The 69,678-nt window shown below is 41.4% G+C and overlaps 10 protein-coding genes and 1 non-coding gene across 12 annotated transcripts; 6 read left to right on the top strand and 5 right to left on the bottom strand.

Moving 5' to 3' along the window:
* Positions 1–6,637: 6,637 nt before the first annotated feature.
* Positions 6,638–7,729, bottom strand: LOC121053968 (ocs element-binding factor 1-like). The gene has a single exon (XM_040522692.1). It carries the CDS (start codon positions 7,663–7,665, stop codon positions 7,108–7,110), a length of 558 nt encoding a protein of 185 aa, XP_040378626.1. The 5' UTR covers positions 7,666–7,729; the 3' UTR covers positions 6,638–7,107.
* Positions 7,730–19,398: 11,669 nt separating this feature from the next.
* On the bottom strand, positions 19,399–20,877 carry LOC102702927 (protein PHLOEM PROTEIN 2-LIKE A10). The gene has a single exon (XM_006651790.3). It carries the CDS (start codon positions 20,751–20,753, stop codon positions 19,659–19,661), a length of 1,095 nt encoding a protein of 364 aa, XP_006651853.2. The 5' UTR covers positions 20,754–20,877; the 3' UTR covers positions 19,399–19,658.
* Positions 20,878–22,810: 1,933 nt separating this feature from the next.
* On the bottom strand, positions 22,811–23,841 carry LOC102702647. The gene has a single exon (XM_040522542.1). The coding sequence runs from the start codon at positions 23,707–23,709 to the stop codon at positions 23,215–23,217; it is 495 nt and encodes a 164-aa protein (XP_040378476.1). The 5' UTR covers positions 23,710–23,841; the 3' UTR covers positions 22,811–23,214.
* Positions 23,842–30,552: 6,711 nt separating this feature from the next.
* Positions 30,553–33,411, top strand: LOC102715833 (cytochrome c biogenesis protein CCS1, chloroplastic). The gene is made up of 8 exons (XM_006650597.3): positions 30,553–31,058; positions 31,190–31,409; positions 31,529–31,640; positions 31,718–31,990; positions 32,068–32,333; positions 32,468–32,624; positions 32,722–32,805; positions 32,890–33,411. Exons 1-8 carry the CDS (start codon positions 30,632–30,634, stop codon positions 33,046–33,048), a joined length of 1,698 nt encoding a protein of 565 aa, XP_006650660.2. The 5' UTR covers positions 30,553–30,631; the 3' UTR covers positions 33,049–33,411.
* Positions 33,412–34,481: 1,070 nt separating this feature from the next.
* LOC102715557 (probable calcium-binding protein CML41) lies at positions 34,482–35,558 on the top strand. The gene has a single exon (XM_006650596.3). It carries the CDS (start codon positions 34,769–34,771, stop codon positions 35,327–35,329), a length of 561 nt encoding a protein of 186 aa, XP_006650659.1. The 5' UTR covers positions 34,482–34,768; the 3' UTR covers positions 35,330–35,558.
* A 1,703-nt stretch (positions 35,559–37,261) lies between these two features.
* On the bottom strand, positions 37,262–41,231 carry LOC102715281 (BTB/POZ domain-containing protein At3g50780-like). 2 transcript variants are annotated; one of them, XM_006650595.3, is made up of 5 exons: positions 40,875–41,229; positions 40,685–40,738; positions 40,484–40,588; positions 39,265–39,961; positions 37,262–38,478 (listed from the first exon to the last, which is right to left on the bottom strand). In XM_006650595.3, exons 4-5 carry the CDS (start codon positions 39,889–39,891, stop codon positions 37,540–37,542), a joined length of 1,566 nt encoding a protein of 521 aa, XP_006650658.1. In that variant the 5' UTR covers positions 39,892–39,961; positions 40,484–40,588; positions 40,685–40,738; positions 40,875–41,229; the 3' UTR covers positions 37,262–37,539. The 2 variants fall into 2 exon arrangements, with proteins under 2 accessions (XP_006650658.1, XP_015691165.1); XM_015835679.2 differs by having other exon boundaries at positions 37,540–38,478; positions 40,685–40,729; positions 40,875–41,231.
* A 3,053-nt stretch (positions 41,232–44,284) lies between these two features.
* Positions 44,285–44,358, top strand: TRNAE-UUC. Its single transcript has one exon. It is a non-coding gene; the product is annotated as a tRNA-Glu (tRNA).
* A 1,457-nt stretch (positions 44,359–45,815) lies between these two features.
* Positions 45,816–47,538, top strand: LOC102702365 (30S ribosomal protein S9, chloroplastic). The gene is made up of 2 exons (XM_006651788.3): positions 45,816–46,261; positions 47,030–47,538. Exons 1-2 carry the CDS (start codon positions 45,890–45,892, stop codon positions 47,315–47,317), a joined length of 660 nt encoding a protein of 219 aa, XP_006651851.3. The 5' UTR covers positions 45,816–45,889; the 3' UTR covers positions 47,318–47,538.
* A 597-nt stretch (positions 47,539–48,135) lies between these two features.
* Positions 48,136–52,215, top strand: LOC102702085 (probable hexosyltransferase MUCI70; the record flags this gene model as incomplete). Its single annotated transcript, XM_040521604.1, has 6 exons — positions 48,136–48,598; positions 49,555–49,757; positions 49,966–50,142; positions 50,222–50,377; positions 50,589–50,865; positions 51,615–52,215. Coding segments are annotated over 6 exons (1,515 nt in total), but the record flags the coding sequence as incomplete, so codon positions are not given.
* A 9,081-nt stretch (positions 52,216–61,296) lies between these two features.
* LOC102714997 lies at positions 61,297–65,426 on the top strand. Its single transcript, XM_006650594.3, has 12 exons — positions 61,297–61,582; positions 61,702–61,813; positions 61,902–61,971; positions 62,090–62,173; positions 62,523–62,642; positions 62,734–63,207; positions 63,386–63,792; positions 63,881–63,980; positions 64,073–64,132; positions 64,234–64,320; positions 64,427–64,564; positions 64,931–65,426. The coding sequence occupies exons 2-12, from the start codon at positions 61,719–61,721 to the stop codon at positions 65,243–65,245; spliced, it is 1,950 nt and encodes a 649-aa protein (XP_006650657.1). The 5' UTR covers positions 61,297–61,582; positions 61,702–61,718; the 3' UTR covers positions 65,246–65,426.
* Positions 65,427–66,210: 784 nt separating this feature from the next.
* On the bottom strand, positions 66,211–67,387 carry LOC102714716. The gene has a single exon (XM_006650593.3). The coding sequence runs from the start codon at positions 67,234–67,236 to the stop codon at positions 66,700–66,702; it is 537 nt and encodes a 178-aa protein (XP_006650656.2). The 5' UTR covers positions 67,237–67,387; the 3' UTR covers positions 66,211–66,699.
* Between the last annotated feature and the right edge of the window lie 2,291 nt (positions 67,388–69,678).

The following is a 69,678-nucleotide window of genomic DNA, read 5'->3' as shown; positions in this document are numbered from 1 at the left end:
TATATATATATACGTTCTTCGCGATCTAAAAACAAGGCTGAAAAATAAACAACGAGGGAAACTATAAAATCTACTACATATTTAAGGTTAACGATTTAAATTGTGGCTTGTAAGCATAATGAGAAGTGAAAAGATATGGCTGTAAAACAATTCCTACTATCTTCTTAGGATTCTGTTTATTCATTTTTAGTCTAAGTCATATAAATCAATACTAAGCAGAAAGACATGAATGCACTTCACTTTTTCAAATATCAGTGTATTTGTTCTTTGTTTTATCAAATTCCGGGGCATTGACCCTCACTTTACCAAACTACAACCCAATAATTACTCAAAAATAAAGTTTATATGATAAATCAGGAGAGTAAAAAATACAATCTTATGAAACAAAGTTAGTACAATCATTGCACAAAATCTAGGGCATTGGAGTTTAAAAAGTTAAAAAACAATCTAGTCTGTAGCATTTTTATATGTACACTATGTGAAGAAATCTCAAATGAAATCTTTTTTTTGGACTTGAAATATAGGTTTGTGAACGTCTCTATCTCAAAATATAAACATTTTATGATTTAAATTTTATATCATATTATAATCATTTATATAATGATTCCGATACTTTTAATCATTTCAATGATTGAAGAGCCAGTCAAATACTTAGGAAGTAAATCTAATCAATTTAAAATTTAATCATTAAAGTGACTAAAATGAATCGTCTAATATCTATGATAAACATTCTAGAAATGATTATATTTTGGGACAGTTTGGTGCTCCCTTTGTCTCAAAATAAGTTTATTTTTCAGTTTATGAATACAATTTTAGACTCTTCATCTTATTTGGAATTATTTACAATTAATATTTTTGTTTTTATTAGATAATAAAACGTGAAAAACACTTTAGACATAACTAAATTTTTTAATTTTTTTCATAATTTTTTCAAAGAAGATAAATGATCAAAGGCTCGACGTAGAAAAAAATAAATTTTTTCTAGGGCGGATAGAGTACGTACTACTAGACCCAAAATTCGCAGACATGTAAACTGAAATTTCAGCGTTCCTCACAATTTTGGCCTCAACTAGGCGCAACCTTTTGCCCCCAATGGCAGTATACATTCATGAGCTTGCTGTTGGTGACCACCGTTGTCAAAACTCAACCGCACTTGACCCCCATCAATCTTCATCTCATCTACGGTACTGCCTGCCCCGGAATCAAAGACTGCAGACGCAGTAATGCAGCACAAGCAAAGAAGGCAAGGCAAGCAAAAGCGACGAGGAGAGACAGGGCGGAAGGGAGCAGTAGCTAGGAGGAGGAGGAGGAGGCAAAACCACGGCGGGCGGCGGAGAGAGCTGGTAGCAGCAGCTAGCTCGCGCCCTCAAATCAATCGAGATGATCGACTGGTGGCCGGAAAATTGTTCGGCGCCACCGCCCGAAATCGGCGTTTCCATGGCGGTACCATCGCCAATCCATCCATCCATCCATCACTTACGCCGGTCTTTTCCATCCATCCATCCATCTATCGACTCCCATCGACGGCATCAATAAGAACATGTGAAAAGGATCGAGAGAGAGAGAGTCTGAGGCCGTTTCTACTCTTTCTGGCGGTCTCATGGACATGGCCATGCATGCACGCATTGACGAGGACGACGAGCTCGAGCTCGAGCTCGGGCTAGCAGTAGGCGGTAGCATAGCGCAGGAGGGACAAGGAATGACACGAGGGGTCAGGTCAGCTCACTCGCACCCTCCATAGCTTCTGTGGGCCTAGCCTTGGTTCTAAAGTGACGTTGGAAACGGCTGGGCATGTAAAGGAGTGAGACAAGCTTTGTCCGTACTCCCACCGTTACCAAAATAAAAATCTTTCACTTTTATATATATATAAGATTTAACTCTTTGTCTTATTTCAAAAAAAATTAGAATTAATATTTTTATTTTTATTAGATGATAAATCATGCATAATACTTTAAATGTCATTATTTTTTTAAATTCTTTGAAAAAATTTGAAATAACACGGATGGTCAGACGCTCGACACGAAAACGAAAGAATTGGTTTTTTTGGATAGAGGGAGTATATGTTACTACTACCTTCGTTCCGTAATAATCTTATTTTTCATTTATCAGTTTCCAATGTTTAACCATTCGTTTTATTTGAAATTTTTTGACGATTAATATTTTTATTGTTACTAGATGATAAAATATGAATATTACTTTAAAAGTGACTAATTTTTAAAAGTTTTTTAACAAAATTTTCAAATAAGACGAATAGTCAAACGTTGGCGAAAAACGAAAAATGAGGTTATTATGGGACGTAGACAGTAGATTAATTATTACAGTACGTGGTATTATTAACTTAGAGAAAATATGGAAACCATCTATCTCTTCGTGCTCGGACACGTGTCCCCAAACTATATGCAGTAACTTTTATGCATTAGTTATGTACAATAAATACAAAACGATAACGATGTATTAAATATTATAGCGATAGCCAATTAGAGAAACTATTGTACATATTTTCTAAGAAAAAATTATTCATTAGTTATATGCAATAAATATAAAAGATAAAAAATAATTTATTAAATATTATATCAATAGCCAATTAAACAAACTATTATACAATTTATTTGTTTAGCTGTTTGTATATGTCAAATAGACAACAGCTGAACAAAATTAAAACAAGAAACATAATTAATATATGATTAATTGAGTTTTACCCATTCCTTTTTTCTCCCATGCTTATCTTTTAAGCCAAAATTTAAAATTTCAATATTAAGTTTGGAGTTGATTTTAATTTTTTTATCATATTTTATTTTTTTAACTTTGGCTTTTAGCTCGCTACAAACGTGTTTATATTATTCATAAATTATTTTTCGTTTCATCATTCTATTATTTATAAATTAGTTTTGTTATAAACATGCCGTTTTACTTATTTATTGAAAAAACAAGAAGATGGACATCTTGTAGAACCAAAGTGTGTTTGGTACTTTTATGATGAAAATTTGGCAAGAATCTCGTGTGATGATCTTTGTTGAAAAGTTTATTTGATAGTTTGGAGTGTGTCGGCATATGTGTGCGACTAACGTAGTAACGTGGGTTAGATCGCAGTATATGTATCCAGAACAGTTTATTTGGTCTGTGTGCGTGTTGATTAAGAAAATCAACATTGGGTAGTGGTGAGTATTGAGACTATTTTCAGGGAGAAGCGAATGTCTCGAGCGGTCATGACGTAAGTGGGACGGACGTCAGTACGGCATGTTTCTTTGAGTTCAACCTTGGTCAATGATTAACCGGGACTAAACTAAGAGAGATGTTGGAGGTTCAGAGCGATCGTGATATCGAGCCACAAGATAACGCACGGTGCACAAACGCATGTCTTCACAACGGACTTCACAGGTTGGTTGCGAATAAGCGCCGAAAATTTGTAAAGAAATTGAAAGAAGACAAGTGGAGCATACATGCATTGTTTACCTGTTGTGCACGCACGCGTGGAGTAGACGACGCATGCACGAGTACGTACTGTGCATCTAAGCTGGGCTCGAACTTGTGCTAATGGGCTAGCATGAAGGCCGAAAAGCCCGGCCCGTGCAGCGTGCAAGCAAGTGCGTGCGTCCAGTGGGCTTGCGGCCCAGGTCGACGGCTAGGCCCATGCGGGCGGAGCACAGCCCACGCGGGCGGCCCAGGTGCTGGCACGGAGCCTGATCAGTCGAGCCGGCCGAGGGGAGAGCGCGCGGCCCACTCGGGCAACAACGGCCTACGTCCGATCAGCTGGTGTGTCTCGTCCTAACGCCATAATGATCAGATCCGAGGGCTGAAAATTGCCCTGGGTTGGGATTACGACTAAGGGCATTTTCGATTTTTGCATTGCCTTCCTATCCTATAAATAGAGCGGTGAGGCCTAGTCACATATATATAATGTTTTGTGAGGATGATTAATTAGTTGTAATATGAGTTTTAATCTTTCATTGTTACGTTAATCATCACTCTTCTTGCTAGGTAAAACTAAACTTATTTTAGTACAAAGGGAGTATTAAAAAATCAAAAAATATTTAGTTATTTAAAGCAACTTTGTTGTAAGAAAATATCCACACAAAACACATCTTCTAGCCGTTACTTATTTTTACTGGTAAAATAAATAACATGAATATCTTTTCTATTATTTATAAACTCACATGTGGTCGCTCATTATCGTCGCCCGAGCTTGTAGTCCAATAAGATACGCGGATCGATAGTGATCTTTTACTTGGTTAGTTATGTGTTTTCTTCGACATGTGAGTTTCGATTTAAGTGGAGTTTGGATCGCCAGGTTGCGTCGCGTGGTTTGTCTGACGTTATCGTAAGTTGAGAACGGATTTTTAGGTTTGTACGTGGGTGTTTGTTGAGTATGAGTGTTATTTAAGCGCAGTTGAATGAAAATGAATGAGAATAGTGTGTTGAGTCTCGGTGCAAGCCGTCTAGAATAATTTCAAATTTGGTAGTCAAAAATTTTACTCTACATCTATTTTTACCACTGTTTTAATATCTTGACTAACAACGACGAGGTGAGCATATGCTTCTCTTGTTTTATCCACCCTACAATAATTTATAAAGTATCATATCTTATAAATAGATATCACTCTACTAAAATAGTCAACATATACTAAATTTTCTTTAATGTTATCGCATAAGGTAAACTTTTATGACTATTTTTTAAAAAGTTTATCCTCGTATGGCCTTACGATATATACAACAGTTTACGCAGTTGTTATCTATTTGATTCAATATGTCACTCATATGTCACTCACAGAGAACTCAATAGATAACTTATAAAGTGGGTTGTCTATTTGTCCGTCTGACAACTATTTAAGTTATCAATATACATCCAAAACGGTAGTGATAAAGTATAATTTGATATTTGTAGCCTACTACGTGCTTCTATAGGAGAATGCATGATACATCCAAATAAATCATATGAGACAAATACGACTGAATAGAATTAGTGAAACCGACATTAGATGTTGGATTAATATCCCTACAAAATGAGTTAACATACATATATAACATAAATTTAGAACACTAAAAAATGTAACTAATTCATAACATAAAAAAAATCCAGAACTCTTACTCTGGGTTCTAGTTCTACAAAAAGCTTGCACTATTACCGAAGTTCTACAAATCCACTTAGCATTGACAAGTTATATATTAGGTGGTTTTTGAGGCTACTGAACTTTCAATGCCATGAACAGATGGAAAAAACATAGGCAAAAAAATGTGACTAATGACCTCAATTAGAGGATAAAATAGATTGTTGTAGATATTAACTATAACAAGCAACACAAAAACTTAAAATTGATATGACAGTAATTATAACATAGTAATCTTTTGATATATAACCTACGAAATTTTTGATACATACTGAGGCCGAGTTCGTTATGGAGAGAATAAGGTAACTTATTCCGCGCGGAAAACGTAGTAATAGATTACTACGTGATTAATTAATTATTAATTATTAAAAAATATGAAATAGACTAATATGATTTTTTAAAACAACTTTACTATAGAAAATTTTTGCAAAAAATACACTATTTAGCTGTTCGGTAAGCGTGCGTGCGGAAAACGAGAGGAATAACATACCTTATCTGGTTGCCGAACGCAGCCTAAGTTGTTGTAAAAAAAATATGACCTATCTTAGGGAAAAAATAGAAAAATTAGTAATGTTATCCTAACAAGTTGCTGGATCTGAAGATTAGAGAGACATCAATGGTTAAGAACAAGCCAGTGACTAGGAAGAAGCTTTGTCGATGATGGATGTTGTTGAAGCCACTATGTGAACTACTCTCCCAACAACAACCCATGCTTAGCCCTCGCCCACCTGATCCGGTGCATCAGCTCTGCTTCCCTCTCCATTGTGTATGTACAACGTCGCCAAGTCCTTCTTCCCTACTGACGTCGACTCCTTCTGCACAAGCACCGCAACAACATGTCAAGCAACTAATTCGTTGTCATCGTCACTGATTGTTTTTCCTCGTGTTGCATGCTCCTTCTATAGATGAGAGATTTCGATGGTGCATTTGGACTCAGTGTTGAGTGATTTTGAGAGGTAAGACAGTGGCACGATTGTGAAGATTTGGCGCCATCGAGAGCTAAAATCACCACACAAGCGTAATTGATCCGCACTGCCGTCGACGAGCAAGGTCATACAACTCGTGGCTGGAGTGGTCAATTTTAGTAGAAGCACGAGTGCATGCGGTAGACGAGCCATGCGACGGCTTCATTTACTTTTCTCACTAAATAGTGTCCACGTAGTACTTTTCTGCTTAGGCCCCCTTTGATTCAAAGGAAATTCATAGAAATTTTAGAGGATTTCATTTCTATAGAAAAATTTTCAACAAAGCCCTTTGAATTAAAGTAATGAACCCTATGAAATCATACAAAATCCTATGAAAAGTCCCTTCCCATACGAGTTTTGAAGAAAAGAAAATTTGACAAGGGTAGAACCCCATAGAAAAATCCTTTGAGCATTTATCTTTCCTCAAATTCCTGTGTTTTTCATGTGTTACATTCAAACGGTCATTCCTATGTTTTTAATTCTCTGTTTTACACGTATATTTCTGTCAGAATCATGTGTTTTTCATATTTCCCCGTTTTTTCATCTTGTGATTCAAAAGGGCCCTTAGCCCATATATTCATTCCAACATAAACTGTTAAATTATTTATGTGGACCAACTTGTGCTTGTTGTTTGCCGGATTGCTTCGCATATACAACTCAGGGTTATCAATTTGGAGTCCACGAGAGCGGCAACTGAGACTTGGTAGGTCCCAAACCGATCTTATGTGTGGCTCTAATCACTCAGCTTCTTTCCGTCTGCTGTTGCTCACAGGTACACACACATGTTCGGACACACCAAGTCTCAATGCAAACTGGTAATTCGATTTAACCCTAGCAGTCGTAATTTACATCAAGTTTGATCATGTACTTATCATTCGTTCATCCATGAAATGTACATGTTAATTATACCTACGTACGATCGACACGATCCTTTTCTTAGTAGTGTCATGCATGCATGCAGGGTGTCGTCGTCCAAATCGTCGTCATGCACGATCGTCATACCCATCCTCCATTCCAAAACCGTGAGAAGGTTTCGTCTACGCCATCAGCGAGGCGAGGACGGCGGCGGCGGCGCCGGGAGCGCCCCCCGGCGGCGGTGGCGGTGGCGCCAGTGGCGTCGTCGTCACGTACGGCTGCCGCCGGGCGAACCGCTGGAGCGCGAGGAGGCGCCGGGCGTCGCGGAGGCGGCGCGCGAGCGCGGCGGCCTCGGCGCGGAGCCGGGCGTTCTGGCACCGCGCGGCGAGCGCGTGCCGCGCCACGGCGTGCAGCCGCGCCGCCAGCCCCCGGCTCTCGGCGCGGAGCCGCGCGCTCGTCTCCCGCAGCTCCTCCAGGCGCCGCTGCTTCCGCGCCCGCGACCGCTGCGCCGACAGCCGGTTCGAGATCTTCCGCCGCTGCCGCCGCCTCTCCTCCTCCTCCTCCACCGTCCCTCCGCCGCACGCCGCCGACACATCATCAGAGGACGTCGACGCCGGCGACGCCGCCGTGGCCATCAGCTGCTCCAAGGTGGGACACGTGTCAGGCGCCCAGGGCGTGAACCCGAACCCGGACGTCATGACGTCCAGGTCAAAGTCAAGCGCCTCATGCACTGGTAGCATCTTCTCCCTACCTTAAAAAGGACCTATCTGTAATTTCAGAAAACTAGAGGGGGGAGGAGTAGAGAATCGGGGAAAAGGGAGGAACGATGAGGAAACGCCCGGTATTTATAGACCAGCCGGAGGCCTTACCCCTCTACGGCAGTGGGCCCCACGCACTACGCGGGCCCCACGGTTACGTGGGGCACTCGCCTTCCTTCGTGCAGGGTTAAAAATTTTCGCGTAGCTTTAAACCCTTTAAAGCCGTGGCGCCGAGAGATTCTCTCACTACTACGCGAGTATATTCGTATCTGCGCCTCGCGGCGATCCAACGGCTGAGGACGCGTCCAGCGGCGCGATCGGACGGCGGAGATGGGGCGCTACTTTTGTGTGTGGGTGGGTGCCCCTCCTCTCCTCCCCCAGGCGGGGTTGGCTTGGATGGTGCGACGTGGGCGTGGTGGGCCCCACCGTCGTCGTCGTCGTCTTAAGCTTAATCGCGAAGGAATGGCCGCCGCGCGATGCAGCACATCGATGGCTACGCGCCGCTGGCGCACGTGTCAGGCGCCTGCGCCGCGAACATCTCTGACAAGTGGAGCCCCGCGGGCCGTCCTACGTGTCGTGCTCGGTGGTGCCGCGTTGCACCACCTGGCAAGGCACGTAAAAAAACAATTCTGTCCGTCCTCCGTGCGTGAGGTATGAGCGTTGTACTGTGTTTTAAAAATAATTATTTAGTTTTGTGTCCAGCTTTGACTATCTGTTTTATTTAAATATTATTAGAAAAAATTAGAAAATTTGGCCACACGTAAAATATTATTCATGTTTTGTCATCTAATAAAAATAAAAATATTAATCATAAATTTTTAAATAAGACGGAGAGTCAAACATCGTAGGTAAAAACTAAAAAATTAATTTATTTGGGACGGAGAGAGTAATTTTTATATAACACCATTCTAGGATGATATTTTTCGTTACTAAATCATTTCGATGTTACAAATTATTTTTCATATAAAAGTTAAACTTTATACCTACCCACAAATTTAAAAAATCATGTATATAACTTTTTAGTATATAAATATGTTCATGCGGTTACTGCAAGTTTCACAATAGGGGCACCTCAGACTACTCATCTTTACACTAACTAAGTGCACTAATTTTAACTATTAAGTAGTCAATCTGGTTACTTATTCTTTTAAATATGGTGTGTGAAGGATACCTCTTGCATCATAGGTGATTATTCTTTTCCCTATTTTCTCAACTCTGCCTCATCATTTAGTCATATATGACACTTTGGATTTATGTTAAAATACTCATGTTTCTCGCTCTCAGAGCATCCATAATATGCTATATAATAATCATTATATGATAAATGCTTTCGTATGTGTTGTCTTTATAATTATGAGTGTGATTTTTATAGCACTAATTGCTTAAATAGTTTATAGCCATATGGTTGCACATAAAATGCAATCACATTCTTTTCACATTTGGTACAACTAAGGTGGGTTTAGTTGCCAAAATTTTTTAGCAAAAACATCACATCGAACGTTTGACCAGATGTCGGAAAGGGTTTTCGGACACGAATGAAAAAACGAATTTCACGGCTAGCCTAGAAACTGTGAGACGAATCTTTTGAACCTAATTAATCCGTCGTTAGCACATGTTGGTTACTGTAGCACTTATGGCTAATCATGGACTAATTAGACTCAAAAGATTCGTCTCAAGATTTCTTCCATAATTGTGCAATTAATTTTTTGGTTCATCTATGTTTAATGCTTTATTTAGGTGTCTAAAAATTCGATGCGATGTTTTTAAAAAAAAATTAGGAACTAAATAAGGCCTAAAATACCACATGTGGTAGATCCTACCCATATAGACCACATGGTCTATATCTATTGTCCATGCTCTTAACGGCCATCCGTGAAGTGCACAAATCACGATGCACATGCTTCATTAGGGCACCCCCTAAATGAATCATATAGATGAGATTCATATATGTGGTCTTTTTCTATTTTAATTTGCACAATGAATCAAGATCAGAATGGACGTAAGGAATGACTCACAAATCATACTAATAGTCCTAGGTCTCTTATAAGAGAGAGAATAGAGAGTAGAGATAATGTATTTTAGTTTGGTAATTTATATAGATAAAGGTAGTTCATCATATTTTATTTTCTAATACTCTTTTTACAGTAGTAAGATAACCTATATAGAGTTATAATTGTTATTTTTGGCCCATACTGTGGGTGCCCTAATTTGCTTACGGGAAGACATGCTATATGTAGGGGTGGTAATAGATCCAACAATTTTGCCTATAAAATTTAAGGGTTAGGTTTAAAATGAGTTAAAATAAAATTGTATATATTTAAGCTACAAATTTTTAAGAAAAAAAATAAGGTTGTTAAAGAAACCAAGGACCTTGTTATATTACATGCATATATGAACAGCATTCTCATCTTTAGATGCCCTAATTTACGAGCTAGCTAGAGAAAGGGAGAGAATTGCATCACATGCAAAATACTTCAACAGGACAGCGAGCTGAAACCGTCGGTGGCACGTGTCATGACAGATACTGTAGTTGCATTACACGTATACAGTACGTGCCAATTCAAAGTTGGGACTTGACGGTGATCTCTGCCTAACTTAATAGAGGATTTCGTTTAACATTTAAATATATGTCTTAATTATTCGTATTATTTTAGAGATTACAATATTATTGTTACTGTACTATAATTACGATCTTATATATGCTTGTATATGTACACATAAAAATTTTCAATAAAAAACGGTGATCAAACATGTAAAAGATAGACATATTGAAACTGTATGCGTGGGCAAGCTGCATCCAAACATATACTCCAGTTGGTACTTCGAGCCTGTTGCTACAGAGAAAGTAATTGTGTGTTAGTGTCACATTCGGTTGCTAATCGATCAAGATTAAAGCATGTATTGTGACAGATCAAGCCGATAAACATGACCGATCAACCGAGCTAACTACCAGATAATCGATCGAGGTTGTTCTGGTAGCACGTGTGCTGGGGTGGGGCAGAACCAGATGTGGGGTTGGAGTCGTACGTCTGGCAAAAAAATACATTGAAAAATTAATATATGTTAGTTAAAATTTATTTAAAAGATTTATATTTTATTGTTAAGTTTTAGACTTAGTAAATTTCTGGTTCCGCCATGTAGCATAGAAATGACTGTAGCTGGCCATCGTTAGTCACTCCTGTCCTCTTATTTTAACTTCTATTTATAATTTATATTTTTAATTTTAAACATAAAGTTGATTTTAAGGTTTTTATTATAGTTTATTTTTTAGCCTTCACTTTTTAAATCAGTAAGAACATGAGTAACGTTTTATTCATAAATTACTATTTATTTATAAATAAGTTATTTGACTTTTATCACGGAAAATTCAAATAATCACCTCTCTAACAGCGACACGTGGCTCGCATCAAGATGTAACTTATAAGGCACTTACGCATGTTAACAAATGCTCCATTGCATGCATACAATTGAAACAAGTAAGGAACTTTGTTAATTAAGTTGCTGAGCCTAGCCAGAGCAAGCGAGCGACGACCCATATTATGGGCATGGATGCATCTTGATTATCAGCGTCTATAATATGACTACGTTAACAAGGATCAGCACATACATATAGATGCATCATCGACAATTAAGTACATCATGGGCTCCATGAAGACAGCTAATTAAGGGACAGTATCACTCTAACGCTACCGGAACTATAGTTTGTAGTGCTTTCATGCGTCAGATCAACTAATTAAACTCTGCGTTTCTTCTAAGCTGCGGATTGCATTATTGGTGATGGAAAATCTTTGCTTTTCGGTACTATTTTTTGCCAGATGACGAACTCTCTTTTATCCCACTTTTCACATCAAAATTTAAATTTTTAGCTTAAATTTAGAGATAATTTTGAGGTTTTTCTAGAGAGGGGTATTTTTTTTACCCGCCCCCTATATCGAACCTGATATATATCTTTTTTAAATTGTGAACTTAGTCATAAAATAATCCGATCTAAAGTTTAAGCTCCTATTAGGATTTGAACTCAGTACATTGGGTGTTGCTCGGATCACAACAACTACTAATTTTTTGAGTTTTTTTACTAGAGTTTATTTTCTAGACTTAACTTTTATATTACTTAAAAATATACATATATAAATTTTATTTATAAATTAATTTTTATTTACAAATATATTGTTTGGCTTATACCCCAGCAATCACCCTCTTTTTCTCTGTCCTTCCTCCATTCGTATCTGCTCTAATCAGGACTGCTGCTTTTATGGTCGATTATCAGCTTGACACCTGGACTAATTAGTTATTGGCCCATGCAATTAAGGTGCAGGTTTAAGTGTTAAGTATTAGAGTGCTGGTCTAAAAGAATGTAGTATAGGCAAAGGAACATCCACAAAGGACTGATGAGATAGCTTGTGTGAGTCTTTAATATTTGATAGGATTGGCTGTAATTTACCTTTAGTTATTTTTAGTCCTCGAAAGGAAATGGTGCCTGTCAGGATGATTTGATTAAAGAAAGAATAATTGAGGTGAAAAGAAACATCTACTTCTCTCTCTCAATAAAAAAGGAATCAAAGAAACAACTACTTTGTCTCATGGGGATCCAATACACGCGTAAAAATTGTGGTATCCAAAAGAAACAAAATTGTGGTATCCTTGATAATGTATAAAAAACAACCTAGAAAAGAGATAATATAGTACCTTTTAAAACTCACAACATCCTCAGGAGTGCCTATGCAAGACGACCAGCGAGATACAGTAAGTACACCCTCCTTTTTTTTTTAACTTTACGTTGGACCATTTATCTTATTCAAAAATTTTACACAAATATATAAGATATGCTTAAAGTTCTTTATTAATAAAATAAATCATAAAAAATAAATATTAATTGTATTTTTAAAATACTACTAACTAGTATTGTGGCCCGCGTATATTACGCGGCTAGTATCATTATAAATTATAGCTATATATGATCTCTTATCTTAACAGTAATTACTTTTTAATTTTTAATTGAAATTTAAAATATACAAACTATATTTTACATGGAACCCTATTTACCTGTATTCAAACTAAACTTGTACATAAACTCTTTTCTATATAATATTTAATTTATAATTTAAATTTTAAATACTTCTAAATTATATTTATATATTTGATTTAAATTTTAGATACTTCTTATTTTTTTGAATTTATTTTTCTTTATTTTTAATTCCTAAATTGTATTTATAATAGTGTTCTTTTTAACCGGAATTTTAGATGTTTCTGAATTGTATTTATAGATGGACTCTTGCATCAATGTCAATTAGAAATTTGTATCCGAGATTTATTTACGCATAAACTCTTTTTTATTTATTTTATTTTTTTTCTAATTTTTAGCCGAAATTTTAGATCTTTCCAAATTGTATTGTATTTGTAGATAGACTCTTCCCTCAATATCAGTTATTTTAAAATTTTTATTGATATTTAATTTGTTTTCTAAATTATATTTACACCTGGACTCTTTTTATTTTTCTTTTTTTAATTCCTAAATCATATTTCTAATCCGGTTCTCTTCAACCGAATTTTAGATTCGCCGGGGCCAAACCAAGGCAAGGTCGGCACGCAGGCAAGCAGGAGCTAATCGTCCGCCCGCATGGCCGTTGTTTCCTTTTTTTTTTCTCTCCGCGGATGGCGTCGTTTTTCTTTTTTTTTTCGTCTCTTATAGTTGTCCGATTTAAAAATAATATATTTTTTTCTTTTTTTCTCCTATTTTTCTTCGATTAATCTCAGAATTTTTAGATTCTTCTGTTACTTTATATATATATATAATATATATAAAATAGATGATCGAGATGGGACCAAAGCTCAATTCCATCGAACTTAACAACGGAGGATCATCTGTTTTTTCTTAAAGAAAGAGCAAGTTGCAATGCATACTACCGAAAAGGGTAATTGTCTATCCATTTTACACGTCTTTACCAATTACTCTGCAGGCCACATACAAATGCCGAGGAAGTTTGTACAGTGAATCCACCCTGTACAAAACTACGGTGCAATTGTGCAAATGGTCGTGAAAAAACTTGATTTAGTTCTGACAACATGGATTTGTCGTGTCACGGTGCCCATAAGCAAATTAGACAAATTTAAGTGCATTAAAGTAAAATTTTCCTTTAATCTAAAACCATTCCACACAAGTATATTAGAAAAAAAACTATAAAAATAAGTATATCAGAATAAAGCTACAAATTAATTCATCTAAGGAATAATTTCTTTCTTCCTTCTAAATTCATTTTCATAATTAAGATTTCGTCTTTTTTTTAATCCTTTCATTGTGAAAATTTTATCAAGGTACACCATTTTGTGTTGATGTTCTAGGTTTTTCTTAATGACCATTTCAACTTTTCTTTGAAGTGAAAAGAATGCACCCGGATGCATGTGTGGAATACAATGGATATTTCCAAACAGGTGCTAGTTTCTTCCCTTTGCTTCCACCCTCTTTCCATGGTCATAATCAACACAATCTTGAAATGACATCGGAACAAAAGTAAACTGAAAATCCACCATGCATCCTGATCAGTATCGACGCCCTTGCTCATCATCTTATCTAAGGTGGTGTTTAGTTGCTAAAATTTTTTGGTGAAAACATCACATCAAACGTTTGACCGGATGTCGGAAGGGGTTTTCGGACACGAATGAAAAAAACGAATTTCACGGCTAGCCTATAAACCGCGAGACGAATCTTTTGAGCCTAATTAATCCGTCATTAGCACATGTTGGTTACTGTAGCACTTATGGCTAATCATGAACTAATTAGGCTCAAAAGATTCGTCTTAAGATTTCTTCCATAACTGTACAATTAGTTTTTTTGGTTCATCTATGTTTAATGCTTTATTTAGATGTCTAAAAATTCGATGTGATGTTTTTGAAAAAAAAAATTTGGAAACTAACCTAAGACTTAAAGCACCAATACATTTTTAATCCCACCATTTGGTATGTATGGTCCAAGTTGACTCCCTGAACTGTTCTAGGAATCAGCAGCGACCAATCTTTAATTCAGGGATAAGGAATGCAGCAGTGCCAACACACAAAAACGTCATGTGGATCGATCGATCAGAATTTCCACAGCTATACATCTATTAGCTTGCTAGAAAGAGCCTCTTATCTTCTTTTTTTCCCTCTCTGAAGAATCTCTACTGACCAAACACTTTCACATAAAGCTAAGGTTCAGATGGATATACGAACATGCGTTGTAGTGTACACACATGGGGTGTTCTTCTCGGACAGGCAGGGAAAATGCTTTGGACCAGGCGCAAAAAGCTGCGGTTTTTACATGTAATGTTCGGATAGGTAGGCCACTGCAAAGGCTTTCTTTGCTTGATTAGAACCATCACGGCAAAGCAAGATTTGGGAGAGGATTCCATCTCGATCGATCTCAGCTTTAGTTTTTAAGGTTTTGCATCTTCTTCTTGCTCTCTTTTTTTCATTTCATTTCATTTCTTTCTTATCTTTGCTGCAGCTGCTTTAGCTGTCTGCCTTTCTCTCAGCCTCTCACTGATCGATCAGTAGCCGATCGATCGAGTGAGTGAGAGTGATAAGTCCACGGTGAAAAGCGAGCTAGCTTAGCCTTGGCGAGATGGCGGGAGCGCATTCGGCGGTGGCGATGGCGCGAGCCAAAAAAAAAAAAAGCTTCGGCTGATGCGGCCAAGGCGAAGCGTATCACGGCAGCGGATCGCGACGCCGACGTGTGGCGACGCCCGTGTCATCGGCTCGTCGCCCCGGCCCCCGCCGCCGCTCGCCGGGACGACGACGCGCTGCGCACAAGTGCGGGAAGCAGCTGTGACAAATCCATTGCTGCGGTCTGCATGACTAGTCGATTCTTTTCTTTAATTCCAATGGGAAAAGATACTAAGGTCTATTTCTTCAGAACTCAGAAGTTAGAAAATTCTTCCAAACAGTAGACAACTTTTAAGAACATGGAGTTAAGAATCTAGAAAATAAACTAGCAATCGTAATTAAAAAACTCAAGTTTTCTAGATTACGAGTTTCTCACACGCTGTTTCTCGGAATCTTAGACTCTACAGCTCTAAGATAGTCGAAACATTGAGATAGTGGAACGTAAAGTATACTGTGGAGTGCTACGTACGGTGTAGATAAGTTCTGTTCACCTTTTTGGCAATCGATTTCACTTGCAGTGTGTCGTGTGATATTGTGATAACTGATAAGGCACTGCCTTTTTATTTTTTTTCCCAAGCTTTAACTTAAGCTATGTCAGTGACACTGTGCAAATAGTCTCTCACCCTTTCTACTGTCTAACTGTCCTGATGTTTCTGGGAGCAGGGCCGTCTGCTTTTTGAGAGCAAAAATTCAGGCCTGAAAATATCTCAAAAACTGATGGCCTGGAGCTCCTGGACTGGACTGAACCCTGGGCCATGGAGAAATGGTCCATATGCTTTGTTTGCCAATGCCCCATCTGAAAAGGAAAAACACGGTGAAAACTTGGCCCATCTGCTACCGTTGGGGCCTGCAGCATATGCTTTATGTGCAACCTTTTTTTCTGGTATTCGCCTTTCTTTTGTACTACTACACTTAGACCCCGTTTGGATAAAAAAAAAGTCCTGAGACTACTAGAAAAAAGTCCCTCTTCTTCTAAACAGGAGGGACTTTTTTATAGTAGTTCCTTAAAAATCAGTAGTCCCTTGGAAGGGACTTTTATGGACTTTTTCTCCCTCTTTCCACGCGTTGCCCCACTTCTCTCCCCTCTTCACCCCTCTGCCGCCTGCCCGCCCGACCGCCCGATGGCGCCGCCCCCGCCCTGCTCGCCGGCCGACGCCGCCCCCGCCCCCGGCCCCCCTTCTCTCCCCTCTTCTCCCCTCTACCGCTTGCCCGCCTGACGGTACCGCCGTCGCCCCGCTCACCGGCTGGCGCCGCCCCCGCCCTCGCCCGCTCGCCGGCCAACGCCAACGCCGCCCCTGCACCCACCCCCACCCCCGCCCGCTCGTCGGCCGACGCCATCCCCGTCTGCCCGCCTCCTCTTGTCTCCCCTCTTCTCTTCACTCTTCTCAGGGATACTATAGTATTTGTACCATACAGTAGGACACTTATAGTCCCTCTTTCCAAACAGGAGGGACTACAAAAAAGTTCTAGAGACTACTAGAAAAAAGTCCAGTGACTACTAAAAGTTCTTGAGTCCAAACAGACCCTTAACACTTGTGCAAGCAGTCGTGGCTTCTTTTCCTGCAACCGCAAAGAAAGAAAGATCATGTCAAACTTTTCTGAATGTTTTTGTGTCTGCATATGGCACTGTACACACCAAATAGTAAAAGTTGACAAAGGTTAGTTGGCATTTCACATTGTTGGAACCATGTCCTCTTAGGGACATCACATGCCTTTGTTTCGCTGAACTGGGGAGTCATGTAGCGAGGTGGATCTATATATCAGTTATTTAAAGTTACTCGTGATTACGTTAAGGCCTTCTTTGATTCAAAGAAATTTATAGGAATTTTAGAGGATTTTATTCTTATAGGAATTTTTTCTATAAAATCCTTTGAATCAAAAGATGAAATTCCTATAGAATACCTCTTTCCATCTAAGTTTTGGAGGACATTTAACGGGAGGTAAAACCTCATGCAAAAAATCTCATGAGTCTTTATCTCTTCTCAAATTTTTGTGTTTTCCTGTGATTAGGGTTGGATAACGAGCTAGTTCGGCTCGGCTAGGTCTAGCTCGTTAAGATAACGAGTTGGCTCGGCTTAGCTCGTTATCGTAGCGAGCTAAAAACCCAGCTCGGCTCGGCTCGTTATAAAGCTCGAGCTGACTCGTTAGGCTCATGAGCCATGCATAAAAAGTTAACCTAAACAATTTTTCAATAGGTTATACAAGCAAATTTTTATTTCAAATATGCAAATCATATGAAATTATATTTAAATATTAAAGTTTGAACCAACAAATCACATGGTGAACCTATGAAGTACTGAACACATGTATTCTAGCTAGGGTGAAATCAATGAACGTCAGTGAATCTTGTGTCTTTGGTCTAGCTCGCGAGCAGCTCACAAGCCAGCTCGAGCTGGCTCGTTATCTCGGAAAATTCGCGAGCGAAGTGAGGATTTAGACGTAAAACCTAGAAATTTGAGGCAATGAAGGAATCCGCTCGTTAGAAAAATGAAAAGAGCCGAGTCGAGTTTATCACGAGTCGAGCGAGCTAACGAGCTACAAACTTTCTGTCCATCTCTACATGTGATCCAATCAAACGGCTATTCCTACGTCTTTCATGTGTTTTGCAATCCTCTGTTTTACACTTACTACATTCATGTCAGAATCTTATGTTTTTCTTATTTCTTTCCTATAATTCAAAGGGCCTGAACCACCAGCGGTGCGTTTCTGTTTGAAGCAAATGTTTCCGAATGCCTGAAAATCCAGTGCACAACAGAGCCCTGAGATTAAAAAAAATGCACAGCAGAGCCCTGAGATAAAAATTGAATGCTAGAAGCACGCAAACGGCTGGAGAAGAAAAATGGTGGTAAAGAGCATTAGGAAGTATAGCAGCAAGCAATAAACATGTGTCGTTTTATGTTGCAAAATTGCCCAGAAGATAGCAGAGACAGAGAATTCAAGTGATTCACGTATCCAGAGACCAACTGTTACCAGCAGACTGCATCATTGAAAAGTATGCAATAGCTTCATTTAGCTCTGTAGAAGTGCACAATTTATACATGATAAACATGGTGCAAACGGCATTCTTGGGTTGCCATCTTGAACCTCAAAACATTGCAGCCATTCAATTAATAAAATGTAAACTAATTTGTGAGATTTCTGGAGAGAAGAAAAGGCATTTGCATGACCTTGGTAAGACCAAAACACAGAACCTGCACATTGTACAAAGAGGCGGCCGCCAACCACAATGGATGGTGAAAAAGTAACTTTCCTCCTCTTTTTGAACATTCAGGCCATAGCTAGTGGCCATAAGACCATGGCCAACACAGTGACATAGCTAATGGCCACAGCTTGTCGGAGCTGATATGGTTATAGAGATTGTGGTCTCATAAGGCTCTGTAGTGCTCTACGAAGCTCCAATGTCTTAAAGCACATTTCAAGTGAGGGATCCCAATTTATATGATATGTAATAACCATATGAACTTGTTTCTTTGACTCAGTTGATATCTCATGGACTAAGACCACTAGGTAAGATTTCTAGGGTTGGGGACGCCCTAAAGGAAGGGCAACTCAAAAGAAATTGAATCTACCAAGGTGTCGAAAACAACACAAGAATTCGTACTGGCAGCTGAACCTGATACAGTACCGCGATGCATCATATAGAGATAGGATTGAATTAAGCTCTGGTATTAATATTATTCTCATCTTTTGGACCTTGAACAAACATGCAAAGTCACTTCAGAGAACTGATTGTGAGATCCCATCAATAGAAAATAGAGAAGGTATGATTTGCTACAAAGATTACGATACACAAGATGGACAACATATTGCTTAGTCTGTACTCAGTTGTACTAGTTTAAACTTGTTCAAAACAATAAACCAATACTTAAGATACTTCACATGAGAAAGTTAAGTTCAGCTGGACAACATAGACTAAAACAGATACTACAACATAACAAAAAATTTGGTGGGGATAGCATAGGTAACAAGAAATACATACTATGCAATTTGGTGGTGCAACCAGATCACAAGAAAGCTTTATAATGTTGATGGTATCACCAATTTAAACAGATAAAAATTGCCTGATGCTGTCAGCACTGTAACAACGATAATAGTTCCATAAAAATGCATGTCACATCTCTAAGGGCACAACAAATTTGTTATCCACGTGCTGCAGTTTTGAACAACAATCTCAAACAAACAAATGACACCATAAAACCTTGAAATCAATTTACCTCCTTTCAGCTCTTCTTTTCTAGAGGAATTTACATTTTCAGTATAAAATTACCTACGATTGTACACAATCATGTGCAAAATAAAGCAATCCAAATAAATCCGTGTTGATCTCAAACACATTATCAAGCTGTTACCAGGAACCGAGTGCCATTCAAAACATGCAAGCAAAGTGTAATGCATATTGTGGCGATAACCATGGACTTATCAGTCATGTACTGCATTGCGCGCAATCCGCTATCCATCACTGTGCTCCGACTTTTCCTTGCGCCATCGTGCATTTTCCACAATACGAATTCAAGAAACGACCTCACCGTCTCAAACGTAACTCTACCAGTAACATCAAGCACAAACTTCCTGTTGCTTGGTACTGCCAGTGTGCTCGACACGGTCTCAACCCACCCTTCCCCAGCACCATTGCTGACACTGCCATCTGATTTATCTTTGGTAACACGGTGAGTGGTCTTCACAAAAGTCTGCACCGCCCCGTTGCATACTGCAACAAGCAATTCTTTAACCTTAGCATCATGGCTTGCATTGGTAAGGCCTTGAAAGAGCTGATCATAGGTATTAATGTGGATCGTCTTGTCGACAAACACACCGACGGCTGTGCTCACGAAGACCTCAAGCCAGTTACTAATCGCCTTCTGACCCTTCCCAGTAGCAATCACGTCGATCCACTTCATGGGCGAGGAGGTCTCCCCCTGGGTCGATTGAGCGGCGTAGTAAGCAGTTATAAGATGGTGGGCGAAGCTGCCGGCGACAGCAGACGCAAGTCGCTCCCCGGAGTCCGAGAAGAGCTTGTCGACGAGGCGATCGGAGAGGGCCGCGCTACCGGCGGAGCCTGTCCCGGAGGTGGATCCAGCCCCGCGGAGTATCCCGGCGGTGATGGCCTCGGATAACGCCTGCACGGCAGCCGAGGCCTCGGGGGACGCGGCGAGCTTGGCGAGCTGCGTGACGCTGCGGGGGAGCTCGTCCGAGCCGGAGCGGACGAAGTCGGAGAGGTCGGACGCCACCAGCGCCGCCGCGTCGGCGGAGGACGCGGCGGCGTCGAGGAAGGCCGCGGCCGCGCCGGCCAGCCGCGCGAGGCGCCGCCGGCGCTCGGCCACGGCCGGGTGGTGGTAGATCTTGTACGCCCCGAACGCCGCCGCCGCCCCGCCCGCCGCGAGGAGGATCCAGCGCCGCCGCCGCCGCCGGGAGAAGCCGACGAGTCTGTCCATGGCGCGGCGCCTCCTCCTCGCCGGAGGAGCTAGGCCTTCGGATTGGGGATCGGATCGGCTCGGTGCGCGTAGCGTGACGGTCTCCTTCTCCCTCTCAATCTCTTTTTTTTTCCTTGGCGTGTTTTTCGTGGGGACGGCGGCGGACGGGCCGGAGGATAATGACGACGGCGACAGCGGGGCCCACCCGGAGTCGTTGGTTGAGATCGTGGTCCGCACGATCGAATCACGCGTCATCCCGAACGGGATTGCAGCCCATGCCGGCCCATATTGAGATGGGCCTGAAAATCATTGCGGGCCCATTTTAAACCCAATTCCAGGAGACGCTACAGCAAATTTCAGGAGATGCGCACAATCAATCAAGTTGGTGACGTGGCCACAGATTTCGAACTGGTTTCATTTCACCTGATTAGACTACCAATAATTTGTGTGGCAATTTTTGGCCATTAATTGTTGCGATGAGTTTAGTTAATTTGAATGGACGAGGATGATACGTTGATTAGACAGCTAAATAATAAAGTTTGGTAATTAAGTTATGGTGTTACTTTCAGTTCAGACGTTGCCATACTGGTGTCCTTTTTTTTTTGTGGTTAAAGAACTGGTCTTATCATAAGTGGGGTATTTGGCTAGATGGAGGTGCAAGGTCATTGGCGAATCATTAAACCATACACTTAATTTTGCTGCCTAACAAAGTTGAGCCAAAATGGAATAAAGAATAAATTATGTTGACGGTACAATGACTTCGGGCATGTTTAGTTATCTACCCTACCAATCTTTTGGTGCTGTTAAGATCTAAGCGAATTTTGGTACTACTAACTACTTGTTGGTAGAGTAGAATTGCATTTGGTTTACTATCGATGTGGAACCAAATTAAATACCATAGTGAGTAAAATTCTACAATTATGTCAAAATAAGTATGGGCATTACCAACTATCTGGCTTCAAACCAAGCCACAATAAAAGCATAGCCATGCATTACCACAGTGAATTTGAGGTCCATATATACATTATTACAGGGATATTTTAGAAGGCAGTCCGCTATGGTAGTTACATCTAAGGGTGTAAGTTAGTCAGCCTGCGTTACCCATTTAATTGATCTATAAGTGACGTGAGCCGGTCCACTTACATTCTTATGTGTATCATGCTATAGAGTATAAATCAGTTATGAGACAACTACTAATCCCGGATCCAAACCACAACAAGATGCATATCCATGTCTTCCTGATCCGGACCCTTGATCCCAACTCTGCCAATGGACCATTCCATCGTATTCTCCTCTTTTGTTTTCTCTGGATAGGATTTGACGTACTACCAACCTCCTGTTGTGGAATGACCACCCCATCTCACACGGGCATGGATCCTCTGTTGCTACAGAGACGGACTTGTGGGCCTATGAAATATATGGCCCACACGTCAGTTGCAACTACCGCATAATGCATTATGCATAATAGTACTGTAGGCAATGACTGTCAGTCTTACACCCACTTTTTTTCAACTTTCTTGTATTTCATTGCCATTGCAATGCGAGTACTTCGTTAGTTTGGTTAAGAACTCCCATCATTTTACCTACCACTGGTTATAAACAGTTTTTTTATTCAAAGATCATTGTGTTTGTACGATTTTTATATATGCACGTGTCGTTTTAGTAACAGATACTTAAAAAAACGAATCACATAAACTAACCTAAATTAACTTAAAATAAAGTTTTAAAATTTATTTTTAACAGTGGGTTACAACTTACATGCTTAAAAAAAGAACGGTAAGAGCAAGTTTAATAGTATAGCCAACTACTAACTCTAATTCATTTATAGTCAATTCATATAATAGTTAGCTACAAAGCATCAATATATGGTCATACATGTTATACATACAGTTTGTCTTGGAACCCATGTGCAACTGGCTACAAATTAGTAATCCACATCTCTTTTCTCTCCTCTCTTATCTCTTTAAAATATATTTATAGCTGGTTTATAGCCTGCTATTGTACCTGCTCTAAGTGTTTAGTTTGGCAATTATTTTTTAGTGATAGTGATATGGTTTAGGTGGAATCAAATGGATAACAAGTTTTGGCAAGCTGCAGTTAGCACTGCATTCAATTCAGACGTTGCCATACCGTGCTCGTGACAGTTTTCTTTTGTGTAACGAACCGGTGCATGCATACGTGGCGGTGTTGGCTGGATGAATGCATACGCGACAAGGTGAATTATTAAACCATGTGCCAAAGGAGAAAGAAACCAAATTCAGCTAACTTTTGCGTAACAAAGTTCATCCAAAATCGTAATAAAAATATCCAGGTTGTTGCATTTGCCCCTTGGCCAGATGCAAGACGAGCAATCACGATTCACAAAAATCATATCTACAAACGCAAGAATCCCAAATCTTGAAGGGCTAGCTAGACCAGCAGGGACGATCAATGGCGATGACACGGTGGCAAGCACGAGATCGAGCAGAGCAGCGACGTCGGCTCAGGCCAAGGCCGCCGCCGCCGCCACTTTCCTCTGCGTGTGCGCAACCCTCCCGCCGCCGGCGCGGCCGCCGACGCCGCCGATGCAACTCTGGCTCCTGGGGTACAGCATCACGGCGGCGCCGCCGAACTCCTCGCACGGCGCGTCCTCGTCGATCCGCGCCATGGAGAGGCCCACCATGCTCTGGCTCCTGGCCACGGCCTGCGCCTCCCGCGCGGCCTGCTCGGCGGCGCGCCTCTGCGACGCGGCGCGAATCAGCTCCCGGAGGTCGTCGTCGGCCGCCGCGCCGCCGCCGCCGCCCCGCTCCGACCCGAAGCTGTTGCTCCTCATCGACCCGGACGGCACGAACACCGGGTACCCGAACGCGGCGTCCGCCGGCACGCACCGCGCGCACCCCGTCATCCCCCTCACGTACATGTCCCGCGCCCTCCCCAGCGCCCTCGCCGGCGCCCTCCACAGCCAGCTCAGGCTCACCCTGCTCCTCCCCCTACTCATCACGTTACCTCTCAACTCCTCACACTACCTACACCGAGGCGTCAATGGCGGACGACACAGTGGATATCGGTTTGGTTGGAGACGTGGAGCTCTCGCCGGTGGAGGAGGCCGGCTTCTTTATACTGCGGTGGGGGCGGGGGGCCGCGGCTTGGTGGACTCACGCGGGGGCGGGAAAGAAGAAGAAGAAGAGAGAAGAGAAAGAAAGGAAAAAAAAAACTGTGGGTATTCCCGTAATCCTGCGGCGACGTTGATTAGTTTGGTCGATGGCGTTTCGCTTTGGGTGTTTGTCTCGCCTTCTAGATGGAGATGGTAACTTGGGCCCTATTTTGTTTTAAAAAGCTTTTCTAAAAAACATTAGATCGAATTTTTGATATCTAAACGAATCATTAAATATAACTAAACATTAAAATAAATTATAACCAATTATATAGATACAATGTAAATCGTGAGATGAATTTTTTGTGTCTAATTAGAACATGATTAGTCATAAGTGTTACGGTAACTCAATATGTAATAATGACGGATTAATTAGATTTAAAAATTCGTCTCACTTTTTTAGGTAAAATCTAAAATTCGTTTTTTCATTCGTGTCGGAAAACCCCTAAAGATTTTTGACAACTAAAGAGGTCCTTGGCAAGGGGCGAGTCGGTCAAAGCGCCCCCCAAAAGTGTGACGTGGCACATCAGGTGGTCCTACAACTGGTACAGTGTGTGATGGAGCCTCGCAGAACTTGACACGTACGGATGGAGAGAGAGGAAGGTTTGGATTGGCTCGACTAGTTTCGCTAAAGTGGTAGCTTAGGGTTGCAGGTTAATCGGTGTAAATTTGTGTAATTACCGATGAGCGTGAATCCGTTACATGTCCGGATGAGTTTACCTGATGGGGGTGGAGGCCGTCCCGTCGCTGTTATCAAATACTCCCTCTGTCAAAAAAAAATCAATTCTTCGATTTCTATGTCCAACGTTTAATCATTTGTTTTATTTTAAAAAATTTAAAAAATTAGAAAAAAATTAGTCACACGTAAAGTACTATTTATGATTTATCATCTAATAAAAATAAAAATATCAATCGCAAAAATTTTTTAAATAAGACGAAGAGTCAAAAATTATAGATAAAAAATAAAAAATTGATTTATTTTGGGACGAAGGGAGCATATTCTTTACCGTACGACGCATGGTGCCCCGCCCACTAGTAGAATACAATAAGCAATCTCGACATTCTTTTTTCTTAAAAAAAAACCAAGATTTTTCTCCCCTGATTCAGTCTTGCAAGACAGCATACCGATACAACAATAATCGCTAGTTAGCGTTCCATCCGGTCACGACTCAGGGTAGACATGGATCGACTTACAGGTAATACATAGCTGATTTTATTTTTTAAATTATAAAATAAAACTTAATTTATTTATTTGACGTAGAGCCGATTATTGATTGGGGTTGACTCCGATACATTTTACTGATAGTAGAATTTAATTTATACCGTTGATCTATATTTATCGGACAACTGTGATATAAGTAGAAATTTGAAGGGGTGATATCATCTTTTTTATTGTGATCTCTATTAAAAAAATAAAATTATAAAATAATACTAATCAAGAGATTAAAAATACAATTCTTCTGGTAATATGCACCGGTGAGTTGGCCTTATAAATTATGTACGAACATATCTACCCAGGAGGTAGCCGCCTTATATATTATGTACGGGCATCTCTAACCAAGAGGTAGCCGCCTTATAAATTATGTACGGGCATATCTACCACCAGGAGGTAGCCGCGCGCATGGTACAACTTTCCAATCCGATGCAGCAAGCTAGCGTGAGTAGCGTCGTCGTCTCACTCGTCAGTTCGGCTGGCACCGCACCAGCAGTAAGAGCCTAGCCGAAGATGACGCGGCCGGTGTCCGAAACGGCGGGCGGGTGGGTCCTGCCCAGGAGGGAGCCGCGCCGCCGCACGGCTCTACAGGCAAAGATAACGTGGCGATGGAAGCTTCGATTCGATCAGAGGTTCGTTTCGAATTCGATACGTGCAATGCAATGCAAATCACACGCTAAACTGCATCCCGCGTGTACGTGGGGTACCCTTCTCTGTTCCGGATCCATGGCGCTGGAGTCGCCGGCCGGGGTGAGTCACCGCCGGCCGCCGCCATGGCGCCGCCGGTTCAACGGCCGGCTGGCTCGCCGCCTGTCGCAGATAGGATGATTGCAGGATGGTGGTTGCGCTCGATTCAGCTGCGACTTTTGTATGGCATATAAAGCAAGAAACATAATTAGTATCTACAGTATTAATTTTTTTTTTGAATTAATTTGATTATTTAGAGAACCGTTTTTGGTACGAAAGCAGTGGAGCAGAAAACAATGCATAATCTAAACGAAACCTTTTAAAAAAAGTGACTGAGGAGGTCTTTGATTGCTACTACTACGCTGACGGGAGCGTCATTAACTGATGAACCGGCGTGGACTGGTGACGGGCCGATGACAGAGACGGGCATGTTTATCGGTTTCTCATTTGGGAGGATTAGCTCGAACTATTTGTCGCTGGGCAGTGGGCACATGACAAGCTTTCTTGACTTTCTCGAGAATTCTGGGCGTTCCTGTTATTGATTTGATATGTTTACAAGACCATGCATACGCCAATTCGTCCTCACGATGCGTTAGTCTCGTTTACAAAAAAAAAAAGAAAAAAAGAAGGTGATAACACTGATTTAACCGTCCAAAATTTCAAATATAATAGTACGTTTTTGTTATTGATTTGCCATGACAATATGCGAAAAGTAGTGGGGATAATTTGATAGTGGTTGGTTCAGATTATAACATATCGATCCATTATAGATGTACATGAAATATAATTATAGCTATTAATATAAAAATAAGAGTTCTATATAAAATGTAAATCTATTTTAAAATCTACTGTATTGCTCCACAAATCAGACTATAAAAAATAAAATAAAAGTGCTGTATATCCAATTCAGTTTTACTTTTACATTTAGCGCGGAGACAATCCCCTAGAGCAAGCACATACTCCATCCGTTCTATATTATAAGACTATCTAGGTTTGCTTACATTTATCCATATATTTGATGTATATGTTTTGTATATATGTCTAAATTTATTAGCATACATATTAATCTAAACAAGACAAAAAAATTTATAATGTGAAACAGAGAGAATATGTAGCATCTTTCAAGTGTTTTTTTAAAAATAAATAAGAGGATAAGGTCACCCAGTGTAGGAACTTTGATATGAAAAGAGTGGGAACGTACACCTTTCCCTTTTTTGAAAGGCAAGCAAGGGAAGAAATATGTGGACGTCTTTGACCAAAACTTTAGATTTTTTTATCCAACAAAAAACAATATCAATTGAAACATTATATATCGATACACATCTCCAATACCGAATTCTGAGCAAATTCTCGACCGAGGAGCACGTCCACATGGCGCAACAACAACCGTCCGATTTTCAACAGCAGTTCAGCACTGCTCGTCTCTTCCAGATCGCTTACGTAGTTGTGTGCCGTCTTTCTCCTCATCTCTGGTCTCTCACTTCTTTAATAGTTTAATTAGAGAATCATACACCGGCTTCTCTCTCTTTATCTTAAACATGTACGGCTTCTTATCTTTTTTATATACAAGGAAACTAAAAAAAGCAATCAATTATAAATGGAATAATACCAGCACTATTTATCCAAAAACACGTTGGATGCATTTTTCTACTATATGAATGTAGTACCATAAGTATAATAAATGGCTATAAAAAATAGTTTAGAACAATAATATTAAATATCAATTTTAAAACATAGTTAACGGCATGCATAATTAATCATTATATTGATTGAGCACATTATATATATATATAGAGAGAGAGAGTCTAGCTACGGTGAGTTGCAACTCACGGGCTCCTCCGTGAGTCAGGGTCCAAAAACATATCAAATCACCTCTAAAATTCGATTTATATGGCTCACTAGATTCTTCATATCAAAATCTGGTAACACGCAAAAAATTTCATTTTTGGAGTTTTTAAAGTATTTTTTTGAGATTTTTAAAAGTGATACATAACCCATGGATTATTTTATTAATATAGTACAGTCACTTTTAAAAATCTCAAAAAAATACTTAAAAAACTCCAAAAATATTTTTTTTGTGTGCTACCAGATTTTGATACGAAGAATCTAGTGAGCCATATAAATCAAAATTTAGAGGTGATTTGATATGTTTTTAGACTCCGACTCATGGAGGAGCCCGTGAGTTGCAACTCACCGTAGCTAGAATATATATATATGTGTCAAGTTAATATATATATAGCTAGAATATATATATATATATATATATATATATATATATATATGTGTGTGTCATATAAATAAGAATATATATATATGAGTTGCAACTTACCGTGTGCTGCTCCGGGTCAAGTTAATTTTAATTATGTAAATTTAAATAAATTTTAAAATAAGTTTTGAAAATAAATTATGTGTCAAGTCGGGAATAGTAAATTATGATAAACATATGATTTATTTAAGAAATGTAGGTTGCATCGATAAGCTTATAATTGATAAAAATAAATTACGATCAACATAATAAACTAATTTAATAATAAAGATGGTCTTCCATTCTCACTTGACTGATCATACCGGCAGGTAAAGACAAAAATAAATTAAACACGACTTTGTTATGGTTTAAACCTAGCACATCTAAGTTTATGACCAATGCTTTGACCATTGAGGTACAAACTTTTTTAACTAAGGTCAAATGTGAATCATGTGGAAACAACAGTTTTCGAACACGCATTACTAAAAAGAAAAAGAAAGAAACACAAAACATACTCTCGACGAGGATTGAACCGGTGAACTTTCACTTACGAAGCGAACACACTGTTATTGTTCTACATACTGCAACTCACTCAAGTTAGAGCAGTCGGACAGAAAGGAAGACCTGCATAGTACACGGGAGGTGGGGGACGTGGCCCAATCGGCCTGCTTGTGCGAGGTGGGTAAAAAGACGAATAGCAAAAACACTATCAATTTTTATAATAAGAGATATAGCAAATTAAATAAATTGAACGTCGTCGGGAATAGTAAATTGTGGTCAAAATACAATTGATTTTAGAATCGTACGTTACATTTAAAAGCTTATATTTGATAATAGTAAATAGTGTTCAACATCTATATCCTACACCTTTTTATGGTTTTTATTTGACGCAAGTATTCAATTTTAAACAGATATCTTTTTTAATTTCCATTTTTTACAAATCTTCTTAATTCTCTTTTCTTTTGTCTTCTTTTTCTCTTTTCTCTTCTCTTCTTTACCTTTTACTCTCTCCGTACGAAAATATTTAACGTTACGTCAAATAAAAATTTTAGAAGGGAGTATATCATTTCTTCTTCTTTTCTTCTTTATTTTCCTTTCTTCTTTTCTCCTATCTGCCTTTACCTTCTTATCCCCCATGCAAGCTTTTCTTCTCCCATGTAATTCTTGTAATTCTGGAACGGTTGTTTGAAATCCAAATTAGATATCAATTTTATGTTCGATCCAGATAAAACATCTTTTTGTTTTTTTTAAAAAAAATAGGTAAACATATGCTTGGTTTGTTTTTAAACAAGCATGCAAAACACCTACCTTTAAAAGAGTAGATACGATATCCTAAATTAGGAAAAACACACGTCGGATGCATGCGCTAGCCCTCGATCGAACCCCGAACATGTTGTTTGCCTAGGAACACATTACCCCTAACATGTTGTTGAGTCTAAATTCGGTCACGAAACGGACCGAATTTACAGATAGCAGGACACTGTTGCTTTTTATAATAGGTATATATAAGGGGACATTTAACTTTTTACCACCCTTAAAAATGACACATAATATATTTGCCACCTACTATTTATGACATATGGGTCCTCATGTGTCTATGACATATGGGCTCAGTGACAAATATATTAGCACCATTTATAAGAGTGTCAAAAAGTTAATTATTCCATATATAAGAGCAAGTTAAATAGTATAGCCAATTATTAGCTTCAAATCATTTATAGTTAATCTAATAGTCAATTCATACAATAGTTACCTTCAAAACATATACTACACTGTTCACCACCTGTCTTGCGTCTTGGAGTCCGTGCGATAACCGGCTACAAATCTCTTTTCTCTCTTCTCTGTTATCTCCTTAAAATATGTTACATGTTACTATTGTACCTGCCCATCTACATTGCACTGCGGCAAAGCTGCGTGTTCTTTCTAGTGTGTATTAAACTTATGCTAATATCGATACACATGTGTATTAAACTTATGCTATCTATCACGCATATCTCGTTATAGAACTACATGGGCCAGTTACTTACCCAACCATGGCATAGTCTCTCTTAATCATATACTAATCTGATACTACGTTTTATACGCCGGTAGCTTACCCATAAAAAAAACATAGTCGTAGTCTCCCTCTTAATCATATGTTAATCTGTTTTTATGTTTTACGTGCCGATTACTTACCTATCAAAAGAACACGGTCATAATCTCAATTAATCATATGCTAATCTGACACTCCACTATATCTTACATGCCAGTTACTGGTCTATCTAAAGAACACGGCCGTAGTCTCCCTCTTAATCCAAACAACATGAAATGAATGAAGACCGAAACTTGTAACCGGCCCACCTATCTAGGCCCGTTATTCACTACATGGGCCGGCTCGGCTGGTGTCTACATTGTCCGACCAATCGGGCCTTCAAACTGGGCCGTAAATCCGTTGAAATATCCGGCCCATCTGCAAGATAATTTCCTCCGTGCCCCTTCGTCTTCGCCGCTCCACGTACGACGCGCGCCTTATCCACATCACCCGCCCTATTTTTTATTTTTTTTTCGCGCGGCGCGGGGGTAGCCAACGACGCGACGCGCATGCGCCTCGTCGTCGTCGTCGTCGTCACTCCCGCTCCGCCATGCCTAGCCCGACCTGCTGCCACTTGCTCCTGAACCCCGCCTGCAGGTCCTACCACCGCACCCGCCTCCGCCTCCTCCCCCTCTCCGGCGCCGCGCTGCCGCCGCGCCGGCGGGTCCATGTCTACTGCGACGCGCAGAGGAGGGGCGGCACCGGCGACGGTGGCGGCGGGGTAAAGCGCGAGGCCATACCGGCGGGAGCAGGGAAGGCTAAGAAGCAGGTCGTGTTCTTCGACGCCGCGCCCCCCGTGTCGCAGCGGGGCGGCGGCGGCGGCGGGGAGGAGGGGGAGGTGGCGAGGAAGAAGAAGGAGAAGGAGAACGCGGCGTTGGGGTTGCTTAGGAGGGCGACCAAGAGGACTCTTTCGCTGCTCTCCAACCTCCCGCTCGCCATCTCCGAGATGTTCGCCGTTGCCGCACTCATGGCCCTAGGTCCGCACCTTCTCCTGAACCCACGCTGCGTTCTGATACTCCGAAATTGCTAGCTTTCTCCGGGATGAATTGGTACCATGCTATTGGTGATTCTTGGATTCTTGCTTACGATTGCAGCTTGCAATTTGCAGGAACGGTGATTGATCAGGGGGAGGCGCCGAGCTACTACTTCGAGAAGTTCCCCGAGGACAACCCGGTGTTCGGGGTCATCACGTGGAGGTGGATCCTAACTCCCGGGTTCGACCACATGTTCTCCTCGCCGGTCTTCCTCGGCCTCCTCGCGCTGCTCGCGGCGTCGCTCATGGCCTGCACCTACACGACCCAAATCCCCATTGTCAAGGTTGCGAGAAGGTACAGATTGGCCATTCTGCTGTGCAAGTTCTCTTCTTGACAGTGGTAGCTTGACTGATCAGAAGAAAGAAATGAACTTATACACACAATGGCCTGTGTTGGTTAATTGTTTCTTGCAGATGGTCATTCATGCATTCTGCAGGAAGCATCCGGAAGCAAGAATTTGCGGACTCACTGCCCCGCGCATCCATCCAGGATTTAGGGGTTATATTGATGGGTTCTGGATATGAGGTGATTGTTGTTACCTTCAGTGCATTTTTGTTGCTCCGATATTCATGTACATTATGTTTGCTTGATGTGTGTTTCAGGTATTCACTAAGGGGCCGTCTATGTACGCTTTCAAAGGACTGGCTGGTCGGTTTGCGCCTATCGGCGTGCACATAGCTATGATTTTCATCATGGCAGGTGCCACGCTTAGTGCGACGGGGAGCTTCAAAGGATCGGTGGATGTACCCCAAGGATTGAACTTTGTTATTGGAGATGTGATGAAACCCAAAGGCTTTCTCTCTTTCGCGCCTGATGTTTTCAATACCGAAGTCCATGTCAATCGGTTCTACATGGAGTACTATGATAGTGGAGAGGTAGCCACTTTTGCCCAGCATTTCATAGGCCTGTCTGATCTCAGATTTCCATGTGACAAGTACTTTGGGTTTGCCAGGTTTCACAATTCTATAGTGATCTTTCACTTTTCGACCTTGATGGCAAAGAGGTGATGAGGAAGACTATCAAAGTGAATGATCCCCTGAGGTATGGTGGGGTCACAATCTACCAAACAGACTGGGGATTTTCAGCACTGCAAGTGAAGAAAAATGGTGAGGGCCCTTTCAATTTGGCCATGGCCCCCTTGAAATTGAATGGGGACAAGAAGTTATTTGGAACATTATTGCCACTTGAAAACTCGGGTTCTTCCAACGTCAAAGGAATGTAAGTTCAATCGTTTCTCTTTCAGAATTAAATAATGAAAATGAATCCATTCACTATGAGACATTAACTTCCTTTCTGGCCTTTCTTCAGGCCAACCCGGCCAAGACATTAACTTCTTTTCATGATGCTTGTAGATCGATGCTTGCTCGAGATCTGCAATCTATTGTGTTGTATGATCAAGAGGGTAAGTTTGTAGGGGTTCGTCGGCCAAGCTCAAAACTCCCCATTGAAATAGATGGTAATGAAATAGTCATTGAAGATGCCATTGGTAGCACTGGTCTGGATCTTAAGGTCGGTGCTGTTCACAAAAATTTTCCAGTTTGCAGACATTTTCTGCATATTTGATATATCATGAAATGTGCCTTGTATTCATTCCCCCTTTCATCAGACTGATCCAGGAGTTCCTGTTGTGTATGCTGGATTTGGTGCGCTCATGTTAACGACCTGCATTAGCTATCTTTCGCACTCTCAGGTGTGTGCATATGGCACTTCCTATGATTCTTGAAACATAAGTATTATAGAACTGTTACTGATTTATGGTTCGATATCTGTGTAGATATGGGCATTGCAAGACGGAAGTACAGTAGTTGTCGGAGGGAAGACAAATCGAGCCAAGCTTGAATTTTCAGAAGAGATGAACAGATTACTTGATAAGGTACCAGAATTGATCAGCATCAGCGAGAACACGACAGATAGTAAACAAAGTGCTACTTAAGGAATTCTTATTGGGACTGGACTATTTAAAAAGTGCAAATGTTCACTTGTTATTGAGGTTGGAATTCACAAAAAATCTTCAAGAGCAGAAAAACTATACCGTCTTTTCGGTGGAAGATAGTTTATTCTACAATCTATACCGAGAAGAAACTGAGCTGATAATGTCACTCATTACACAGTAGGACAATGTGCCAGATTCTGTAACAGTTTTTTTGGGGAGTATATATGTAGAAAGTCATACAAACGCACTGAAATGTTGCATTGATTAGTTCATTGTTGCTGCAAACTTAAGATATGGATGTGTATAGATACCTCTGTTGCAATATTTCATTGAGATGGGAACGAAAGGTATTGTCAACGGGAATACATCCTATCATTATAGCTGTGGTCGGTGTGGTAAGATTGGCGCATCAATACCTTGTTTTGCAGGTCCATCTAGATCAAGTTGATGCATACCATTTTCCTTACCGGTCAAACTAAGGACTGACATAAACTAACAAGCAAAGATTCTTCTACTGGTCATTTTCGATGCTTGAACCCAATGATGAGTTTCAGGTAGGCTCATTTATCTATAACCAGTTAACCGGTCACATCTACTGCCATGTGGTGATGCTACACAGACATGTGCCACTCTCAGCTCTTAATGTATGCTTCCATGAGAGGCACATGGAATCTCTGTAGTTGTTTTTAGCACCTCTTGTATTCGGTGGTATGCTCCCTAAAACGTGGTACGATCTCTCTTCAGATCTCAATATCGACTCAAAAGAAAGATGCCAATCTTGGCGTTTGAAGAAAACAAGATCATCGAAAATCATTTAGGACTGAATGATTCTCCCCCCTTTTGTAGGCATTTCCCCCTCTTTTTGAAATGCAAGGACAAGTGAAAACTGAAAACTGAATTCTGTAGAAGTCACTGCTTCAGTTTACTCTTCCTGTCTGGTTGTGATTTTGTGAAGACCTTCATGCCTGCAAAGACTGAAGTTTTTTTCACTGAAAATCTCACTCGTCAGGTCAAGAGCCTCTCTCAAACTGCTAGTAGTTCAAATTGACGGAATCTTGAACTCATAACTAAATCACGGATTCCGAGATATCGTTGTTCGTTGGGCGGCGGCGCGAGGATCATGATCATGTGATGGCACTGTCTGATGGGAGTTAGATAATGCCAAGCTGACAGTATCTGAGGCACTGTGCAAGGTAGTTGCCATGCAGCCTAACTACCTTGTGATGATGATCATGGCCAGTCAAGTCAAAACACACACAAATATTGCAGCTGTTAGAATAATGACAGGCAAAAACGATGAACACATTAGATCAATCATATAAGACACGAGATTTAACGTGAAAAATCCTCTCGAAGTAGGAGAAAAAAACTACGGACGCCAGCCAGCAAAATATCTTCACTATTTTAAGATGAGATTACAACGCCGCACGGCAGCTTACAAAGGTATATATAAGACGAAACCCTAAAATCTATAGAGCCTCCCAACGACGGGCCTTTGTTCCGCTCCATCGAAATCGGCCTTTCATACTAGGGATTTGAATCATAACTAAACAGCAGCTGCTGCTGCTCCCTGCTGGGTACAGAGAGCTCATCAGCTATAAATGGAGGAGCACACCTCACCTGTTCTTCCACAGCTGCATCGGCAACTTGGAATTGCGCACAAGTGCACAAGACTGCAAGATTTTCCCTGGGTTCTTTGAAAGTGTTTGTGGTGTCAAGAATGGCGAACGTGAGTGTTCCGAAGCCGGCGAAGCGCCTGTCGCGCAAGAGGAGCTTCAGGCTCGGCCTGCCGCTGCTCTGCGGGCAGTCCGACGTGGCGAGCCCAGGCGGCGGTGGCGGCGGCGGCGGCGGTGCCCGTTCGTCGTCGGGGAGAAGGCAGGGCGAGCTGCACAGAATCTTCCAGCATTTCGACAGGGACAACGACGGCAAGATCTCCGGCGCCGAGCTGAGCGCGTTCTTCGCGTCCATGGGCGACGAAATGCCTGTGCCGTCGTCGGGCCGCGGCGGCGGCGGCGGCGGCGGCTACATGCTCGACTTCGCCGGCTTCGTGGCGCTGATGGAGAGAGGAGGGGGCAGCGAAGAAGAGGACCTGAGGGGCGCGTTCGAGGTGTTCAATGCCGTCGAGTCCGCCGGGAGGATCACGGCCAGGGGCCTGCAGAGGGTGCTCGCCCAGCTCGGCGACGAGCGGTCGGTCGCCGACTGCGAGGCCATGATTAGGGCCTACGACGTCGACGGCGACGGCGGCCTCGACTTCCATGAGTTCCAGAGGATGATGAGTTAGCAAAAGGCCTGAGCTTGGAGCTGCTACAGTGAGAAATTGTAGGTTGTTGATAAGTCTGCATCCAGATGACACATTGCAGATTTGCCAGGGCAGAAGAGTTCTTCAGAATTCTTGCTTGCCTGAAGCAACTTTGCTGTCTCATCTTGAGTTGTTTGGTGTGTCACACACTTGATCCAGTGTATCAGTTAAGTTACAGTTGATTTCCTTCTTTCAGAAAAAGATTACAGTTAAATTCTTAACCAGCACTTCACCTGTTTGAGGAACCGGATCCTCTGCATTAGAGAACTAATGCAGAGGGCGGCATTAGCTTCAATCCTATCCATCCATCTTCAGTATATTTTTTAGCTTAAGTGCTTGTTTCCTCTTCCTTGTGCTATCAATCAGTACATGACCATTCCATGATATCGATATTTTAACTTATGTAAAATTACTAATGGTAAACTTCAGCTTATGTTTAATTTGATCTAGCAATATATAGCCTACTCATGCACGGTATATTAATATACTCTGATCATTTTTATATCGTTGATTTTTAGCGTGTTTGACCATCCAATCTTATTCATATTTTTGCAAATATGAAAAAATTCATGCTTAAATTTTCTTAATGATAAAATGAGTGGTCAAATGATAATTATGTAATAGTTTTATTTTTAATATGATGAGTGGTCAAATGCATGTTTAAAAACCAACATCATCAAACATAACAAACCGGAGTACATCATAACGTTTGGTGAAGGCAAAACATTTCGGACACCAGAGAGGTGGACTTGGTGATGATGTTACAACCGTTTATAAACCAAACTTTAAATTTTATATCTTAATTTTAGAATTGAATTTGTCATATATTTTCATCATGGTTTATTTTACCATTTTTTCTTTGAGTCGCTGTGGGCAAATGTGTAAAGTTTTTTCCGTAAATTATTTTTTATTTATAAAAATAGGGTTATCTTTTTCTAAAAAGTGAAATGATGGGAGCCCACATTTGGTCTAAGGTCTTAAGAATTATGCGGTTATCTTCCTTCCTAAGATGCATTTTGTACTTAATATCTCAATATTACAGTTATATAGTACTATTTTCCTATGTAAATTACCATATATACTTGGGGCACATTCAACGGTTTATTTTTGGCTCATTAGTCGCACACACAAAAAATAATATGATTGACATGGTTAATTGAGTAATAATTACTAGAAATTAAGAAATGGATTTTTTAAAATCAACTTATTCATAGAAGTTTTCACACAAAACACATCATTTGATGACTTAAAATATGTGTCAGTGAAATACAAGGAGTAGCCAAACCATTTTTGGTGGACCAAACAAATACAAATATTATGATTAATGAGAAAATGAGTACTAGTAAACTAGTTTATTCTAATAACGATAACAGTAGAACAACAAAGGTAATAGAGAAGCACCAGATCGAGCTGCAGCCGTTGGATGAAGATTGAATGGTCAGGATTTGAGCTAATGCCACCCTCTGCATTAGCTTCTCTAATGCAGAGGATACGGTTCCCCTGTTTGAGGGTACGAATTTTCAGAGCTTCACCTGCAAAGAATGGAATGATTAGGCTTCATTACGTTGTCTCGTGCAATACCATTTGAAATGGAATCACACATGGTATTGCCATCTGGAAATGAAGATGACAGATGAAAAAGTATACTATAACAAGGAAATGGACAGTAGGCAGTAACTCACCAAATTGGTACATTTGGATTGGGCACCCTTAACTTGAAATAAAATTCAGACATGAAGCCCGCATTTATTTCAAATTTCAGACAACACATCTCAGAATAAAGTTACAATTGCATTTTAAATATTGAGTTTGTACATGAATCCATAATACAGTGGATGCTACCTTTGCACAATGCTGTAATATTCAATATAGTGCAACGAACTGACATCTCATGATAGTAACAAACCAGAAAATAAATTCTATACCCAGAATTCAGAGAGCTTCACTAATATTATATTTGATAATATGAAGCATCATAAGCACAATAAGCACATATTCTCAAGCCTTGCAACAGAAGTACTAATTTACATCCCCTTCTTGTTTTCAGTACCTGGGGTTCTTCCTAACAGTAGCAGCATACCAAGTAAGACATTACCCATTACCTAAGTAAGACAATACCACTCTACTTTCTCAGTGATATTCTACATGAAAAAGGATGACAATTTTCTTGCAGCCTGTAACCACTTGAGACCTCAACTCTGAACTGCCCGAGATTGATTCCCTTGTTCAACATAAGGCCGCACGAAAGTCCTCCTCCACCACACCTCAAAGGCCTTCAGCAGATTGGGGCAGCTATCCCCAACCTTCAAGAAGCTCCCGAGCCACGAGAGCAATATCGTCTGCTGATCCTCAAGAGGGAGTGTCAAGATGGTGCGCCCGATTCCTTCCTCGACAACTTTGCGGTCGAATGACCTGCAGCCATGCTGCAACCAGTTGTAGTCATCCATGAGAGGCTGCAGCCAGACATCCAAGAGAAGCTTCCTTGTATCCTTTGAAGGGAGCATCTCCCCTTTCCCAATTGCCACAAAGAGCCTTGCTGTGACGCAGCTAACGAGATGCCGCGACTTGGTTGGTAACCTGGAGTGAAGTTCAGCCAACTCACCCTGGTTAGACCAGATAACTGCAAACTCGCCAGCTGCGTTCCTGTCGGCCAAAATCTCCACTAACCAAAGAAGATTATCTGCTTCTAGAGCAATTTGTCGAAAAACTGGTTCTTTAAGGTCTGAAGATTGCTCAGCAAAATCATCAGCAGTAACTTGTCGAAACAAGGTCGACAAGGATTCCAGACAATTCTGGGAAGACCTGTATAGAGTCTCAGCATATATGTCGACAGAACTACTGGAGCTGCTATTCTCCTTCAGAAGCTTCAGCACCAGGGATTTCATTTCGCGTCGCCCTCTATCCTCACTGCTCTTCAAGACTAATTCTATGATATGAACAAATGTGTCATTTGGTGGGCTTGATAGGTCAGAGCATACCCTCTTCAGTATTGGGCTAACGCCATAATTCCCATCCTGCAGATGCCGAACAGAAGACACTACATTCTCCTCTTCTTCCCCGACCCAAGGGACTGCTTCCAAATACTCCAAACATGACAAGACACATGCTTGGAAACCCAATAGTTCTGCAACCTGTATATCATAAGTTCAACATTATACAGGGAACAACCAAACTAATGTATAGAACAAAAGGCACATTTCATCTAAAGTTTCGACACTGGTTGGTCCTAACTCCTAATTGAGATGTCTTATTGATGAGGAGTGACCAAGGTTCATGGATGTTGTGGGCCTGATCTGTGGAAATATTTTCCTTACAATTGCTCCATAAAGCACTGACACAATAATGCATGGCAGCCTGCCTGGCTTGATTTTGTTCCAACCCCACCAACTGGTATGGCAAGATATATTTATCAGTTGTGGGCTCTATTCACAATTTGTCAACTTGTATTTATTAAGTGACATATTGTAGTATATGGGTATAGAAGACATAAAAACCATATCCCTTTGATAGCATGAAAAAAGACATGCACATAAGACATACAATGGCTTCTTTTTTTTTCTTTGACATATATAGTTAATTACAACTTTACAAGTGGTAAATGATATCTTCTATGAAATATTTCTGTTGCATAGACATACAAAACTGACATTAACTACAACTTAAGCAAATTGCATATTAAAAAGGCTGTAGAAATTCAAAAGTTGCAATACAGGGAAGGTTGTTTTCACATATGACTAATACTGTAATAGGCTAGAAAATAAGTATATTTCAATTCGCACATAATGATAAAAGTTGGAATTCTATCTGTCTCTTTTTTTTTTGCACACTAGCTTAACGAGTTGAAGAAAAATCGATGACTACATGGATTTTTAGTAAACTGAGAAAATAAAGAGAGCCAATATTCAACAGGAGCAAACCTTCAAGATCCGAAGAACGCGTGGAACACTTTGTTTGATAAGCCTTTGCTTGGCATCATTGCAGTACATCAATCCAACTGTTTCTACATAAATCTCCACATCCTCACAATCAGGCACCTCCATGCTTGATATTGGCGATTGCCTTGAGAGCTTATCAGCAAACCAGGTACTATTTTCTGCAAGTGTGTTCCTGTGAACACTCATTTTTACAGCAACCCCATCCTTGCCATACAACACAACCTTGAGATCACTCATCTCAAGTTGACCAAATCCAACAGATATCTTATGTTGCTTCTGTGGCCTGTCATTCGCTACCTTCAGCGGATTGGGCGTTGAATTTTCTGCTGGTGAGCACTTCTGTTCACCTGAATTGATTCTAGACCTTGTCGGAGTTGAATGCGCTCTTCTCTCTGACGAAATGGTAGGCGCTCTCTGAACTGAAGAGGCCTTTGATGCAAGAGGAGATGCACCCCCTTTAGGCTTTGCCTGCTGATTTTGGTTCTTCATTGTTTTTTGGAGTACAGCCTGCGACGGGCAGCACCAGAATCCTTCCGGGGTTACAGCAATGGGGACATTTCTGATCTTTGTTGCTCGGGCATCAATGCTCCCAACCTTGAACTCTGTCATGTTTCCTTGAGAAGCTTATGGCCAATGAATTATCTGATATTAACTGTAGAACTAATGCTTGTTCATATACCTGACCAGCAATCCATGAGAGCTAAATTGGTAAACTGAAGTTTTAAGCAATTACTAGCTAAATGCTCATGATAGTGAATGTATGACTAAGTAAACAAGAAGAGCTGATAATTTATACTAGTTGCATCTACTCTTATGAGCAAGAAGTACACCACCTAGAACATTCATAATTTTCACCTAAACCCCTCTTTCCCAATATGGAAAGTAGTCAAACTTCACGCCCATTTTCAATCCCAGATATTTTCTTAAGTTTACACCAAATACTCGGGAAATTCATAGTCTTGGAACCTAAAGCGAGCAACCACAAAAGTGACAAAACCCAGTTTTTTTTTAACAGAACCTGAAAATATGATGTCCTATCTTCAGCAAATTGGAACAGCAACAGGAAATTACACCTTACAGAGCCGGCAAATCGCGAAACAAGACACAAGGAAACAGTCCTGACCTTCTCCTTAACAAACTTAACAAATGGAAGAAAACTGAAGTACAAAAAGGAAAAGGACCAAAGGAGCTTAACCCATACCTCCGCAACACAATCCTTTCTCACTCTTCAGTCCTGGCCACACACCAAGGCGCAATCTTTGAGTGAATTCATGAGTTGGAGCATCACCAATTCCCTAAAAATTACCTACCATGGAGCAAAATACGAACAAATTGTCCTCAAAAGTTGAAGGCTTCACACAATGGCACGAACTGAACAGATTGCCAAGAAGAGAACAAATACCTCCCCCGACACAGCTCGGCGGCAGACAGTATTAATCATGAACCGCTGCAGCATCTAGCCAGGCATGACAAGAACCTCACATCATTTCTTTCCCCACAAAGTTGAGAAAAAAAGAGACGAAGAGCAAAGAAAAGAGGCAAGGGAAAGCAACGGAAGGAAAAGAGCACAAAGCAGCTTCTTTGAGCTTTACCAGAAGAGTGGTGTCCTCCCTTTATCCATCCAAGCTGCCACACCGGCCATCATGGCGGCCAAGGCTCTCCTCCTCCCTCCCTCCTCTCTGAAATTTCTCTCCTCTTAGCTTTTCTCTCTTCTTCTTCCAGCTCCCACCTCTCGCTTCTTTGCTGCCCCTTTATCCCTCTCTGGCTCTGGGTGTTCTCTCTCTCTCTCTCTCTTTCTCTCTCTCTCTCTTTGTGTTCCTGTTTGTACTACCCAGCTCACACGCAGTAGCACAGAGCACAGACGCTAGTGGCTGGCGACTTGGCTCTTCTCGTCCTGCTCTTTCTCTCGCATCAGACACCTCACTACAGTGCCCTAACTTATCAGTAATAAAGCTTTTTTTTTCTTATCTTTACACCTCTATCTCCATTGGTTCTTGTGAGGAGCTCCTCCTCTTTCTCTCTCACTGTGCATGGCAAGTGGGGTCCGTAGTCAGTGTGAGATCCACTCCACTCTTGGATACTGCAACTGTTTTGTTTTTACCACCAGCCTCGGCGCTTGGAATCATCCTGGGACCTGGGTTGGAAGAAGGGTAATTTATCTGGCAGTTTGGTTCGCCCCAACAAGCTTTTGATCACATGCACGTTTCGATCTTACCATGATGGATACATACACTTGGTTTAAGTATTGTTGGTGTCATAGCAAGATTATTTTCCTTCTGTTATTTTAAGTTTGTGTGTGCATGGATACATCTGAATAAAATATTCTTGCAATCAAATTAACCTCGAAGCATGTCGGCATGTTGCTTCAGAAGAACTCATCATCAGCAAAGACACGTTCTTTCTTGCATAATCCTGCATTATGCATGCCCTAGGGGCTAGCACCCAAGAGCAATCTACCAAGTAAGGTCAATAGCATTTTTGAGTGAAGGGTACTTAACTGTGATCGTTAGGGAGCAGTACACTTGAACTGTGAGTATTAGGGAGCTAGGATTTGAATTTTGTCTTGAGAAATGTGGGACATACTAATCCTAGTAGGGAGCAGGACAGGACAATGACAAGGCAAAACCTGCAAGAGACAGCAAGAAATCCAAGATGCCATCAGAGTTGGCAAGCAGCCGAGCAGCCAGGCACCAGTGTCTGTATGTGCTACTGCTCCAGATGGCCTGTACCATTCGCTTGACCTGACGCCAGTAACATTTGCTCTTGGATTTTAGGAGCCTTGACATCCACAGGTCCAGCAACACTTTGTGAATGCATGGAATTCGAGGTATATACTCTGGTTTGGGAACACAGGTCCAAAAATCTTGCTAAAACTGAGGAACTGGGGGTGTGAAGAGTAGAATGCACGGGTTGCATGTCTTTGTAAGTAGAATATAGCTATGAAATGCTAATTTTGACCGCAACTTTGCACGGTTCTACAGCTCAGTCTGTGCTCCAAATCAGAGAGCATTAGCAGATGCAGATGCTCATGTTGGGTTTTGTTTCGCGGTTTTGAAGATCAAAATGGGCATTGGCTGGTTACGAGTGTCGCGGTTCAGATTTATTTCGGTCTAATAAAAAGTATCTCAAGGCATCAAATCGTTTTTCACCATTAGATAGAACTGAATATGATGCTTTTGTTAATCTCTCGGTTTAAAGCTTTGATTCAAATCTGCATCGCTCTTTCCCTGCTCCTCTTTTCTTTTTCTTTTATTTCCTTTTTTTTCTTTTTCCTTTCCGTCGTTCAAACTGGAACGCACAAAGAAGGTAGTGCCTTGACTCGATGCTTTTGACCTCTCTCATCGTATCGTGTTCCTGACCATGGCTGCTCAGTGATCGTAATTATTTTTGCCTTGGTTTTTCCATCAGCTTTGTGTGTGAGAACACGGTTCGTCCCAGCTACAATTGACATTCCCTTTTGCTTTAGAAATAAAGGGGTGATCAGATCAGCTAATCAAAGTGGGAAATTAGCTTTCCTCTGTTAAGTGGAGAGAATTAGAGTCGGGTTAGTTGGATGGAACAGATTTGGGTTTCGAGTAGATTCAGGAAAGACATCACATTAGCTGGTGGTTGGTCTGAAGTCTGAACTGAAATCTGCTCAACTTGCAACGACCCAACCAACGTTTCTTCTCTTCCAGGCTTCAGTGTTAGAGCGGTTACAATAGCAGGCTATAAGCTAGATGTAAATATATTTTAATAAGATAAGAGAGTATAGAGAATAACAATAGGCTACAGATTTATAGTCAGCTGTAGCACGGACTCTAATACACACTGTGTAACAGATAAAACATGTTAGTATATGGTTTGTAGGTAACTATTATATGAATTGGTTATTAGATTGACTATTTAAATCTGCCCTCGTCGATGCGTTTGCATCGCCTACTATTGGTTTATCTTACCGCAGGACAGGGTTTCTGCACCGCGGTCCGTGGTTGACTGTACAGTTACGGCAAAGTTCCATTCGTGTACCTGGTGCTTAACCACTTAACCCTAACTACGAAAAGAATTATCAAAGGACATCGGGTGCATTATTTTCAGAGTTTATAATTAGTTGATTAGTCTCACGTACAAAGATAAAATGGCCACTTTGTATTCACTTTGTATTTTAATAGATGATAATGTCTGAATTTTAGCACATGTTTGATCATTTTTTTAAACATGTGAAAATTAAAATATATTTGATAGCATGTCAAATCATAACAAAATAAATGATAACCAAATAAGTTTTTTTAATAAAACGAATGCTCAAAAGTGTGTCGAAAGTTGAACGGCATGGATGGGTTAAAATATGAAGAGAATAGTTTAGATGCAAGTGAGGCCGGGAGCCGTATGAATCGTATGATTTGGGACCATTATCCCTATCTCCGCGCGTGAGGCCGGGAGCTAGAAGATGCAAGTGAAGTTGGTGAGCCGTATGGAATGGAATCGTATGGTTTGGGACGTGCTCGGTTTTGACACGATACGTGGGCGCTGGTCATGGGCTCGTGCTGGCGTTACGCATGGGGGCAAATCCCTCGTCCTAGCTGGAGGGCGTCGCGAGCCAGCTGGCGCGCCGGCGCGGCGTGGTGGCGTTCTCTCTTTTTTGTCGCGGTGGAGCGCGCGCACATGGAGGAGAGAGGACGGAGCGCCCGTGCGGCCGTGATCTCGCGGTGCGTGCCCCGCGCGCGGTGGATGCGTGCGTTGCCCTCTCTCTCTCTCGGTCTCTCCCCTTCCGCGCGACCGGCCGACGGCGAGGCGAGGGTCGCCGTGTGACCGGCGTTGGTTTTTGCATCGTGACTCGACCGAATCCTCGTTGGTAGAGTAAAAATTAGGAGTAGTACACTAGTAAAAGCGTATGCACGCTGGGTGCTTTCACGCACGCGCCGCTGCCGGAGACGTGCGGGTGCGTCGTGTGGCGACATTTTTGTGTTGTCTACTACCACTACGAGTTTGTGTAGGTTCAGTGTCGATCTAACACAACAAATCCATTGTCGTCTAGTCCGGTTAGGATACCTGGCTTTCACCCAGGCGACCCGGGTTCAAATCCCGGCAATGGAACTTTTTTTTTTAGCTAAGACCCAACTCCCATCTTTTTCAGCTTCACTGGTTATATAGTTTGGGCCTATCAAAGGCCCCATAAATCACATCAAAATATTATCGTGGGCTTTTGTGAGATGGTAGACCGGCCCATGTCTGCCGTTTCTGAAGTTCTATATGGCTGTGTTTTGGTGGATATGCTCAGCAACTCATGTGGCGACGGATTGCCTTCTCTCCGATGTTTTGGTAGCCATCTATTAACTTAAGTTGTGCCAATCGGTGAAACCTTTGCAAGTTTCGCGACCTGTACAACTGCATATAAATTATTCTCTAGTTTAGTTTTCTTCCGAATCTTTTAAAATTAAAACGATGGATTATCCCTATAACACATATAACTATGTCTATTAGCTATACTATACTCTGTTTCATATCATAAGACATTTTTACTACCCCTAAATTTATTAGTATATACATAAATATAGGTAACACTAGGTAATACTATTATGAAACGAAGATAGTATGACAGTAGCTTTATATTATATACCATTTTATTATTCATGATGATCCACGTATCTTGTTCGTGTAGTATAGATACCATTATGATTCTACCAACAACATAACTTTCAATGACACAAAATATGATTAAGGTATTAATGCATTATAATCGTTTAATTTTGACATACACAACGTATGCCACCCTCACTGTCTTATTCTCTATGAGTTGCAAAAATACACTTTTCTTTTTATTAGTAATATCTTTTTTTCACATAGGACAAAAATTTGGCCTTCACAAACTTCTCTGGGCTCACCACAAGTAGATCAGTGGTTCGGGAGTAACACCTAGCTGTCTAGGAGTTCTCAATCTTTAAAAGTAATACATGCAACAGGATAAAAGTGAGTGCTTAAGAACAAAGCAAGAACACACCAAGCACCAACACATCCAAGAATCAAATCCACATAGAATTCTAATCGAGTAGAGCGAGAGGGAGATGATTTTGGAACTAGGCTAACCCAATGCTCAAAGGTATTCAAAGCTCATGGGTGATAAAACATGACAAACATAGATAACTAGACTATGCATGTTTAAAACTTGGGTCAGGCTAAAAAAATTTCCCCAATAACTCGAGCTCAAGCCCAACTATTCCTAAAAAACCCTAGGACTGGTCCATTCCCCTGAGATAGTTGGGCCGGACCAGGCTTTTTTTTTTTCATAAATTTTGGGCCCTCGGGTTTTAATAGCACCGTTGGGCGTCACTTTGCAGGCAAAGAGCAGAAACTTATTGACAAATTATTTTTTATCTATAAAAATACGTCATTTGGCATTTATTTGACGAATGAAAAAATGACACCTATTTGTCAACTTATTTTGGAAAACTATTTTTATCCCAAATAGACAGTTCGCACGGTTCAGCAAATCTCTAGCGTTGATCCCCGATCTACCGGTGTAGGCGCACTGTTGAGGCGAAGAGCGAAAGCTTATCCCTCTCCTCCCATCGCCGCGGCCTAATCCATCTTCCCCCCACACGCGCGCCCGCCACCGAGCCAGCCAGCCATGGCGCTCTCCCTCACCACCGCCTTCTCCCACCTCTCCCTCCCCTCCACCTCCGCCTCCAAGCCCCACCCGCTCCCTCTCCTCCTCCGCCTCCCGTCCTCCTCCCGCCGCGGCCCCCGCCTCGCGCTCTCCGCGTCCGCCGCCGAGGCCGCCGAGCCGGTCGAGGCGGAGGCGCCCGCCGCCGAGGACGAGGTGGTGGCCGTGGAGGACGAGCTGTCCGGGGCGGCGCTGCGCAAGTACGTGAAGCAGCGGCTGCCGGGGGGCTTCGCGGCGCAGCGGATCACCGCCACGGGCCGCCGCAAGACGGCCACCGCCCGCGTCGTGCTCCAGGAGGGCACCGGCAGGGTCTTCATCAACTTCCGCGATGCTAAGGTGTGTGCCTCCGCGCTTACTTGCCGCTTCGATTCGAGAAATGCGCACTAGCAAGTTTGGTAAAACCATCCCAGCAGCATTTCTATTTGGTTTGGGGCTGTAGCCTGTAGACTCTAGTGTCATCCTGCAATTGGTTAATCGCACAATTCATGCTCCGGAAATTCATTATTGGATGCAATGCAGCAGAAATTGAAAATGTTGTTTAGCTGTACATGCTCCAGGGTAGATTGTGAAAACTGCTTGTTTTGTTACACTGATGATGTGTGAGGAAACTTCATTGAACAAAGTGAACTTGAAGTTGAGCTGCAGATGATTCAAGGACATTGTGAAACCTGCTTGTTTTATTACATAGGTGATTAATCTAGTCTCACAAATTAGGATGCTCTCAGGCCATGCATTGATATGCACCATTTGCTTCAGTACTTCACATTATCGAAAATAACCAGTACTGGTTGTGCCCTGCCATACAAGTGGCTTTAATGATGATAATTCCTATATTCTCTTCGATCATTTGCTAGTGGATTAAACTATTCATATCTCAAGGGATGTAGATATATTAACTATAGTCAAAAACTCAAAACATTCTATATTTTGTGAAAAAATGGACTACTGATCAAATTGTGGTCTGTACATAAATTATAAATTATTGTGAACTACCTATAAATTGTGGTCACTTGGATCAAAACACTAGCTTTTATCAAGTTTGACTAATGGCATGAATTTGTAGTGCCTTTTATGAATCTGTACTCAAACGTTAAAAATGCGCAGGAGTATCTGCAAGGAAATCCAATGTGGATGGAGTACTGCAAGGTGCCTCTGGTGACCCTAGGGTTTGAGAGCAGTTACGACGTCTTTGTAAAAGTTCACGGGGGTGGTCTCTCAGGCCAAGCCCAGGCCATTTGCCTCGGCGTTGCCCGTGCATTGGTGAAGATCAGCAATGCCAACAAGGTTACTCTGAGGTCAGAAGGTTTGCTGACGAGAGACACTCGTATTGTTGAAAGAAAGAAGGCTGGTCTTAAGAAGGCACGCAAGCGTCCGCAGTTCTCAAAGCGTTGAGTATGCTTCCTTGTTGTTAGAATCGTTTAAAAGTTCTACCTTCCACAGCTTGAATTGGCCCCTTCTGTCATATTCTGTGCAAATTCCTGTGCTCCTCGACAGACTTGCAATCTTCATTCTCTGTAAGCAATTTTATTGAGGTCAAAAAAGGCAATTATCTTGAAATCATTCCTGAAATCTGATGGGCACAGCTGTTCAAATCTACATCCTGACACAGCACAATCATAAACATTAAACTCAACATAGTCTGAACTGTCAGTGCAGAGTATTTTCTGGGACTTTTTTTTAGCCCATTGCCATGTTGAAAATGCCCTTTTTATGGGGGAACTCTAGGGACTACAGGCCTACAGGGCCTCCTTTGGATGAAGCATTTTTGAAAGAGTTCTGCGAAGATTGAACTAATTTGTGTTCCTTTGGATGAAGGCCCCGTCGAGTTCATAAAAAGTTCTCTCAAAAATATCGTCGAATTTTTAGACATCTAAAAGGAGCATTAAATATATATAAACATTAAAACTAATTACACAGTTATGAAGGAAATCGTGAGACGGATCTTTTAAGCCTAATTAGTACATGATTAGTTCTAAGTGATACAGCAACCAACATGTGCTAATGATGAATTAATTAGGCTTAAAAGATTCGTCTCGTAGTTTTTTGACAGAATCTTTAATTTGTTTTATAATTAGACTGTGTTTAATACTTTAAATATGTGTCCTTATATCCGATGTGATGTTTTTAAAAAAAAACATTTTGCAACCTGAACAGGGCCGAAGTATGTGTGTGCAATCCGAAAGCCATGAAATTCTGGGGTGAATCCATCGTGTCCGTTTTGGCGGAAGCGCGAAGCGACCGGGGGCCGTACAAACCCCGACCGAGCCAAGTCGAACCATTCCGAGTTCCGACTCGCGCTGGGCGAACCAGGCAACAGCCATCTGAGCCGGCCGGCCCCGCCCTCCCTCTCGCCCGCAGCTCCGTCCATGTCGTCGTCGTCGCTGATCCACGGCATCTCCATCTCCGTCTCCGACGACGACGAGGCCTCGGGGAAGGTGCGGGTCCGCGTCCGCCGCAAGCGGCACCGCCATCCGGCCTCCGCGCGACGCCACCGCCGCCTCCGCCGCGCCGCGAGGCTGGGCGCCCCGCTCCTCCTCGCGACCCTCGCAGTCTCCCTCTTCCTCTACGAGTCCTACAGCCTCTCTCCCTCCTACCGCTCGCCGCCTCCCGCTGGAAACCTCACCCGCGTCGACCACACCGACACCGCCCGCGCCGCCGATGGCACCCGGAAGTGTAAGTTCATGTGCCCGATCGTTAAACCCTAAAACGCCGTCTTAGTCTAGCTGTTCATTTGATACTCGGATTCAGCGATGTGTGTGTGTGGAGCTGTGGATATATACTATACTATTGCGATCTCAGTTTGTACTGTAGTGAAAACGTTTTTAATCAGGCGATGGATGCAGCAGCACAGTATAATACTGACCTGCTTAGTTGTACTGTACTTTTAAATACTTCAATTTCTGGCGTCAGCGAGCAGCTGAGCACGAAATTCTGTTCATTTCTGCCTTGCATTATGCAATACGATTTGTTGCTCCGAGTCCTTTTCCTTGTCAATGGTTTATGTTAATCTAACAACTCGGTAAATAATTGCAAGTTGATCAATAAGCATCTAGCTGAATGGGTAAGGTCATCGATGTGGAGTATGGAGTCCCGACTTTATCAAGTTGAGTTGAAGCATGAAAAGTTTATTGGTTGTGAGTGGGGGAATGTCAAGCCCGCACACTTAATTCCACTTGAATGCCCATTGTTTAGTGTTAGAGATGAAAGAGTTGATGGAGGGTTTCAATGAAACAACATCAATCAACTAGATGGGTTCTGCATGGTACTATTGCACAGTAGTACTGGTAAATTTTTACCACTAGTTTTTGTAGCTTTCCTAGATCAAGATTTTGACTAATACTTATTACAAGTATCTGGGTTTGCAAGGAGTATAACCTATACTCTAGCTGATGCGGATGTCGTGATTTACTAATTTAGGCTGAAGAGAATTCCTTATAATTTTTTTGTGAAATAGGATAAACTACAGCTGTAATCTCTTATCTGATTAGCATCTTTCAGCCCATGTGTTCTTCTGGTCATAGTAACTTAACTTTATATTTTCTTTGCCTGCTTTTGTTTATTTACACTTATATAAAATGTGGTTATTAAAAACATGATTTGCTAATCAGTCAGTGCTGTTGTATTGGCAGCATGCTTGAAGATTCTTGGTCCTGAGAAGTTGCAGAATCTTGAACTTCCTGAAGTTCCTGAACAAAATCAGTCAGTCAAAAAAGTTGTATACAGGTCCAGTCTGCTGCTTCTTGATGACGATGATTCATCCCGAACAAAAATTTCACGTTTTAACTCATTCACAGGATACCAGACTCTAAACGAAAGAGAAGAAAGTTTCAAGGTTTTGTTTTGGCCTCTTATCTTGTTTTGAAAATTATTCAAACTATGTTTTAGTTGCTCTGAAATTTTTGGTAAGAATACCAGATGTGGCATTTCTTCTGTTTACCATCTGGAAGCTATAGTGAAAATTGATGCTACATCATATACAATAGAATTATGGAGAAATTGTTTATCACCTACCATTCTCATGTTATGCTTGACTTCTACAGATGAAGGAAATCACAACTGTACATTGTGGCTTCTATAATGAAAATGGAGCGTTCAAAGTTTCTGATGTTGATAAAGATTATATGAGATCTTGTAGTGTTGTTGTGGCCACTTGTGCATTTGGTGGAGGGGATGACCTTCATCAGCCAATAGGGATGACAGAAGTGTCCATAAAGAAGGTTTGCTGTTTGCCTTGAGTTGTATGTTAATTTTTCTGATCCTTTCAGGTTTATTCATGGGCACTTGGTGGTTTTCTAGGTTTGCTATGTTGCATTCTGGGATGAAGTCACTCGTGCAGCTCAAGAGGAAGAAGGGAACAAGATTGGTGAAAATCTCAAGATTGGCCTTTGGCACATTATTCTTGTGAGAGATCTTCCTTTCTCAGATCAACGATTGAATGGAAAAATTCCCAAGGTATCATTTGAAACTTTGTTGATACATTTACTTCTTAGTTACAGGATAATATTAGCTCAACTCTCCACATCCAGTTTCACTTTTTTGGTAGTCCATGAATAGAAAAATGTTAAAGGGTGCTTATTATAGGAATATCTTAGTTTAGATGATGTCAATGTAGTATAATCATTTTTCAAAGCTGATTTCCCTTTTGGCAATTTATTCTCTTCAGCTCATAAGTCATCGCCTTTTCCCTATGGCAAGATACTCAATTTGGGTGGATTCAAAATCTCAGTTTCGGAGGGATCCACTTGGAGTCCTTGAAGCCCTTCTGTGGCGTTCAAACTCTTCTTTAGCATTATCTGAACATGGAGCTAGGAGTAGTTTGTATGATGAAGGTAAAGCAATTGTTAAGAAGCACAAAGCAACTCCGGAACAAGTTAAAGTACAATTGGATCAGTACCGACAAGATGGCATTCCAGATGAAAAACGATTCAATGGAAAGAAAGGTTCACTTCTAGTCTTCTTTGGTGTGCTTATCTTTATTTCCTTCTTACATTTGAACCATGCCTTGCCATGTACAATATTCCTTTTGATTGGCACTATTTTATGTTGTTTTCAATGTGTTTTATGTGGTTTGCATATCCAGTAACTTCTACATGGCTCCGTAGCTCTTTATTTTTCGTTGAATCACCATCTTTATCTAGTTAATTATGCACTAATACTCATCTAAGTCTTATCTTCAGAGATCAGTTTCTTAGGTTATTACTACCTTATATCCCCGTTAGTGATCTTCCTGTTGTCTAACATAAGATGGTTTGCCATTTATTTGCCTTATGTGAGAAGTCAGTTCTATAGTATTTACATTACAGTGTGGGCCAGGTAATTAAATTGCTGGGGCTCACTTAAATAAATAAAATAACACCCAGTGTTGTAGATAACTTTGATTGATGTTACTGCACAGCTGTAGTTGTGCAAAAAGCATAAGCTATAAAGTTCGCCAGGTTGCATGCGTTTAGCATAAAAGCGAGCTCCTTTCTGCACCTCAACCACTGTCTAGCCCAGTGAGGCAGTGATACAGGACACGGCATGTCTTAGCCCAGTTACCCCACAAGTGGGCTACGTAGAACCAGAACCACCGCCAAAGCAACATCATGTTTCACCTCAAATCATACTTGTTCGAAACGAACATCTATGTCCTTGCAAGTGGTCCAACGAACTGATAAGTTAGTTTAATGAATTTTCTACCTTCTTACAGCTCTTGCAGAAGCTTCAGTTATTGTGAGGGATCATGCCCCTTTGACCAACCTCTTCATGTGCCTTTGGTTCAACGAAGTGGTTAGGTTCACAGCTCGGGATCAGCTGAGCTTCCCTTATGTGTTGAGGCGTCTAAAGATGCCTGGTGTCCATCTGTTCCCGGTGTGCGCCCGCAAAGACCTTGTTAACAGCATGGGGCATAGACGCAAGGTGAAGCCTCTTGCCAGAGAGGGAAGATGATGAGCTTCTGAAACTGCTATACCCTGCAATTTTGGTAATCCAAAGCATCGATCAGATTTAACCAGCTAATCTGTAGTTGTTTCCCCATTCATCAACTCAATTGTGTAGATGACTAGATATTGCTGACGTAGACAAAGGTACTCCATTAGCCTAGCATTAGATAAGAGAAAAAATTGCTGTAACCAGAGTACCAGAGACAATAATGGGTCGATGTGTTCCATGCAACAATTCTCTTCTTGCAACACGATACTATTCATTGTTTGGCACTTGCATACACATCGACTGTAGCTCTGTTGTTTGTGCAGATACAGCCGTTGGAGCCCTCCAGGGTTTCCGGCCGATTGTGTCCCGACGTGTTCGCCAAAGACACAGTTCAATAAATACCCTGAACTTTAGGGGGGGCGTTTAGTTGGTGAAATAAAAATTTTTGCGTGTCACATTAGACGTTTGACTGGATGTTGAAAGAGGTTTTCGGACAAGAATGAAAAAACAAATTTCACGGCTGGCATGGAAACCTCTAGACGAATCTTTTAGCCTAATTAATTTATCATTAGCGTATATAGGTTACTGTAGCACTCATGACTAATCATGTGCTAATTAGGCTCAAAAAATTCGTCTCACGATTTCTCATATGACTATAATTAGTTTTTTATTTTATCTATATTTAATACTCTATTTAGATGTCCAAAGATTTGATGTGATGTTTTTCGGTGAAAATTTGTGGAACTAAACGGGGGCTTGCGTACTTTTCTGGGCAGTCTTCACACACACTATTTGGGAGAGCAGAAGTACTGCATGTACCTACCAATTCATCAATCGTCTCTCTGCCCAACACATACATGCAAAGCAACTCTGGCTGACACGTGAGAGCCGGTACACCGTCACTGTGTGCCCGTGCATCTGCTCCTCCAATTTACGCTTCCTCCTGGCCCTGCCGTGAAGTGAAGACGGCTGTACGTGAAAGCTACTGGGCCATTCGCATTTATCGTCTTCATCTACTCACACTGGTGGTGCCTCTGAACTGAACTGAGAGCAAGGTTGGTAGGCGAAGTGAATGCCTCTCTCTCTCTGTGTGAGTGTGGTGTGTGCCCGTCTATGGAATGGTGGACGGACGGTCGCTTTGCTTGCAAACGCTTGCAGGCAAAAAAAAAAAACTTCTGCAGGAGCATGACGTTCTTGGAGTGCTGTCGAGAGAGAGAGAGAGCAGCTTGAGACAGACAATGGCCTGTTCTTGTTAACTGTCCTCGGTGGAGCAGATGCAACAGTGGACGTTTTGATGAGGTGCAGTTGCGAGATCGTGTGCTGTTCTCCCTCCTAGGAGGCACATTTTGCGCCTGATTTGACCCTTCCTAAGGCGCTATTTAAGAACGTAATGACCGGATCATTGTTTGGCTTTTAAAAGAGGGAAAAAAGACAATATATAAAATAATTTATGAATATATTACTTATATATATATATATATATGTGTGTGTTTAGCAATCTAAAAGCAAATGTTGAAAAATAGATTACGATTGAAAAAAATCTCAAATCAACTCCAAATTAAAGTTAAAATTGAAATTTTAACTTATAAGCATAAGTACAAGTAAAAGAAAAAAAGATACGGTGATAATCTACTGTCGCCTTTACTCTAAAACATAAATATTTTTAGGATTCAAATTTTATAATCTAATATAATTATTGATTCTCATGATTTTAATTATTTCAATGGTTCTATAGACAATTGCATGCTTGGAAAAAACATCTAATCGATTTAAAATTCAAACAATAACTACTCAAGTAAAAAAGAATCTTGTAACATCTTATTTAGTCTATGATAAACAACATAGAAATGTTTATATTTTAAAACATTTATAGTACTATCTACATATCTATATATCTAGTCTAGCTTAACAAGAGACATCTTGTTTGCTAGAAAAGGCTAAAAATTTATGTATTAATAAAAAAGGACAATCTATTATATTATGGTGGGTCAATTTATAAAGATACAAATTGATCGATTTAATTGTATAAAAATACAATTGTGTAAGTAGAAATATAAGTTAAGCGTTACATATAAAATCTAATTATATTTCTAAAATCTGTTGAGTAGAAAACACAATCATATTTATACAAATGCAATCTAAGAGCTGTGTACGCAATTGAATACAACTACCCAGCGCAAATTTGTGTGGTAGTAGCTACTCCTAGTTCATGCCAACTGCATCAAAAGCAGTTCAGTTACTCAGCTTTGACTTTTGACGCCTTTATTTCTTTATTGTTTTTTTAATTTTGCCGTCAACTACCACGGGCGCACAGTGCTAGAGTGCGTGAAATTGTAACAATGATGAGCTGAAAGTAAAGTCGCCGTCGAATCCAATGCCGCTTTGGAAAGTTCTCTGGCACTGTATCAAGTGCCCCAGCCACGAATCCGAAGCGTCGGCATCCCAAAGTCCACGAGCCCACGCACGATCCTGTTGAATTTTATCTACAAAACGCTCGTCTTTCTCGCTTTTACGGCCAGAAAAAAGATGGCTGCAAACTGGCACTCCGCGGTATTTTCGTTTCTGTTTAATTTTATAAGTTAAAATTTAAGTTTTTAATTTTAAATTTAAAGTATTTTTAGTTTATTTTTTAGTCTTAGTTCTTAGATCATTAAAAACTAAAAACATTACGTAAAAGTTTTGTTCATATAAATTATTTTTTAAATATACTACTTAGTTTTTGTAATAAAAAAGGCTAAACAATCCCCACTACACGCTTTCGCCACTTTTTCTCTCTTTTTCTTGGCTCTTTTGCTCTTTCTTTTCTCTGCTGCGTTTCTTCGGCTGCGTCTTGCGTGCAGCAGCAGCAGCAAAGCCAACCCAGGTATCTTCGCTTTCCCTTTGGCTCTTCTCGCGTAAACCTTTCTCCTTAGATTTCTTCGCCCCCTCGCGTTTCCCTTGTCCATCTTCTCTATCGACGAGCGGTACGTAGTAAAAGATTAGCCGCACGTAGCAGTGCGACCCCGTTTCGATCGCTTTTGGTGTTCACGGTGGGAGAAGCGAAGCAGCCCAGGATTCGCGGCCGGTGCCCGTGCGTGCGTGTGAGAGAGATGAGGAGAGATCGCCGCGGTTCTTCTTCTCGTGGCCGTGTAGAAGTGGCGTGGTGGTTTGGTCACTTTAGAGCAAAGCGAGGTGTTCGTGTTGGTAATTGTGATGTTTGGGAGGCTTTGTGTGTCATCAAAGCCTATGGCTTTCTGCGTCAAATCCTCCTTCTGACACCGTTATTTGAGGATGAGAAGGATGTTCATTGGTGTGCGCTTGCTTGAAAACAAAAGTGCAGTTCTGGCTTCAGACTACGAGTGGAGAAACCGGCTGGCATTAATGACAGCTTACGTTCATTCTTTTTTTCAAATTCTTTACATCAAATCTGGAGTTGATTTTGGGATTTTCTTTTCAGTAAAGTAGATCGTTAAGGACACGTAAAAAAATATCCGATTTTTAAATTATTTTTTTAATAAATATGTTGTTTGTTTTTTTTCCTAGAAAAAACCGGCCAATCACCCCGCTAATGACAACATATGAGCATACTAAAATTAGAAATGCAGCCATATTTTCTAGGACTGTTGTTTTCTGATCTTGAGACTTCAAAAGTTCAGGTCATGTCGTCATGACACGCTGATACTACATACGGGAGCTGTTTCTTTTAACACCTTAAAGGCATACGATCCTATTACATGGTGGAACTCTTCAGGAACTGCAACACAGTACAATGCACTCTCGGGGTAAAAGGCTGAAAAACAAAACGGTGAAAGATATAAGGAGTATAACCGTGGTGATTAATCAGCATCTAATGGTTGCTTTTGCATCAAGTATATCCATCTGTATCCAACTATAGCATCCCATCGTGGACCTTTGCTCGCAAAAAAAGACATTGGATTCGCGTGTCTTTTGACCTTGCAATTAAAGAACACAAACAACAGCCGGGCTCGCTGGCCAAGGGACGAGCAGCAGAGGCAGCCGCAGACCTTCAGCTTGGGTTTTGAGGGACCCAAAAATGAGATGGACGGCCGGATTGATACCGATGGATTTGATAGAAAGAGCCCCAGACATTGCCCTAATCTCTCTCTCTTTCTTTCTGCAGTGCACACATGCATCTTTTGGATCTCAAGATGCAAGTGTACGGTGGTGTTTAGATTAAGAAAATTTTTAGGAGAAGTGTCACGTTAAATATTTGATTGGATGTCAGAAGGGGTTTTCGGACACAAATGAAAAAACGAATTTCACGGCTAGCCTAGAAACCGCAAGACGAATCTTTTGAGCCTAATTAAGCCGTCATTAGCATATGTTGATTACTGTAGTATTTATGGCTAATCATGAGCTAATTAGGCTCAAAAGATTCGTCTCAAGATTTCTTCCGTAACTGTGTAATTAGTTTTTTAGTTCATATATGTTTAATGCTTTATTTAAGTATCTAAAAATTCGATTAGATGTATTTGCATGTGCCGGGGGCAAAGGTAAGGCTAGGGTTGCATGTGCCAGGGCAAGATTGTATTATATAAGGGGCAAAGCAGGGTTTCATTAGTCTACTTCAATCTCCATGTGACATTTGACATTGCAAATCAAGATTCCAAGCTTCATCAGACAATCACACACCTTGGAGTAACTGCGAGCATGTCTGTCTGCCAGTCTTGTTCTTGTCGGTAAAGGGAAAAAAAAAGAGAATCTTTTAAACCCTCTTTCTCTATCTCTATGTTTACATGGTGACATAACTACCCATCCAATTAGGCTCCCACTGAAACGAGGGATTTTCATGTAACAACACGAAAAAAATTGAAGGATTTTAATATGAATGAAAAACAGAATAATGTAAAACACAAAAAAACAGAAATGACTATTTGATTTAATCATAAAAAACACAAGAATTAAAGGAGAGATGATGATTAATTTCAAGAAATTACGCCTCATGATAACTTTTCTCTAAAAGCCATCCCACATGAATTTTATATAATCCTTTTAACCCAATCCTTTATTTCAAATGACTAAACCGAACATTTATGGATCCAAACCCTACATATTTTCTAGTATGTTTTCTCTACGAATCAGGGCCCCCTAATCGCACTTATCCTCCGTTCTCTCAATCTCTCAACCTAGTGGAGGATGAACAGTGATATAACATGAATCACTTTTACTCAGGGTTTTGGCGCCGGGTGAGTTGTGATAAATACTTTAATCATCATGTGATGCAGGGGCCGGCCAATCATGGATTGATTGACTTGGACATGCCATGTGGTGGCTTGTGAAAAGATGACAGGGACACTGGACACCTATCCATCACTTCATAACCCAAGGAAGAGTACTCCACTCTGCACCAGCTGACCATGGAGAAGCAGAAGCTGCCTTGCCTTCCATGGTGGCAGCCATTGCCAGCGGACGGGAGGGAGCAATGCGCTTTTGTCCTCGTGTACATTAGGGCGTTTTGTGGCAACGTGTGCTGCCGCTACTGTGCCGGCCCAAAGCTGCAGGTTGGCGATGGCATTGGCATTGGCATTGGCGTTGCATGGCATGGCATATTGGCATGGCTTGTGCCCAAACAAAGCGCATGGAAATCAAACCAAAGTTTGGCACGGTTAAAGCCGGCTAAAAAAATTGGCTGCCTTCTGGGTGTCATATAAAACAGGGCTCACCAGCATTTTTCATTCAAGTGGGGGTAGTAGGCAACAAGAACATGGCATACAAGGGAGTTGGTAGAGTACTAGAGCATTCTCTATTTTATGGCCATCCGTGAGATGACCATCCGTGACAAACGGTAACTCTTTGTTTGATGTTAGATTATATGAAAATTATCAGTTTTCATGTGTAGCAAACATATATTCTGCATGTTATTATTTACATTTGCTTGAATTGACAGTGTTTTTTTATGTCTTTAACTTTGCATGTATCATATATGGTATCACTAAATAAACACTCGTCTAGGTTAGTCATACAGACATACCCCACAACAATGTGAAGCCATGGATCAGCCTAAAGGTCTAGCAGTAGATACTAAAGAATAGCGAAAAAGATCTAATTGAAATCTTCTAGTAATTAGGTTATTGTTCTTAGGTTTCTCATTATAGAAGTGACGAAGGAGTAGCAATTTACATAGGAGGATATATGGCACATCCAATTACTTGAGTTTAGTAACCTTTGTTTGGTCGTTTCCATCGGGTCTCACTTGTTAGCCTTTTCTCATCCTTCGACGATAATTTAACAGGGTTTCTATGGTACGGTATCCTGTTCCAAAAGTAAATGATTTTTACGAGGTCTAAACATGATACCTCACCGGTATTAAATCTAATACCACACCGTTATCAACTGATACTAGGTGGTATAAGCTTAAAAAATTTGTGTAATGAAATAGTCTTTATTTTTGCAATTAATTTTGTTATCAGTGTATATTTAATACTCCTAATTAACATTCTCTGATGTGACAATAATAAAAAAGTCCCTGAATCCAAATAACTAGACTAATATAATTTTAGTCCTTTTTAATCTCTTATAGTCTTTTCTATTTGGGTTTTAGGGACTAAATAAGACTAAAGTAAAGAAACTAATGGATTAGTGACCTAAACCAAACAGGCCTTACTTTCTCTTTAGCAGTACTAGTACCCAGCAAAAACCATGTTACCGCACAAGCACACACAAACGGGTGTCCACCAGGGTTTCCAAAACCACGAAAACTGCGATGGTTACCGCGGTAACCGCGCTCTCCGTCGGGGCACAGCTTTAGTATACCGTGGTAACCGTCCGCAAATTTGATCCAAATTTTAAAAAATAAGGAAATTTATGAAAAAAATATATGATGTAGAGATTGATTTGTAATGATGTTTGGTAAAAAAATTGATGAAAAAACTAAACTTACGAATGAATAAAAATCCAATACCGAAAAATGGTTGGGTAAAATAAAAAACGGTATTGTTCACACTTCATAGCACCTAGTTAAGTATGTATTTGATACATGACGCACATATTTGATTGTTTGCAACACTTAGTTGACTATGTAGTTGATACTTGATACATGAGGCATATTTTTTATTGCGTTAGCTATTTGTGACGTATATAGCTAGTAATATTTTGTTGTAGGCTCTTTGCTAATTTTCAGTACCCAAACTAAGGTAAATTATATATGTATTGATGTAGTCACATGTTTGTAAACATCTATTAGTTTTATATGTAATATTTGATTGTAAGTATACTTGTGATGCCAAAATTTATCAAGAATTTAGAAAAAATCATGTTAAAATTTTCTTTTTTCTCATATAACATGTCCTAAATGTCACAAATATAGCCGTACTAGTTTTCTATTTTTTTGTATTTTTACAGTTTTTTTAAATTAAATTGCACCTAATTGTCGGATTACACTGGTCGTGGTTTTGGGTCGAAACCGCGCGTTTTGACCCAAAACCACACGGTAACCACATATTTTAAATTTAAAATTTTTAGATTCAAATTTATCACGGTTTTTACGGTATCCGCGCGGGATCCGCGCACTGCGGTACCGCGAGTTTCACAGTGAGTGAAACCCAAAAATGTCCGCTGGCCACAGCTACCGTCTCCACAGAAGATCCACCAAAGCCCACGCTTTCGCCTTTTCCCCGGCCACTTATCCCCGCACGGCCAAACCCGCCTGACCTACCACCCCCACGCCTCCCAAATCCCATGCGGCCGCGGCGCCCGAACCACACCAACACGCCGCCTCCGCCGCCGCACCGAGCTGATTATTCCTGCGACAAACCGAGCGGCGTCTCGCCGCAGACGACAAGCGCTCGCCTCTCCCGTTGCTTTCCTTTTGATGAGACGACGACGACGAGGAGGCGTTGGATTAGCGAGCAAACAAAGAAGAAGCGCCCAACAGGAGAGGATCGGAGCCGGCGTCCTTTCATCCCTCTCCCGGCTTTCGTCCCTTTTGAGGATTTTGGTTACTGCTGCTTTTGTTCCATTCTTTAGGGTTTGTGCCCCTAAAGAATGTGGCTTAAACATTCTTTTCGGCGAATGCATGGAGTCTTGTCTTTAATGACTGTTTGTCTTAGCAGGGTAGGCTCTAGCCTTTTTGTTTCTGTACCACTAGCAGGGTTATTTCAGGTTTGGAAATTGCATCAAAATGAGTTCTTTTTTTTTTTGATGTTTTGCTTATTGTTCATTGTTGTGAAACAGCAGGTACAGAGATCCTAAAAATAGGTTTAAAGGAATTCAACCCATATGAATAGAAAAAGGCGGGAGAATATTAAATGTATGCATATATTAATCTATAAGAATTATTCCAGAAATAGTGGGGAATATGAATGTATGCATATGTTCAATTGGTACACAGACTGAGAAATTGTACTTCATTTTACGGATGGCTAGTGCCAACCTTTAGTTCTAGGTGTTGTGGTACATCACGATTGCTTGAGACACAGGAATTCAGGATAGCTGCACCAACCTATTGCAAATTCTGCATGCAAAAGGAATATATGGGATGGTTGGTTGCATTACCGATTTTTAGTTTCGTTTGTACAATTAATGTGTAGTACTGTGTCTATATCTTCAGGCCATTTCTTGCGAGTCTTCTTTGAATGAACCAATGAGAAGCCTGCTTACATTGAAATTTGCATCATTGTTGACCATAATGGAAGGACAAGGATTAACAAGTGGACTCATTAGTCATGGTGGTTACGCACGTACGCTGATTAATTTCAAACAAATCAATAATGATTCCCTTCTACAAATGGCACTGCAGACTACCTGCTCTCACATCATCTGCTGGCCTGTCACTTATCATAATTCATAAAACAAACCCATGGCAGGGCAAAAAATATGGTGGTAACAAAGATTTCTGAAGAGCTATGTCAGGCACATATACTCCAAAGTAGATTCTGGAGACCTAACCGTTCCATTTAGAACTCCAAAGTACAATTTCAAGATATACTAATGATTCTGGCTTATATGTTCCATCGTTTGGTGTGCTATTCATCAACTGCTACTTACTATTCTGATGTTGAAATCCCTCTAAGCAAGTTTGGTAGACAATGGTCTAATTAACAATGCTGCCGTTTTGTCGTTTAGGTAAGCATGGTTGTCCCTATTATGAACTGGATGCTGTAATTTTGAGCTAATATAATCCCATAATCTTACTGCTGCTCACAACCCCAAAAACTGTTACTCATGGTTGAGGTAGAAAGCCTAAGAGAGACAAATAACCATGTTGCTGTAAAAAAAAGCCAACCTTTTTCCTAGTTTTGCAAGCTGCAGAATATAACAAAGAAGCCGGGAGGGATTAAAATTTTCAGACCTTGGGCATGCAAAAAAAGTTCAGTGATTAGTGATCTATTTATCCAGAGCCAGCAAGGAACCAAGGGAAAAGTTGTGTGTGGCATTTTCACGAGATGTCACAGTCAACGGCCTTTTTGCAGGCACCCTCCTCGCACTAGTGTGCGTCACTGGTTGTGGCTGTGCTGTATATAATGCAGTTGGGGTTTCTGCAGGGCAGGAGTGGAGAAAGGAGAGACCTTTCCATTCCCTCTCTTAAAAAAACAGCATTTTAGTTCTTGACTGAAGAGTGGTAGTGGGCTAGTGGCGGTAGATGGCATTGACACTGGTTGCCAAGCACAGTGCAGGGTTTGTTGGAGCCTAGTGTGGCTTCAGAAACAGCCACATTTCCGCATTCTTGGATCATTTGGAGCTCCTTCCTTGCTGCTTGTTGGGTTTCTTCCCTTCCTGCTTCTGAGTTCTGTGCGCCAACCAATCTTTGTAAGTTCCTTTTTTGTTCTTTCTTTCTTCTCCTATTCCTTCTCCAGTTTTCCCATGCCTCCAAGAGTATGCCTACTGCTTGATGTCCTGTTGCTTAGAGTGTTTTTAGTTGCTTTCAGTTCTTGATTGCCAAGAAATGGAGGTGGAGGCACCGGAGAAGAAGGGACACGGAGCCTTTGCGAAGGCAATTAAGTCTTTCGGTTCTTCAGAGCGGCACAAGCGTTCCAAGAGGTTTGTGTCTTTACAGTTCTTCTGCAGAGCTCTTTATTTCTGTTGTCGCGAATGCTAATAATGAGATCTGGATGTTTATCTATGGCAGTGATCTTGAGGATATGTGCGCTAAAGATGCGCTGTACGCTTCAGATAAAACATGCATTCAGCCTAAGCCAGTGAGTTTCTTTCCTGTTCTTTCATCCACGTTTTTTCAACTGTGCAGCAGTAAATGCAATAATAGCTCCGCATAGTTTCAGTAATCCTGAGCATTCTATGTTCTGATTTATTTCTCAGGATGCTGTCAAAGTTAAGGTAAAAAGTGATATCAACACTGAAGTGCAACCTGGGAGAGGAGCACAGAGCTTCTTGAGAAAAGAGGTAATGAGTGTAAAATGCTATTTTTCTTCAGTGTTCTTTATCGCCAAGTCGCCTTTCTGAGATTATTTTTTTTACTACGTAGTAAAAGATTCATAGTTCAATACAGACAGGAAGTTGCATTTCCTTTTTGTACCTCCATGCTTGCAAAATGGCACATTTTTTACTTTGCATTTGGACAACGTGCGTCCTTCTACCAGTCGAGTTTTTTCTTCCGTTCATTTTACAAATTCGATATTGCACAACATGTTTCTTTTGTCCATCTAATTTTCCCTGCAAATGGTCTAGGATAATGCCTCCTTTTCTGCTGAATTCTATACATGCTTAGACTCATGATGACGGCCTGATGCAGATTCTACAGCTAGAAAAGCACCTCAAGGATCAGCAGGTCATGCGTGGCGCCCTGGAGAAAGCTCTGGGGCCAAACGCTGCTCCTCCAGTCAACGTATCAAACGAGAATCCAATGCCAAAGGTGACGACTTTTCCTAACCACAGGGGTTAATCCATCAATTTTAACCCTTGCCTGAGCAGTGCTAATCTGAAAGCAATGTTTTTCTCTTCAGGCTACCAAAGAACTGATCAGGGAGATTGCCACACTAGAGCTTGAGGTCAAGAACATGGAGCAGTATCTCCTTACCCTGTACAGGAAGGCGTTTGAGCAGCAAGTGCCCACGTTCTCTCCTCCAGACCACCGGGGAGCTCCAAAGCCGCCACCGCCGCCAGCACCGGCGAGGGCAGCGATCTCGCTGCCCGTGCAGCTGCAGAAATCTCCCAGCGTCAAGGCATCTCGCAAGAACAACAGACCGGACGCAATTCTGCGATCCAGCTACCCGCCACCTTCCAGTAGGACGCTGAACGATCCGGTGACGGATTGCTCTACGTCGGGTTGCTCTGGTAGGTTGGGCGACTCCGATGCCCTCCGGTGCCAGTCTGCGTTGTCGTACCGCGGCATTTGTTCGTCCAGGATTTCACCATCGGAGGACAGTCTTGCGAGGGCTCTTCGCTCATGCCACTCACAACCTTTCTCATTTTTGGAGGTAATGATTTACACTACAAAAACCTTTTTGTTAATTACAAGTCCTAGGACATGGTAAGAAATGATGTTAAGGTGTGGTTATGAGACTATGAGAGACATGACAGTTCATTTGTTTTGGCGGTTACTATCTGAAGTTGTAAAAGATTCTAAGTTGCTTGTTATGAATTTTTGGTGAGCAGGAAGGGGAGAGTACTGCAGCAGGAGTGATAAGCTTAGCAGAGTATCTAGGCACTAATGTTGCTGACCATATTCCTGAAACTCCGAACAACCTATCGGAGGAGATGGTGAGATGCATGGCAGGGGTGTTCTGCAAACTTGCAGACCCCCCTTTGGTTCACCATGGCTCGTCGTCTTCGCCAACCTCATCGTTCTCCTCAACAAGTGCGATATCTCCGCAGTATCTCGGTGATATCTGGAGTCCCAATTACAAGAGAGAATCTACTCTAGACTCTCGTTTGATAAACCCTTTCCATGTTGAGGGGTTGAAGGAGTTCAGCGGACCATACAATACAATGGTTGAGGTTCCGCTGATTTGCCGTGATAGTCGGAGGCTAAAAGAGGTTGAGGATCTACTCCAAACCTACAAGTGAGCTATTTATCTTCTTCTGTTTAGTGAATGCAAATATTTTGCTAATCTGTTCAATGTTGTAACATAATATATTTGAATACTTCAGATTGATTTTGTACCGGTTGGAAACCGTCGATCTCAGGAGAATGACAAACGAAGAAAAGATTGCATTCTGGGTTAACATACACAACGCCCTGCTGATGCATGTAATACTTCTACTATTGCAGTTCACTAAAAATTTCTACCGTTGTCTCAACCCTTTTTTCTTAATGAGGCTTATTTTGTAATAACTCAACAGGCTTATCTAAAGTATGGCGTCCCACAGAACAATCTGAAGAAGACATCACTACTTGTTAAGGTAAAGCTAGTGCATTTCCTTTGTAGAATCAACCGAATGCCACCGTGCATGTACTTAATTAAGACGAAGTTTCTGCTTTCCCTGACATCTGTTCGACACAGGCTTCCTGCAAAATTGCTGGACGTAGCATCAATGTAGCTGTAATCCAAAGCATGGTTCTTGGATGCAACACGCACTGTCCTGGACAGGTAAAGCAAATATGATTAAGTCAAAACTAGTTAAAAGTGCAATGTCCATACTGTACTGATTATATCACAAGCATGCTAATTCTATGTGTTGTTCCTTTTAATGCAGTGGCTACGTACTTTGCTTCACCCAAGGATCAAAAGCAAAGTGGGCAAAGTAGGGCATGTGTGGCAAGCCTTTGCCGTTGCACAATCAGAGCCTCTTTTACGCTTTGCGCTTTGTTCAGGAAGCCATTCTGATCCCGCGGTAAGCTCATAACAATTCGCAAGAATTGCTGTCATCTTCATTGTACCTCAAAATCTATTTTAAACTAATCAATGCTTCCATTTATCAAGCCATACTCGAGTGATCCAAGCCTTTTATATAGCTTTTAGGTACAAATTTGGTATGAAAAGTCTCACGTGTCCTGAGGAAATCATACCCTGACACATTGTCAAAACATGCTCATGAAATGAAAACCTTTTATTGATTGGGGAATATTGTTAGGAATCATTCAATCATTCTTCATGTTTTGGAATCTCTCACCAAAGAACTGCAGGCATAATTACTTGGTGGTGCCAAACCATTCCATCCCCCTTTAGTCACAATCATCTCACCTCCTCTTTTCTGCAGGTGAGAGTGTACACTCCAAAGAGGCTGTTCCATCAGCTGGAGGCTGCCAAGGAGGAGTTCATCCGGGCAACGGTGGGCATCTGGAAGGAGCAGAAGATACTGCTTCCAAAGCTCGTCGAAGCGTATGCGAAAGACGTCAAGCTCTCGTCGCAGGGCCTCGTCGACATGGTGCAGCGCTACCTGCCGGAGACCCTGAGGCTGGCAATGCAGAAGTGCCAACAGAGCAGATCGAGCAGGATCATAGAATGGGTGCCACACAACCTGAACTTCCGGTATCTGCTGTCCAGGGACCTGGCATTTCCTCACCTGAACTGAACTGACTGATGTCAAATACTGAAATGAGCTGAAGTATATGCACTGTATCATATAGATTTAGGCGCAAGGATTGTGTAGTGTTGATATGTGAGGTACTGAGTAGTGTTTAGCTGGGCCTGTAAAAATTTTTGTAGATGAACAGAAAAAGGTGGAAGAAATGAGAAAGAAAGATCCTTTTGTTTATGTGACAACTTCATTTGTGTATTTGTGTGCCATGTTAGCATTTTTTGGTAGGCCTCTATGTGGGTCGAAATGTTGGTCCAGATCTCTGGAAATCCTGCCCTTCCTATATTACATGGATGGGCCGAAATTTCTGGTCATCGAAACAACTGAACAAAGTACTGTTCAGGCCGTGCCATGTTAGCATTTTTTGTTAGGCCTCTATTCAGAATAGGCCATTTGACAACTGACAAAATCTTCAGGTTAAAATACTCTGTTTGGTCCAGGAGAACACCTCGATCCATCCTTTTTCTTTTGTAGAGTGTACAGTTTCAGAGCTGAAAGATTCCAAATGAAAACACTTGGCTCTAAAGAAAGCTTGCCATCTTCAATTGAGAACACGTTGGACGGTGTGTTAGCTGGATAATGCATTTTTATTACTTGGTAAATTAATCGATTTAGTATTCTTTTCTTTAGATGAGTTTGTTGACTAATCAAGTACGGAATGCCTGAAGGAAAATGCCGCAAGGTCATACTGTTCCGCCTCTTCGTGCCTTCCCCCCCCCCCCCCCCCCCCCCCCGCGCGATGTTACTGTTTTTCCAAGGACTTTTTAACATCTTTGAAAAAGTAATATGAGATACTAAAATTTTAATATAAGATTATGGCACCTCAAGATACATTGAATTCAAGGTATCGAAATTTTATACTAAAAAGTATGGTACATTGAAATACTTTTCAAAGATATTAAAAAAGCTTAACTATTTGTGTGAACATTTGATTTGATTTTTTCGTGTGCGCGCGCCATATTTAAGAGGAAATGGCATGGTGGAAATAGTGAAAATTTGATACTTATAGCTCCTGTGTTCTGAACTTTTGATCCACATGACATTCACCAATTTCAGTTTGAGGGTTCAAAAGGCAACCCCAAATGGTAGCAGAAACATTATGAGTTTAGGCGGTGACTTGGCAGTTGGCAGCATATAATCTATAGTAGTAATAGTGGTAGTATCGTTAATATTTACATTTAAATCTACCTACATATTCTTCTCATGTTTTTGGCGCCTAAATTAACCGCACCAAGAACGGACGCAGGCTGGCTACGGTTGCTACATATCACAACATGAGCTCAAGCTCAAGTCACTCCCCATCAGTGATTCCTCAGCCGTCCGATCAAGCTCCGGCAGCCGGGCCCACCCGTCTTCCATGGCGTGGGACCCACTGCCAGTGAGACAGTGCACTGATGCTTCTTGCTGTTTGGAGGTTGGTGTGGCCATGGCGGCCGAGCTGGAGCACTCTACTCGGCCTCTGGAATGGCGGTCAGGTCGGGAGAGAACTTGGTCGCCCTTCCGCCTCGGCACGCCACCCGCCGCTTCCGCACCACCGCCGGCTTGAGCTCGGCCGCCTTCCCCGCCGTGACGTCCTCCTCCTCCTCCTCGGGGAGCGGGAACACAAGCGGCGCCACAGCGCCACGCCGGCGACGCCCACCACCGGCGGAGGGCGCTGCCGACGTCGCGGCCTTGACGAGGGCGGCGCTGGCCTTCACCGCCAGCGCGGCCACCTCCTCGCGGGTGAGGCTGCGGCGCCGCGCCTCGGCGGGGAGCACGAAGTAGATCTGCCCCGGGCGGAGCTCCTCGTCGCCGGCCACGGCCACGACACGCCCCTCGAACCCCACCCCATCCGCGTCACACAGGAACCACCCCTCACCAGCCTCCTCCAGCGTCATCGCCGCCGTGGCAGGCTGCGAGTACTCCCTCAGCTCGCCGCCAGGCATCACCACCCTCGCCGTCGCCGCCCCTTCCTCCGCCACGTCGCACGACACGCAGATGCCCATCCCCGCGCGCACTATGTCTCTTCCTTCCTCGTCTCCTCGATCGATCGATTGCAACGCAGCAGCTATATATCTACTGCTTCCTTCCTTCTGACGCTGCTGGAATGCTGGGTTGCTGCTGCTGTGCCGCGCCTGTTCGATCTTGCCGCCGTGGGTCTGTACTGCCGGAGACGGCGATGAGGATGAGGAAGGTATATATAGCGGGAGCGGGAGGTAGACGACGAGAGGGTGAAGCGTCGTGTAGGCGGGAACGGGGGCAGCACAGGCTGGAGGTTCGTTGCGGGTAGAGATTTTGGCGGGGTTTTCTGGGTAAACGTAGTCAGAGACTTGTGATTAGAGTACTGTGTCTGTGTTCTGATTAATCAGAGTGATGCTATTATATTTGGCCAGCTAGATTAGTTTTGCAGGTCACTTGCACACCTGCACGTACAAAGATACGTTGGGTATATAGTATGGTTCTACATCCAGACACTACCAGGCATGAGAAGGTTCACGGCCGTCTGATTCAGATCTGATGGTTCTACATTACGAATTAGGGACTATTTGTTTTGTGGCTAAGTTTATCACATCTAAGATTATACAAAATTGACAAGCCATAAAATTACTGCCAGCAATTGCTACCTAACGATTAAAAATTAATTTTATGATTAAAACTTTTATACGTGTTCTTAGTGTTATAAAAGCAATGACTGAAAAATAAACTATGATAAAAACCGATAAAATCAACTCCAAATTTATGCTTTAAAATTTGTATTTTGGCTTATAATCATAATGCTAAAAAAATATGGCAATAGATAAATACAACCAGGAATAAAACAGATGACTAACAAATTGTGACAAGTTAAAGATATAACGTGATAAAGAGTACTTTCGTATTAGAAAGCAAATAGATCACTATTTTAGAACACACAAAACAAAACATTTAAATTTAACACACGTAGATCCATGATGTAAGTTTTGTGTTATTTTTTTTGTTATTTACCTAGTAGCATCCATATCCATGTAGTTCTTTTGCGATTCGATGATATTTTTTGTTGATTATATGATGTGCTCGAATTTGTAACTCTTTTTTTGGTGCAGTTGAAGCATCAGCTTGAATCGAGCTGAGTCAGACACTTTCTTTTTTACAAAAGAATCGTACAACTTATAGTTGCATCTATGAGTTTCTCTACTCAGTGTTGTCTCGGTGGTGCTGATAGGGAATTGAATCCGACATCTGTGTGGAATTCTCAGTCGACACATATTTAGGGCATTGTTACAATACCGTATAGTAGGAGAAAGGGTAGGAGGAAGGAGAGTAGGGTAGTAAAATTTAAATCTAACCATATAAAAATTTTATAAGTATATTAAACATTTTATTTGAAACTTGCAATTCATCTATTTTAATATAAAATATTATACACAAATTTATTGTAATGTTATATATTTTAGTTCCAGTTTTACCCTAAAAAAATTATACGATACCACTACCAGCGTAGTATAAAAAAATAAGATCCATTGGATCCAATGTAACGGACGGCTTACAGTTATGAAAGGGTACCTTAAAAAATTTATACCCTTCCATAAAGTTACTTTGGATCCAATGGATCTCAGCTGGTAGTAGTGTAGTGAAAATTTTATAAGGTAAAATTAAAACTAAAATATATAACATTGCAATAAATCTGCGTATAATATTTGGGTCCGTCTAGTGATCAAATGTTTGAAATTTTTAATTTCATCAATTAAATCTGATCACTATCGTTGGATGATAATCTAAAAGCATGCACGTAAGTCAAAAATTCCATACACGTCCTCCCCTCATAGCCTCCCATGCATTGCTCACGTGTTTGATAAAAAAAAACAAAAAATCAAATATTTGATCAATAGCAAAAGTGATAATATTTCATATTAAAATAGATAAATTGCTAAATATATGTTATCAAAGTTTCAAATAAAATGTTTAATATTCTTATAAAGATACATGATTAGATTTAAATTTTATTACACTACTGCCCTCGACGATACCGTAATAATGCCCTTAAGATTTTACAGTTGCGTAAGTAACAACCACCCGAATACCTAACTGGAGTAAATATTACAACGTTTACACGAGAAAGTTGCGATCAACTTGAGTGCAATGAGATATTTTCCCTTCGGCGGTGTCTGAAAAAAATGAGATTTTTTTTCCTCCGATCGCTCTAATTAATAAATCCAATGATCAACTTTCGTTCAAACCGAGGGATGAACACGTACGTACGGCAGCGAACAGAACAGAGCGTCCGGCCGTATTGCAGAAGCTTCTTTGCTTTGCCGCTGGGATCTTCTCTTTCGCTCGTCGTCTTCCTCTGCATCCGTCACTCCGTGCGACCTTTCAGTTGCAGATAGCCGAAAAGGCTAGCGCGTTTTGTTGGTGTGCGTAGCCAAGCCAGCCCGCGTGCGCGTACGTAGTCTCCGGTCCGGGGAGCG

Source organism: Oryza brachyantha, chromosome 3 (assembly GCF_000231095.2).
Source record: "Oryza brachyantha chromosome 3, ObraRS2, whole genome shotgun sequence".
Lineage (NCBI taxonomy): Eukaryota > Viridiplantae > Streptophyta > Magnoliopsida > Poales > Poaceae > Oryza > Oryza brachyantha.
The sequence above is the reverse complement of the archived record's forward strand: the minus strand, read 5'-3'. Positions and strand labels throughout refer to the sequence as shown.

Coding starts and splice junctions, on each gene's coding strand:
- LOC102702365 (XM_006651788.3), top strand. CDS start 45,890: ATGGCGCTCTCCCTCACCACCGCCTTCTCCCACCTCTCCCTCCCCTCC. Junction 46,262..47,029: donor TCAACTTCCGCGATGCTAAG/GTGTGTGCCTCC, acceptor AAAAATGCGCAG/GAGTATCTGCAAGGAAATCC.
- LOC102715833 (XM_006650597.3), top strand. CDS start 30,632: ATGCCTAGCCCGACCTGCTGCCACTTGCTCCTGAACCCCGCCTGCAGG. Junction 31,410..31,528: donor ATTGTCAAGGTTGCGAGAAG/GTACAGATTGGC, acceptor TGTTTCTTGCAG/ATGGTCATTCATGCATTCTG. Junction 32,334..32,467: donor TCTTCCAACGTCAAAGGAAT/GTAAGTTCAATC, acceptor TGATGCTTGTAG/ATCGATGCTTGCTCGAGATC.
- LOC102715281 (XM_015835679.2), bottom strand. CDS start 39,891: ATGACAGAGTTCAAGGTTGGGAGCATTGATGCCCGAGCAACAAAGATC. Junction 38,479..39,264: donor GCGTTCTTCGGATCTTGAAG/GTTTGCTCCTGT, acceptor TATGATATACAG/GTTGCAGAACTATTGGGTTT.
- LOC102714997 (XM_006650594.3), top strand. CDS start 61,719: ATGGAGGTGGAGGCACCGGAGAAGAAGGGACACGGAGCCTTTGCGAAG. Junction 63,208..63,385: donor AACCTTTCTCATTTTTGGAG/GTAATGATTTAC, acceptor TTTGGTGAGCAG/GAAGGGGAGAGTACTGCAGC. Junction 63,981..64,072: donor ACAACGCCCTGCTGATGCAT/GTAATACTTCTA, acceptor ATAACTCAACAG/GCTTATCTAAAGTATGGCGT.
- LOC102714716 (XM_006650593.3), bottom strand. CDS start 67,236: ATGGGCATCTGCGTGTCGTGCGACGTGGCGGAGGAAGGGGCGGCGACG.
- LOC102715557 (XM_006650596.3), top strand. CDS start 34,769: ATGGCGAACGTGAGTGTTCCGAAGCCGGCGAAGCGCCTGTCGCGCAAG.
- LOC102702647 (XM_040522542.1), bottom strand. CDS start 23,709: ATGAGTAGGGGGAGGAGCAGGGTGAGCCTGAGCTGGCTGTGGAGGGCG.
- LOC121053968 (XM_040522692.1), bottom strand. CDS start 7,665: ATGCTACCAGTGCATGAGGCGCTTGACTTTGACCTGGACGTCATGACG.
- LOC102702927 (XM_006651790.3), bottom strand. CDS start 20,753: ATGGACAGACTCGTCGGCTTCTCCCGGCGGCGGCGGCGGCGCTGGATC.